At 38.9% G+C, this 72,089-nt stretch overlaps 1 pseudogene; it reads left to right on the top strand.

The window, feature by feature from the left end:
- Positions 1-29,649: 29,649 nt before the first annotated feature.
- LOC144224313 (small ribosomal subunit protein eS4, X isoform-like) lies at positions 29,650-30,439 on the top strand (annotated as a pseudogene).
- The last annotated feature ends 41,650 nt before the right edge of the window (positions 30,440-72,089 follow it).

Here is a 72,089-nt window from a genome sequence, read left to right as displayed (position 1 = left end):
TGTGTGCGTGTGTGTGTGTGTGTGTGTGTAGTTCTCACAGAAAATGTATTGTGTGTACTATTTCCTCTTGTTGAGTTGGTACAAGGGTGAACACAATATTACATTCCTACTAAATTTTTATTTTTTTAATGTTTTCTGAAATTTATTTCTGAGAGACAGAGGGGGACAGCATGAGCAGGGGAGGGTCAGAGAGAAAGAGGGAGACACAGAATCCGAAACAGGCTCCAGGCTCTGAGCCGGCTGTCAGCACAGAGCCCGACGCGGGGCTCGAATCCACGAACCATGAGATCATGACGTGAACTGAAGTCGGACACTTAACCAACTGAGCCACACAGGCACCCCTACATTTCTACTAAATTTTTAATCTCACACCTTACAGGCTATAAAAAGGACTGAAACAAACAGTAGCTTTTTAGAGCAGAAATTCAAAATTGGCAAAAACGTATTTTAGAAAGTCTGTGTGATAGAATTGATGTCATGTAATATTAAAAGTTATATTGCTTCAATTATTTAACTGTGTTGCCATAGCTTGAGAATATTTATGTTGAGAAGACCAGAAAATTGTTATTTTGTCTCCATCTGAGCAAATCCTGTGCTAAAAAGTAGCAATTCAATCTGAGATTTCCTTACTAAATACAAACAAGATCAAGTTGCTCTTTTTCCATGAAACTTCTTAGTAGTGAGAATGAATCTGGAATAGTGGATATCATTCTAGAAATTTTAATGTTGCTCTTCGTTATCCACTGTAGGACATTAGCAAATGTCTTAAATCTCTTTGAGCCTCAGGTCTCTGAGCTGAATTTGGGTGCTCAACCAACTGAGCCACCCAGGCACACCCCCAAAAACTAAAATTCTTTTAAAAAGAGTCTCTGTTTCCTTGACAGATCAGGTTGGTGAGCATAGGCATATTCATTGATGCATTTTTATTGCTAAGTGTTGGAGGATATAAATACTAATTCCCTCAGTATATACTTTAATGGGATTATTATATACCTATACCTTTTTGAGGTAAACTTCCATTTAAAATTCCTCCACCTATGATGGTCACCTTCATTGTTTTACTCAAAAGCTTTCTCTTGCTCCATACTTGCAAATTTCTGGTTTGTTCATTATATATACTAAAAGACATTATATCCAAACAATGGATCTCATCTAATCCATGGTTTGCATGAATACTGCTCTCATTCTTGAGTCCAACAATGTATATGTATATCTTTCTTATCTTCTCTATACTCTCTCCATTGTTTCTCCATTTTTTAAAAGTCAGTCATTACTTCAGCTGTCACAAAAATGGAAAATACTATAAAGTAGAAATTTCTTTGGTGTATGCATGCATTAGGTAATGGGAACATCCAGATGTTAACAGTTAAAATAGGATGTATGGCTTTTGCATTACTGAAAAAAGCTGTCTACAAATAGCGTCAGTCTTGGTCTTCCCAATGAATTTCACCTCTGAAACTTCATCTTTTTCAAAAAGGAAACCAAGTACATTTGTGGAGTACATTACACAAATTTTCACTAACAAATATGGGTTGATAATTATGAATTCCTCTTCGGAAACAAGTCTAATGAGTAAGGATCTTAGCATAACCCCAGAGGCTCTGCTATCAATTACCAAGCATGCAGTTTTACCAGAAGGGAACACACAGAATTTTCTCCAAACAAGGGGGAGTTGAAAACTGACAAACAAATTCAGGGCTTTACCTGAACTTTGCCAATTCAATGGCGAATACCTTTTTGAGTAAGCAGTCCAAAGTTCACTTAATGATGACTATCATATCATCAGTAATACCAATATAGATGCCTTAAATGTCTACTGTCACGGAAGCCTGATTATTCTCACAAATGGATCTGTAGTATTTCGTCTTCTGCTGTGTCCCTCTTTTAATATGTCTGTGTGTAATTTAAAACTTGTATGGAGACTCATGTAGCAAGGGATGCTCCCTTGTCCCTTTCTAAGACATAGTAAAGGGCTCCTATCCATTACTTAGAGGAATTAAACATTTGTATCTAACCTCTGTCAATTTTTTTTGGCTGGTTAGAGCATTACGTTTTCCAAATTCATACAGAAGCTTGTCCAAATCTCAAATTCTTTTATGTTTGTTTCCTAGTTTTATATTTCAAATATACCCTCATGTGTTTTTTATAACTTTTTGAATTCTTGAAGTTGAAGAGAGATTTTAGTGTCGATATGAGTTCATAGTTAAGTGGTCCTTAAAAACACTGGAGTCTTATATCTCAAACTAACTTATGCCTTCTTTACCATGGTTCCTGATTATAGTAGAGGTTGAAAGTTGTGGCTCATGTGTCAAATTTGGTCAACAGAGAGATGTCATGTGTCCTTTTTAAAATGGTTAATAGAGGTTAATAAGGATGTAATTACTCGGTTAAGGGCCTGATTCCTGATTTTGACTCAAGTCATGATCTCACAGTTGTGAGTTCAAGCCCCATGTCATGCTCCATGACAGGCATGGAGTCTTCTTGGGATTCCCTCTCCCTCTCTCTCTCTACCTTTTCCCCATTAGTGTTCTAAGTTAATTAATTAATTAATTAAATGGTTAATAAAGTTATTAGATTAGTTGCCAATATTTTAAATGTTTTTTTTACACAAAAGTCTGAATATTCGGCCTTTCTGGAAAATGTCAGACTATATGGTGTCAGTGAGTTTGCAATTTTGCTTGGCAGCTAACACCTGGAGCTGTGTGAGGTACCTGCTCTTCAGTAAAATTTCTAACACTCCTACTTTCTGATATCTGGATAGTCTCTCATTTGTCTATTCTTGGACTTTCTTTTACTGGAACCTCTGAGTTCAACACAAGTATGACCTCTTTAGCAAGCCTACCTGACCCCCTTCATTTGGTTTAGATGTCCTCTTAATGACTCTGATTATATTATAATATTATTATATTATATTATATCATAATCCATCAATATTCTTATATTAATGTTCAATCAATATGGCAGACTTTCTGAAGTCTTAGGCTGAGCTCTTCTTTACATTCCAAATACCTGATGGGGAACAGGAATTCAATTACTATTTGTTGTTTGATTGAATGAACAAATCTTCTAATAAGATACAACATTTAACAAGACAGATGTAATCAATTGTATATGGATTCCTTAATTGAGTAATAAAAGGTTTTGACAACTTTTATCCCTTATGAATATCATGCAATGTTGCTGTCAGGATTATGAATTAGTAACACTACTGGCAAAATTGATATATTATATATTTACTTAATTTCCTTTGGAGTTGCATTCCATTTTTCTACAGTATTTTATTTTCAAAATAGAAGCCCACTTTATCAAATCACAATGTAATGTTTATTTTAGATACATAAAATTATTTATAGTGATGAGCTATATTATATTGTAGCTTCAATCTTTCTGAAAGATTTCTGCCTGTCATTTTGCAAATGTTTCCTGGAAGATACTCTGTTGAACAGAAAGAGGTCATTTATTTCAAATGAATCATTGTGTGACTTTGCAGTTACTTTGAAAATAATCACCAAAACTCAAAAAAACCCCTCTAAATTCCAAAGTAAATGCAATTATAATGATGATAACAATAGTAAAAATAATAATACTATTTCTGATATTTGTAAAACATTGAGTGGCTTATGCTGTTCTTTGCACAAGTACTCTCCCTCTTAAGCTTCACCAAGACCCTCTAAAGGATTTCCACTCTCCCACTGTACTGGTCAAGCAAAGGAAGGCAAAGACAGGTTAAATGATTTTCCTAGGGTCATGACAATTTTCACAACCAGGAAGTAAATCATGTCTTTGGATCCTAAAGTTGCTATTCCTTTGCCATACTAGTCTAATTTGACGTTGGTGTATACTGTTCTCAACCATGATTAGTCTGAAAGAATGCTATTCTCTTTTGCTCAGTTGAGGAGGAGGGAGTAACTCAGCACATATGTTCCCTGCAGTGTGGTGTTAAACCGCATGGGCTAACACTGAGAAGTGCAGATTTCTGGATCTTACCCCAAACCTATGAAATCAGATTCACAGGATATTCTTATTTGTGGGGGAAGTTTTCAGCCTCACAGTAGTGGTCAATAAATGGATTATAATTTTCCTGAGCTGCAGATCCTCTTAACTCCCCAGAGCAGATGGTCAACTAGAGTCTAAGCAGTCTTGCACATTTTCTTCAATAAACTTTACAAATAGTATCATTTCTATGTATATCACATGTTTATAAGAGGGTGGGGATCACTGCTTTCCTTCTTAAATCTTGAGAAGCACTGATATTGAGACAGAGAAATGAAGACACAATAGTTAAGTTAAGCCCCACTTTTTGTGAGTGTACAACCTTTTGCACTTTTTACAGGTGTCATAATAACCCCAAAGCAGGTCCTGTGCTTTGTACTTTCAGAATTCATTTAATGCATCTTGTGCCATTTGCTTTCCCTACTTCAAAGAGGCTCAGGATTTTATCCAGAATTCTTCAGTAAAGAGCAAAACAAGAGTTTCAATCTAAGTCTTGGGAGAGGGAATACAGTGCCATCTTAAAGCCCACTCTGCATTCACCCTCATCTTAAACTATACATAATTGATTACCCATCAATAGGTCAGTAATTGCAAGTAGTTACGAATTAAAGCTTTAGGTGGATTTGGTGATAGTGACAATTTTTATATAGATGAAGTGTTTTATGTTGGTTCCTGGTCCTTACCTCTCTCCCCTTCTCTTCCCCCACCAACTGTGAAGAGCAGCAGGTATGAAATAGAAAACTTGATTATTCTTGAGAGGTAGATTAGAAAGATTCAAGTTCAAATTTCACATCCTGCTACACACACAGGGACAGAAGAGTAAAGGAGAAGTGAGGGTGTCACGCTGCTCTAGGCTTGAAACATTTTCTGATACAGGAATTTCAGCAGCATCAAGCCAATTGTCAGCTGGAGACTGAACAAACTTACTGGCTTCCCTTAATTACTACCATCTTCCAGCTAAGGAAATCTTGATAAAATGTCTTACAAAGCTGGCCTCTTTTAAACTCATGTACCCCAGGTGAGCAATATTAATTGGATATTTTAATTATGGAGTCTGTGTGCCAGCTTCACCAATGAACAACCATTATTATAGTATAGCACTCTTACTTTTAAATTGAGTCTGTAATAACTCTGAAAGCTATGTAAAGTAAAATTAAATCCTTATCCATAGACAATTGCTTTAGCACTTGTTCCTGTGTTCAGAAGGTAGCAAGGTTAGTTTGAGATTATTCATTTTGAATATAAATTAAAAGTTCTATTTGCACTTTTATTCCAATGTATCCTGAATGCAAAGAATTAAGACATAGAAAGACAATCAAAATATAATTGTAGCGGCAAATAACAGTAAGTGACTTCTTAAAATAACTTTTCTACATAAACTGCAAATCAGATTTTGAGATACTCAATTTGCTATTAGAAAATAAACCTGTAGGGGTAGCTGGGTGGCTCAGTCAGTTAAGCATCCGACTTTGGCTCAGGTCATGATCTCAGGGTTTGTGGGTTCGAACCCTGCATCTGGCTCTGTGTTGACAGCTCAAAGCCTGGAGCATGTTTCAGATTCATTCTCTCTCTCTCTCTCTCTCTCTCTCTCTCTCTCTCTTCCCCTCCCCTGCTCATGGTCTGTCTCTCTCTCTCTGTCTCAAAAATAAAATAAATAAATAAATAAAAATTTAAAAATAAAAAAAAAAAAAAAGAAAATGAACCTGTGATTTGGTATCTGTAGTCCCTCACAATTTGTGAGGTATTTTCTGTTCTGTTGCCTGATTCTTCAGTTTCCTTGTATGTTACCAAGAACACATTTTAACTTCACGTAAACTTAAATTTATCCCCAAACTTAAAATAATCTAAACACGTGGCATTAGAAAGCATCATAAAATAGTACTGCATATAGATGAAGAAATGATATTGAGTGATATATCATCAATGGGGTGGCTATATAGTCTATAAATGTGGAAAAGTGCATTTTTTGAACCCTCATCTTTTCTGCTGGAGTATGCTAAATGTGCAGGGCCATTAGAAAAAAATGAGAGACAGAACTCATCTTAGGTAACATCACAGATGTTTACGCACAGATAAATGAAAATACCACTTTAATGCACTATGTTCAATGCAACTTTTGAGAATACATTAAAACTAGGCATTGGTGCCAAGGGACAATACATCAACAGAATCTTTTACTGTGAACCATTTATTAGATATATGTGCCCATGTTTCCAGACATTAAGTCCACATTGTATAATGGAGTTTCTAAGAGTTTGGGTTGCTTAAAATACACCGTTCAAACGCATTAGCATTATTAAAACTGAGCTGGATCTTAAAACTAATTAAATATTGAGTGGATCACTATTGTCGCCACCTCTGCTACATTTTTCTCTCCTCAGGAATCTTTGCTCCAAATTATGCACAAAATAAAACATAAACTCTTTCACCTTGGCTGTTTTACCATCCACATTTTGCTCACATACTAACTTCCTCATGTTACTGCTCATAATTGTCGTCCGTGTCGCCTCCATGCCCCCGTCTGGATGACACACTATTTGCCACATAATTCTGCTCATTTCTGTCCCTGCAGTTTTGCTAACAGTGCTTACATTATCCAGAATGAAAATTACAGATCTTAAAAATATCTTCATTTAGCTTAGTAAGTGTGAACATGCCCCCAAAGATATGAAGCCACCCTTTTAAGTCCTTAAAGCATTCTTAAAAGATGTATTGCTAGGTAGCTCACATACAGTACAATTCACCAATAGACAGTGCACAGTTCAGCATGTTGTAGGTTTACAGAGCTTTGCAGCCACCACCAAAGGCCTTTTATAGCATTTTCTTCAAATCCAAAAAGAAAGTCCATACCCATTAGTAGTTACTCCTTATTTTCCCCTCCTTCAACCCTTCAGGTCTAGGCAACCACAAATCTACCTTCTGTCTTAGAGATACACCTATTCAACACAGGGCATCCAAGTGTGTCATACAATACATGCTCTCTGATGCCTGGCTTAATTCCCTCAGCATAATGTTTTCAAGATTTACTCATGTCACAGCATACATATTCATTTATTTTGTTGCTATATTATATTCCCTTGTATGGATATACCACATTATATTTGTCAGTTGATGGACAATTGGCTTGCTTCTATGTTTGGTTATTACGAATAATAATGATGTGTACAACTTTTTGTATAACCCTATGGTTTACTTTCTCTTGGGTATATACTTGAGTGGAATTTCTAGATCATATGGTCACTTTTAGTTTAAAAACTCTGAGTAACTACCAGAATGTGTTCTGGAGTATTTAAACTGTTTTATATTCTCACCAGGAACATAAAGGGATACTAATTTCTTTGTATTCAACATTTAATCTGCCTTTTATAGTTTCTCGAGTGTGTATGAAGCTATATCTTGTTAGGGTTTTGATCTGTCTTTCCCTAATGGTTAATTAGGGCATATTTTCATGTGTTTATCAGCCATTTTTATTTTTTCTTAACCATTTTATTTATTCTTCTTTGGAGAAATGTCTATTTCTCATTTATACCTTCTTAGGAGTTTTTCTTCATATAATTGAGTTTTGAGAGCTCTTTACTATATACTTAGGATACAAGTCTTCATCACATACATAAATGGTAAAGTTTTTTTTCCCCAATCTCTTGCTCGTCTTTCCACTTTCTTGGGGATATCCTCTGAGGCACAAAAGCTTAAATTCTGATAAACTAAATTTGTGTATTTTTCTTTTCTTATTTGTGTTTTTATTGGATTACTGGGTTATATGGTACATATATTTTTAATTTTTTAAGGAACCTGCATACTATTTTCCAAAATCACTGCACAAATTTGTATCTCTAACAACAGTGTAGTGCAAGGGTTCCCTTTTCTCTGCACTCATGCTATCACTTATCTTTTTGATATGTCATTTGAACACATTTATAACAGATGATTTCAAGATTCTGTCTGCTAAACCTAACATCTGGGCCTCCTCAAAGCAGTTTCTCTGCTTGTTTTTATTTTTCTTTTAACCTATATTTGGTCATACTTTATTATTTACTTGCATAACTTATAAGTTTCATTAATTTTTTTTGCTAAAAACTAGAGATTTTACAGAATATATTGCAAGAAACCTAGATATTGATTCCCCACTCCTGACCAGGAGTTTCTTTCTTTACTGACTTGGATGGCATATTTTAGTGAAGGCCGTTTCCCACCCAGCACAGTGTCTGATGTGGGTCCGCAAAGAGCACAGCCCTGGGAACGCACAGTCTCTCTTGGTTGCAGTTTTAGTGCAGTCTTTAATTATTTCCTCCCCTGATTTCTCTCCCTCTGCAGGTGCCACAGTCAGCTGCTCCCCTCCGCTAATTCCCAGCTAATTACTTTGTTCTGGACAGTGCCCAGGAGGTTGACATCCCTTCGCAGTTTCATCCACTGCATTTGGGACAGTTTCACGGGCAGTCTTAACAGCCGGTCCCAGAGGTCTGTTCTGACCCTAGGTGCCTATTCTATCTCTTCTCTTCTGTTCTAGCTGCTTCATGGTTTAACCGTTTTCTCTCATGAAGCTACGACTCCCTGCCCCTTTTCATTGTTTACCACCAAAACCCCACTTTTGGTGGCCCTGCTCTTAGGCTTCAACTTCCATACACTTTTTGCCCCCAAATAAATTTAATAATTTATGGTATGATAAGCAAATCTCTCCGTCATTACCATTCTCAGGCCAAACGTCTAGATCACCATTCAGGAACTGTAGACATGGGCGTAGTTCCTGTCCGGATTTCCATACCCTCTGCTGAGCAGTGGTAGTAGTCTCTGCTGTCTACAGCTTCCATCTCAACACAGAGCCTCTACCATCCTCAGGGCTGCAGTGAGGACTATCAGACCCTCACATTCTCAGCCTGCCGCACCTGGGAGACAGCTTGCACCTTGGAATGCTGGCTGGCTAAGATCCTCCTATTGCGCTTGCCTGGAGAGCATCTGTGACATGGAGCTGAAGCAGACAGAGGAACTGACGATATGTCCCTCCTGGAAGATATTGTCGCCCTAGACTGGGAAGGGTGGGGAGCGGGATCTCTGTGCTCTGCACCAACCAAAGCAGAATTCTGTCATGCAAGGGTGAGGGCAACAAGCGCGTGCGTTGTGGCTCCAAACGCCACAGACTTTTACTGTTCTTAACAACAGTTAGTGCATTTTCTCCGATGTTGTGGTTTTTTTTTTCCTGTTTGTGGAACATCCTTCAGACAATTTTTAGAGGCTTTAAGTGGCTCGTTTTGTTTTGTTTTCATGAGTTACAGTTGTTTTGCTGGGGATCAGGTCCACAGAACTGCTCACATCACCATCCCAGAAGTGAATTTGCAAAGAATATTCATAACATTTTATTTTTTAATGTTTATTTCTTTATTGGGGGGGAGGGGCCAAGAGAGGGAGGGAAAGAATCCCAGGCAGGCTCTGTGCTGTCAGCACAGAGCACCATGTGGGCTCTATGCCATCAACCTTGAGATCATGACCTGAGCCAAGATCAAGAGCTGGAGGCTTAACTGACTGAGCCACCAGGTGCCCCTATACACCTTGTAAATCTCTGTTTCCATACAAATCTTAAATGCTGTGAGCATTCTGAGGTGGCCTTTATGCGTTGATTGCGGGTTTTTGTTTTTGTAGCTGAAATGACATACCACAGTGCATAGCGTTTTGTATACAATATGGCCTCAATGCATGTTTTTTGATTTAAATGTGTGGCACAGGATCAAAGGTTTACTTTAAAATTCCCCAACTGCTTGCAGGGGGGCTGAGATGTCAAAGAAAATTTCTAATCCCTATTGGAACTTCCCATGAATATGGTTGAATAGTAGGGCAGAGGACTACTGACGAATTTGTGATGATGTCCCCACCACTACACCATCAGCAAATAAACACCCAACTGGAAGCTTGCTTTGTGAGGCACATTAGAGTGCCGTGGGTGCTCTGTACCAGTGCCTGCTGGGGTGCCTTATTTGTCAGATGAGGCAAGTTGATTACTGAAGTCACTACTGAGGGTAAAACAAAGCTCCTGAGTGAGAATATCTGTCATCATGCTCCACGATTGCCAGAAACTATTGATTTCCTATTATTGCTTCAAAAAACATCACAAACGTAGTGGTTTAAAACATCGCATATGTGTTATCTTACTATTATGTTGGCTATGTGTCCAACACCAGTCTCACTGGGCTCCAGCTGTTAGCAAGGAAGGCTATGTTCCTTCCTGGAGGCCCAGGGGGGGAAATTGTTGCATCATCGTTCCTAACATTTGCAGGCTTTCTGTGTTCCTCGCTCATTGCATCCATCCTAGCGCTCAGCAGCAGCAGGAGCAATCCCTCGGGTATCACAACACTCCAACATCTCCCTTGGTCTGTCTCCTCCACTTCTACGGCTCCTTGTGATCATTCAGGCCCAAATGGAAAAACCAAGATAATCCTTTTTCTTTTTTTCTTTTTATTATTATTTTTTTTAGGTTGCTTTATTTATTATTATTTTTAAGGTTGCTTAGCAACCTTAATTCTATCTTCAAGATAATTCCTATTTCCTGGATAAGGTAACATGTTCATCAGCTCCAGGGATTAGGAGACGGACATCTTTTGGAGGCCACTATTCTGCTTAGTGCAGATACTGTAGATGTTTTTATATTGTGTTTCTGCACTGAACACGTTCTATCACTGTTAAAAATGGGGGGATGGTCATTTCTGGTGGATCTTGGATTTCACCTACAGATTCAACAGAGTTGTAATTAAATTGCTCTTAGTACACTAGTTCTTCAGGTGGTTATTATGAATATAAACTTTTCACAAGAGGCTACCCATATTTCTTCAATAGTCAACAGTTCCTAATGTATTTCAACTTTTGAATTTTAGCCTTGTTTTAGTGAACATTTTCAAAATGAATCATTATTTAGAATATGTTTCTCTCCCGAGTTAAGTCACAATTAGTTGGCTATGACTCTACATGTTTCCATCTTCCAGACTCTACAATTGTACAAATGGATTCACTCATAGACGTTTCTCCAGGATGTGATTAAGTCACTTTGTTGAGTGTGACTTTTGTGGAACTTTTTTTCCCCTTAATTAAATTCTATCATCTTGACAAATACAACACCTAATGATTTAGGATTTGTGTTCTATCACTATCATTATTATCACCATTAATCAGTATAACAGGTGACTTTTTTTATTAAATAATATGTCACAAAATACTGTAATTTCTTTCAATAAGTTATAAAATGTAGTCCTCACAAAACTCACAGAAGGTAGGTATTATGTATATTTTTTAAGCCATTTAACCCATGACAAAATTGTAGCTCAGAAATGTTTACTGATTTGCCCCAGTATGGTACAACTTGAAAATACATGTTTTCATCCAATGACAAATCAGGTAGCAAGTAAATCTGGGAACACTCTCAGCATATGACCAGAGAGTAGGTGAAAAAGCATCACAATGGATAGCCTGCATTTAAAATATAAAGTCAATATATTTTTCATATCCTATAAATCTTGTTTTTCTGTGAGTCAACATCCTTTGTATCACTGGCATTCAAGCTTTATGGGGAGTGGAAGCTCAATTTAGAATAAAGCTGTCATTGCTCATCTGAGGTTTTGCATCTTAAGCCAGAGCACCGTCTTGTGAGCCAGATATTTCTAAAACAATCTAGAAGAGTTTCCTTGGCTAGAACAGAGGAAAGTTGGAGTAAAGCTCTTACTGTAAGCCCTGGCCTAGAGAAAGGGTGAAGGATATGGTGTAAAGGAAGTGTCTCTTCCAGAGCAAAATGTAAAGGCTTTCAGGACAGTGGGGGTTTGACCAAGGAGACAGATCCCAAGTGGGTAAGAGCAAGGTTAAAGTCCTATGTTCCTAAAATGAACCTATCTTCTCTTCAAATAGGCCAAGGTCTAATGAATGAGCCCCTGGACTTTGAGGATCAAGATCTCACATAAATGAAAGAGGTGGCAGACAACAAAACATGGAAAACCCTCCCCTTCCATGGTGATCTGTGAGGTGATTACAGCGGAGGAGAAATGTGACATCGTGGATTTTGGCTAGGCAAGGGCTTGGTAGAATGTCCACCCTCTTCCTGTGCAGCCTGCATGTGACACTGACAAAAATCTATCTGTTCCCGAGTACTCTGTGGGGTTCAGAGGATTTCTGTGAATCACAAGTCCACAGACCTGCTAGAGACTTCCTGGAGTAAGGGCCAGCTGAGAGCGAGTGCAACAAGCCTGAACTAAAAGGAGGGTCAAGGCGAGGCTGAGAAGAACCTGGGATCAGCAGCGCCAGCCAATGCAAAAATCCAGCTTCATGGGATGGACAGTCACACTTTACACAGGCAGGAAACACACCGGAGCTACTCCGTGACCGTGTTGGTTGTCGGGTAAAAACCAGTCCACATTTCAGTCAGAGGTCAGCACAAGACAGCAAACTTATCAACAGAAATCTCTGTTTTCCCAGCTCAGGCTGAAATATGACCTTCTTTTTCATCCACATACCATCAGGGGAGGACAAGATTTTATCCATGTGGCGTATGTGGGGCTAAACCATGTGCAGGTTGGCGTGGGTAGGGGAAGGTTGTGGTGGAGAAGCCAGGAAAGCCTGACCACTTATCTAGGTGAGGGTGAATTTACATTAAAAAGACCACATTAAAATGAAAAAGGCTGAGATAACCGGGGATAGATACACTCAGTCATGAAAACCAGAAAATGTTACTCAGAAGAGGTCTGTAGCACTGTAAAATCTGACTGGCTTCTGCATCAGATTATGACCCTTCTAACAACAAATTTTCATCAGTGGACTCTTCCGTGGAGTAAGGTGAAATAAGACAGGATAAGGTAAGACAGGTAACGGCATGACTAACACAACTGGAAAAGATCTTCCCGACTCTTAAAACCCTGGGTTACTTCATCAGATAACTTGTTCGTGTTCTGCTTCAGTGTTTCCTCTGCCTAAGAAATTGCTATGAAAAATCTAGTGATGCCTGTTTGACAAAGATAGAAATACACAATTTTGCTGGTAAACAGTTACAAATGGAGTAGTATGTTCATTATTTTCTTAAGTTTATTTTACTTATTTATTTTGAGAGAGAGACACAGACAGACAGACAGACAGAGAATCCCAAGGAGGCTCCACACCTTCAGCGTAGAGCCCAAGGTGAAGGTGGGGCTCAACCCCAAGAATTGCAAGACCATGACAAGAGACAAAATCAAGAGTAGAATGCTTAACTGACTGAGCCACCCAGGCACCCCATTGAGTATTATGTTCTTCTTCTTCTTTTTCTTTAATGTTTTTATTTCTTTCTAGGAGAGAGAGAGAGACAGTGTGAGCAGGGGAGGGTCAGAGAGAGAGGGAGTCACAGACTCCGAAACAAGCTCCAGGTTCTGAGCTGGCAGTCAGAACAGAGCCCAACGCGGGGCTCGAACCCACAAACCGCGCGATCATGACCTAAGTGAAAGTCGGACGCTTAACCGACTGAGCCACCCAGGCGCCCCTGAGTATTATGTTCTTAAACAGAACCTTATTACTATTCTAAGGTTTTTATTTTTTTCTTTTTTTCTAATCTAAGCACTAGACTTTCTACAAATGGCCACACATGCAGCCACTAGAGTCCATAAGTGCCAGAACTATCTTTTTCAATGATTTTTATGGCCTAACTTTACTCTGTATGGCTGCATTAGGTTCATATGGGTGAGACTAAAACTGTCAGCCAGCATCAGCCCCTGAAGACTCATTTTAGAGCAAAGGTTGAGTTTACACTCTCAAAAGTAGCTCCTTTGGTTGATGCTTGACTTCTATCTTTTAAATAAGTATAGTATGTGCTCCAATGTCCTCAGTTCATGAATTAAAGAGACATACTGAATTAATAACAGAATGCCAATTCATTAATTTACCTTGTGAAATATACTAGCTGATTTCCTTCTAGTTACCCACTTCTCTCTGGGTACAAACTGTATAGGAACCCAAAGTTGTTACTGAGAATGTTGGTGAGTTTAGAATCACAGTAAGGGAAGTTCATGATAGAAATTAAATGACTACAGACCTACTGGACTATGAAAGATGAATTCCTCTCCAACTATTGTGATATCAGGGGCATATAAATAAGAGATACCAAGGGAAGGGGTGCCTGGGTGGCTCAGTCAGTTGAGCATCCGACTTCGGCTCGGGTCATGATCTCACAGTCCATGGGTTCAAGCCTCGCGTTGGGCTCTCTGCTGACAGCTAGCTCAGAGCCTAGAGCTTGTTTCAGATTCTGTCTGTCTGTCTCTCTCTCTCTCTCTGACCCTCCCCTGCTTGCTCGCTCTCTCTCTCTCTCTCTCTCTCTCTCTCAAAAACTAATTAAACATTAGGGGCGCCTGGGCGGTTCAGTCAGTTGGGCATCCAACTTCGGCTCAGGTCATGATTTCCCAGTTCGTGGGTTCGAGACCCACGTCGGACTCTGTGTCGGGCTCAGAGCCTGGAGCCTGTTTCAGATTCTGTGTCTCCCTCTCTCTCTCTCTGACCCTCCATTGCTCACGCTGTNAAAAAAAAAAAAAAAGAAAAACCAAGGGCAGGTCTTGGTATGACACTGGATATTGGCTTTCACATTTTATTTTTCTTTCTCTTATATTATCTTATTAATCTGCATTTTTCCCTAGTTAAAATGATGATCCCAAAGTAGGGGTCTTCTCACTCTTCTGTGGGGCTCCGGGGTATAATGAATACAAGGAGAGAAGATCAGTCTAGCATTGCATTTCAACCTTGGTGACACAGAATATGCCTGATAGCTAAATAACTATGATCACTGGGTCATTTTAGACATCCAGCTGTGACAAACCATCAAGAAAACCAATTTGTATACCTCCCCCCCAAAAAAATTTAAACTGGTATTTTACAGGATGATTGCCAAAATACAAAAGTGACTCTTAAATTTGAAGGATGATTCAACATATGGTGCCTTTAAATAGTGACTTTTCTCTAGTTAATGAAAGCATTTTATAGGTGATTTTACTACTTAATGGAACAATTTCATTAGACAGATTCTTAAACCTGGTATAAGGAACCACTGTTCATTGATAAGTGTATATAATTTCAGATTCCTTGTGCTCTTCTTACCGAGAGAAAAATATATGATTTAATTCAACAAAAAATTGAATAAAACACAACATTTTAGAACTTCTTCTGCTGTGTCTAACGAGGTACATCTGTATGAGCAAAGCTCTATTCACAATTACCAGCAAACCACTAAAACACAAAGAAGCAAATGTTAATGCAATGACTGTATTTATTTTTCCTTGTAGACTGGGTAATTTAAAATGCGTTAATATAGGATTCCTGTTTGCTTTTTAACCGGCTACTAAACTGAACAGCTATTATGTATAAGGCGCTATATTGGGCAAAGGAGGCACAAATAATACCAAGTGGTAAGACACAGTGCCAGGTAACATTTCTGCAGTAGCCACCACCATATCTCAGCACTGTGCTCAACATTGCATGAATTAGCTCATTCGATCCTTGCAGATATCCAGAAGGTCCGAGGCATACCCTTTCTCCTGGGCTCTCTGTACCTCCAGCATGACCAACTGTGAAAGACTAACACCTTTACAGGTCACTGCAGCCCTCCTTCTTAATCTCTACTCAATGCCTGCCAGCACACGGCACTTCCTCACAGTCCTCCTCACACTGTTTTAAGGCATTCTCTCTCATTGGGAGTCCTACTTGTATCAGCTATCTTCTTGACTTCTGTAGTACAGACGCAAGTCTTTATCTGTCCCTCTGTATCCTCACAACCCACTAGGGCACCCAGCCTTGGGCGGTTAGTCGGGAAAGCAGCATTTCTGAAAGTCTAGGTTACAGCTCACTGCTGTGTGTGTGCAGTCCTCTGGCTTATTTCTAAATAGATATTCTGCTCTATTATTTCCATTTACACACACACACACACACACACACACACACACACACTTTTAGCCCTTTTAGGATCTTATAATGTTGTAACTTGTCAGTCTTATAGTCTGAAGATACATGTTACTAGTTTCAAAGGTATTATGACATTTCGTTGATATCTGGATTACAAAGGAAAAAGTTGGTTAGGGTAGACAAGTCTTAAAATAGTTCTATTTCTTGATACAATCTTTGGAACAAGATACAANTGTGGTTCATACATATATAAACACTTGGACCTTTTATTTTAATTCTGTACATGAAAGATGCTCCAGAAAAATCATGTGGATTCTGGTTTGGGATCATTTTTTAAATTTTCACAAACTATTAATGTCATTCATCCCTTTCTTAATTGTTCAATAAAGACTTCTCTGCACTAATTAGTTTCAGAAACTTTTCTCCGTGGGAGCAACCAAATCCAATGCTAGCACTATAGCTGTTTCAATGGATTAAAATAATACTTAACAAATTACTGTGTAGCTTGAAGGCTGAAACACAGAGGTATAATTAACATAACAAAGAATCCTTTTCCTCCATAATTTATACAAATAAAAAGAGAAGAGTTTTTTTTTTCTTTTGTGTTATCCTTTTCTCTCATCACAAAACTGTACCAATATTTTCAAACAATTATTATCAAAGACATCAAAAAAAAGAGAAAAAGCTATTTTGGTTTTTGTAATCATTTCTCTAAAATGATTGCTTTGTTTATATACAATTTAAAAACTTCAATACACAAGTTGTTAGTCCCCTATTCACTTGCATAGGCCTCCTTTACAATATAGACATGTTAAACAGAAAAGTGAAAAAAGTCTCAAACCATTAGAGAATGCATGCTTATATCCATAAAATGGATGTGATTTTCTCCATTTTAGGGAGCATAGAATCTTGCAAGTAAATAATAAAAATATATTTTTTATAGATTAGTTTCCAGATGATTTTTCACACCCGTATTTTCACAGGTCAGTTATGAATGAATGATTTACAAAACCGTTCTTATGCACGTGTCTTGACCCTGCACCTTCAGTTTTGCATGTTATGTATAGATGATGTTTCAAGCAGCACAATTAATTTATGACTTCATGTATGTTAGCAACACATTCTAAGTGAAATCCCAAGCAAATTTCTGAAACAGGCAAATTAACTCTGACTCCTGAAAACATCTGTCTACACACAGGCATCCTTGCCTTCACCAATTTATCACTAAGGTGTGCTGGTGCTTCCCGGAACCTCAGTGTCCCCTTACAAATACTTCTCCTCTCCTGTTCCTCTGCCTGAAGCGTGACCATCATCTACTGACTCCCACACTTTCACACCTCCCTAGTCTCACCCCACACATGCTCTATGCCGATATCCTTATCAGCTCTCCTCCGAAGAGCTGTAAATGTTCCTTTCTCTCAGGGTCTACAATCTATGGCCTGCGTACCAACTCTGCCAACTAACCCTAGCTGGCTGCCTGTTTCTGTAAACAAACAGCCACAATTATTCTTCTAAATATATCCAATGGCTGATTTTGCTCTGGAAATGCCATGGTAGAGCCCATATGCCTCCAAAACTGGAAACACTTCCTACTGATCGTTTTTCAGACAGGTTTGCTGACTTGGTCTCAGATATAGGCAGCTGTGCCCACATGCAATGCACATTGTATTTAAGATTGTAAAACCCTTTATCTGATATGTCATTTGCAATTATCTTTTCCCATTCTGTCAGTTGCCTATTAGTTCTACGGATTGTTTCCTTTGCTGTGCAGAAGCTTTTAATCTTGATGAGGTCCCAATAGTTCATTTTTGCTCTTGATTCCCTTGCCTTTGGGGACGTGTCAAGTAAGAAATTGCTGCTGTAAAGGAGTTATTTCCTGCTTTCTCCTCTAGAGTTTGGATGGTCTCCTGTCTCACATTCAGGTCCTTTATCCATTTTGAGTTTATTTCTGTGTATGGTGTGAGAAAATGATCTAGTATCCAAAATCTATAAGGAGCTCACCAAACTTCACACCCGAAAAACAAACAATCCAGTGAAGAAATGGACAGAAGATATGAACAAAGACTTCTCCAAATAGGACATGCAGATGGCCAACAGACACATGAAACGATGCTTAGTATCCCTCCTCATCAGGGAAATACAAATCAAAACCACACTGAGATACCACTTCACGCCGGTCAGAATGGCTAAAATGAGTGTCAGCGGACTCGAGTTGCTGGCAAGGATGTGGAGAAATGAGCACCCTCCTACACTGTTGGTAGGAATGTAAACGGGTGCAGCCCCTCTGGAAAACAGTGTGGAGATTCCTCAAAAAATTAACAATAGAACTCCCCTATGACCCAGAAGTAGCACTGCTAGGAATTTACCCAAGGGATACAGGAGTGCTGATGCATAGAGACATATGTACCCCAATGTTCATAGCAGCACTCTCAACAATAGCCAAAACATGGAAAGAGCCTAAGTGTCCATCAACCGATGAATGGATCAAGAAGATGTGGTTTATCTATACAATGGAATACTGCATGGCAATGAGAAACAATGAAATCTGGCCATGTGTAGCAATATGGATGGACCTTGAGGGTGTTATGCTGAGTGAAATAAGTCAGGCAGAGAACAGATACCATATGCTTTCACGTATAGGTGGATTAGGAGAAACTTAAGGGAGGACCGTGGGGGAGGAGAAGGGGAAAAATAGTGGGGGAGAGGGAGGGATGCAAAACTTGAGAGACTCTTGAATACTGAGAACAAACTGAGGGCTGATAGGGGTGGGGACGGGGAAGGGAAGGGGGGTGATGAGCATGGAGGAGGGCACTTGTTGGGATGAGCACTGGGTGTTATATGGAAACCAACTTGAAAATAGACTTAAAAAAAAAAAAAGATTGTAAAACCCATACGAAATTGTTTCTTGGACAAGGACTTGCCTACTTCAAATGTGTTTGCTGAACTCACATAATCATGGGGCACTATCACATGGTAAGCAGTGAGTTACACAAGTGAGGATTTTGCTCTCTGAGTCAGGGATATGACTGCATTAATAATGCACGGAGTAGCACTTACTTTCAAACTTAAAATCCCACAAGTCAAAATGCACTTAAAACCATCTAAAAAGAAACTTTATTAAAAGCACTAGGGTTACACATAATTATCACATGGTCATCTTCCATCTCAAAGGGTAAAAACTAGAGAATTCTAAGTTTCCAAAGAAGACTGTGTCTTAAGAGCAAAGAACGAGGTCTAATTAATAATGGTATGGTAAAACTGACGCTATGTGACAGCACTTTCCTCTGTTTATCTAGAAGAAAGAAATCACCTTTTAAGTGGTTCACATTAGCATACTCATATGGGGCAATGCGTCCAGGCCACCTGACAATGACAGTACTCTTAATACATATCAGTATTTAATGCTGTCACCTCCACCAGCACGTGGGGGATGGTCTACTTCCCAGATACGTGACGACCCAGGGAGCGTTCAGTGTCAAGCACGTGCCTTGCACACACCTGCCCAGGAGGGATTTGGGCAGAAGGACACCTGGTACCAGAGAAGAGAAAGATCTTGAGTTCCTGGAAGCCCCCCCGAAGGGGCCCAGAAGGCCGGTACAGGAACAACAGTCTGGGGGGCACAGCCCCCGCTCTTCCTCGACGTCACTAGGAGGGATCATGTCAAACACACACAGAGAGCAGGTACAGCTCGCACCCCAGCAGCTGCGTTGTGGCACAGGCTGCAGATGGTCCAGCGGGACACGATGGGGGGGGGGGTNCGCAGTGTCAATATCCCCAGGGCGGGGACAGGGTGGGGGAGGCACCCCAACGACAGGGACAGGGCGAGGGTCCCTCCACTGCAGGCAGGGAAGGCTAGGGAGCACAGGCCCATGAGGAGAGAAGCAAGTGAATTAGTCGGGTCTCCCACAGAGGGTACTACCGGAAGTGAGAAAGGAGAACTCTGTCCTATGCACTCTAGGAAAGTCAGACTAACACTATCTGGCCAAACAGGGGCTTGCAGAAACGGGCGGGCCCCTAAAGTGGCAGTGTGGCCACCTTGGAGGTCCTGGGCTGTAAAGAGAGGTGGGGGGTGCACTGCAGCCCCCAGCCTCCAAAGGAGTACCTGGGGCGGGGGGTGCGGGCAGGGCCAACTCTGGGTGGGGACATTCCCAGCGAGATGCTTCCAGGATGAGGCTTCTGGGGCCGGGGTGCCTGCTGCTGGGGCGGGTCGCTTCTGGGACCCCACTTCGGGTAAGGACGCGCTCTCAGGGGCTCACTTCCCGGGATCTCGCCTCCAGAAACCCACTTGATGCAGGAAGGGACCGCTTCTGTGGTGCAAGCACTTCCAAGAGCCCATTTTGGGCAGGAAATAAGGCTGCTTCTGAGGCGGGAGCACTTCCAGAGAAGGACGCTTCCAGGGAACATTCTTCCAGGGGCCTCTTGGGGGCAGTGGGGGACACTCCTGGAGGTGGCTTGGAGGAACTAATGTGCACAAGGGGCAAGTGCAGGCTCTGGTGGATGAGCTAGAGGGGCACTGCCCACGGTGGATCCCAGCCAGAACACTGGGCCTGGCTCTGAGGGCCTCTGGCGGCCTGCCTCAGAGCACGGCAGAGGAGGCAGGTGCCCGGATGGAGGGGCCAGCGGGGCAGGCACACGGACCCCTGCCCCCACTGCCAGACTTCCTGCACAGGACCTGATGGAGAACCCAGCAAACGGGCTGCTGGACATCTGGGCTATTAGGACATGGCGGCGGTAGAGAGTGCCATGGCATGGGGAGCGGCGCGCCGATGGAGGGTGCAGGTAGCCTTTCACAGAACCTTTGTAGGAAAAGGAACTGACTCTTGTGGAAAAAAAAGAAAAAAGTTAAAAAAAAATAAACGTTTAGGCAAAAACACCCAAAAAAACCAGAAANATCATGACCTGAGCCAAAGCTGGATGCTTACCCAACTCTGCCAACCAGGCGCTCCAGGAATCAAACATTTAAATATTTAAAATAGATATAATCAGAAGATCAGAAATAAGAGCCAAACACACTTTGAGAAAACTAAAGGAAAGATAATTTTGACTCAGAATTTATGACTATACGACAAAGTTGTCAAGAGCAATACAATTGGACTTGCATAAAAAGATGCATAAGAATAAATAGAGCAGGGACCATGAAAAGGAAGAGTGACCTAGAATGAATCAGAGAAAATGACAAGGACCATTCCTCACCCCAAAAAGGAACAGAACTTAAAACTCAAGAGAACTGTCATCACTTGAAAGATGCTGTGAATATTTGTATGGAAATGGCACACCACGGTTCTAGAAAAATTGATCAGAAAAGTTCATCTGAGACATATTCCCTCCAGGATACAGGAAAAAAGCTACAAATCAGCAGAGATGTGGAAAAATACTGCACACCTATGTACTCTTAAACTAAAGGACAAACTATTCAATAAAAGGTTGATTGGAAAAAATAACCATAAATGAGTGTAAAACACTGGAAAACTACTATTCCATGAGTTCAGAGTGGTCATATAAAATTATGGCAGAATACAGGAGAAGAAGAGAAGGATGTGGAGGAGGAAAACTAAAACAGGATTTGTCACCACGGGGCATGGCTATTGTTCTGACCATTTAAGAGGAAAATAGGTAAATTGTGGGAAGTGCGGGTTCGGCTTTCAACTTTGTCCAGCAAAGCATACGGCCTCAGAAAGAGTTACTCAAGACTCCATGCAAGTCAGGAAAGCTAAGAGGGAGACTAAGGGAAATCTCCCCAAGCTGTTCTCAAGCTCAAGTATATACTGAGCATACATTCAGGGAAACATTGTACAATAGGTCAGTGGCCTATGTGCCAGTAAGAAAGTATAGGGGCACCTGCGTGGCTCAGTCAGTTGAATGTCCAACTGCAGGTCAGGTCATGACCTAGCAGTTCATGGGTCCGAGCCCCGTGTTGGGTTCTGTACTGACATCTCAGAGCCTGGAGCCTGCTTCTGATTCTTGGTCTCCCTGTCTCTGCCCCTCCTCTGCTCATGTGCTCTCTTTCTCTCACTCACTCAAAAATAAACCTTAAAAACGTTATTTTAAAGGATGTATAGAATGCATGCAGAAAAATCAGTTACAACAGGGCTATAAAATATCTCATGAAATAACATGGTCTAAGGAATCTATGAACATAGGCAGAGCCTAACCCCTAGATATACATTAACCAGATAAACCAAGTGAACGCCCCCCCACCCCATATGCATTTAACTGAATAAGCAAAGCGTAGCCTTCTGTTTTCAGCAAGTCCAGAAAGCAGTGTTATGCTTTGAAATGCGTTCCCTATAATTCTCTAACCCAGGCCCTAGCTATTTGATTTCCCACAGAAAATAAATAAGTTTTTACTATTCCTTTTTAGGAAGAACTGCATCTTATCCCTAGTTAGAGAGAATATACTTCTTAGAAGAACACCGATTAATATATATATTACCTANATTTTGTGACCACTCATCAAGTAATCAGGTTTTGGAACAGTTCAAGTAAATGTAAAAAAACAGTGCAGGCTTCTTGCTAATATCTATGGAAAACCTTATTTTAGAATTAACACATCTCATAATACTTTTGTTGTTGTTTATTTATTTGTTCTGGGAGAGAGCAAGGGCAGGCCAGAGAGAGGGAGGGAGAGAGAGAACCCCAAGCAGGCTCTGCCCCTATGTGCGGCTCAATCTGCTGAACCTTGAGATCATGATCTGAACCTAAATCGAAAGTCCTATGTTTAACTGACGGAGCCACCCAAGTGCCCTCCTAACACTTTAGAAAATTCTCTTATATTTAATTATTTACTTGACTATGAATGACCCTTCCTTCAGTATTTGTATATGTGACCACTCCCCTGAACATCATTAAGTTCTAACATTTCTGTCAGGGACCAGTAGGCAAACAGTGCCCAGCAAATTTAATTCATGCTGCAGTCCTTTTATCTATAATGTAAGAAAACTACCAGACTAATCTATCTCATTGGATATATTTTAATAAACTAATAAGGGGATATAGGAGAGATTCTGACATCTGAAATAATACACTTAAGATAATTTACTCAATGGACTTTTAGGCATATGGATATAGAAATTTCCCTCATTTGGGGAGACACTATTTCACAAGGGTGCCAGCAAGCAAACTACCTCCAGAGAAGGACAATAAGCAAAATTAATACTGTTGAACTTGTGACCTATGCTATTTTCTGGAGTTCCATTGTAATTTGTGGTTCTGGTTCTAGTCAATATGTATATAATCAGGGAAGGTAAGTAATACCCGGCCCATTTTTTCTTTCCATAAGTAAATTAAATAATAAGAAAGAAATGTCTTTTGGCAACCCACTATTAGGAAGATGTTACTGGCAACAGCAAAAGAAGTTTCAAAAAATAACTGTAGGCTTAGACTTTATACCTGCAGGAGAAATACATGACTGAATGCATTTTCAAAACCTTTGCTCCTTTACAGTAAATTCAGTTACCATGAAAATTAAAAAGGCAAATGGAGCCAATTTTCCAGGGTATGTATAGCAAAGAGGGTGATATATCTATGACACTATCTATCTGTGGCCTGGTACATTCCAGAATAACAGAATAGAGAACATTTTACAAAATAGAGCCATACACATTTCAGGCTAGTCATCTGGAATCTAAAACAGACCTGATTCTGATGTTATGCTGTGCTTAGACCAACAAAGAAAGAGTAACAATAACANAAGTTACGGGGGGGGGGGGACAACATGTGATCTTCATCCATGAAAAATGGCCACTTGAATATTTGAAGGGGATCTAGCTTGGATAGATTCCAGGTCAAGCGTGTCTGAATATGATTTTTAGCCCAAGATGACAACTCTAATTTTACTTCACAATTTAAGGCGGGAGGTGGTTAAATATCATCTCCCCTCCCCTGTACTAATTACCATATGATATGAAATTGGTTCTCTGAATCTCATGCTAAACTGTGGCTCATAATACCTAGCAAAACTAACTAATGCTTTTCAGTGAAGGTCCTGACTTGTTTGTAATCAAAATAATGTCTTGACACTCTAGGATTTTAGGGGTATTTTCAGGATTTTTTTCCTTCATGTTTGGTATTTTTGGCATCCCTGCTTTGCTTCGCTGGCACCACAACACCAGTCTGCCTTTACATTGGCGCTAGGTTTCAAAGAGAAATCTTCCTGGAAAGGTCCAGGGGCAAAAAATAAGGACAAAAGCATTGGCATAAGAATCACAACACTTAGTAGGAAATGGGTAAAGACTGATTTTGACCCAAGATGTGTGTGCTGGGTGGGTCAGTGGTAGGATCCTACTTCCTCCTTATGGAAAGGGATCAAGGAGTTTTGAAGATATTGAGTTTCACATTTGAGATTTGTTATTTCAGCAGGCCATATATGGCCAGTGATGTGCAAGTAATTAGTGAATGAGGCAATCTGCATGTAAATTAGGTTTTCCTGACCATCTCAATGAAATCAATTGGGCTGAGCCCCTTAACCCATTTTCTTACTAAAACCCCAGCATAATATTCCAGGATTACATGGTAATGGCCACTTTGGCTCTGACTTTCTAGATCTCACTAACGTGTTGTTTTCCACATTTTTTCTTCATTTTACTCTGTGACAACGGTTGGTAGAAATTAACCAATGTTCACGGTTTTTTTCTTAAAACAATTCACACAAGGCATTTGACTGAAGACTTTAAGTTGAAAGATTTGTTTACCATTCAGCATAGCAAGCAATATGAAAGTAAATATTAAGCAACACTGTGTTTAAAACTCCTTCAGCTACCAATCACAGGCTATCACCAGCCATTTCTCTACAGGATCCTAATCTAGTTGGGTTGTTAAAACTGTTCCCTTCAATTTATGCCCTTCCAATTTTTCTATTCAGATCAGTTTATCTTTGCACACTGCACTCTTGGACCTGATCCTTCATTACTGTTTGTAAAATCAAGTGCCAGTCATGCCAGCTCTAAATGTTGAGCAGCACAAACCTGGCAAAGATTTTAGAATGAATGTCAGTGTATCCTTCACTTCATGCTTCCAAAATACTTAAAAAGTATTAGTGACTTTAATCATTTGTTGTACACTTTTTTCCCACTATGCAATTATAAGAACATAGGGGAATAATATCGGTCTAAAAAATGACAGATTTTTCAGTGGTCCTTCTGATTCCATATGCCTATTGATAAACTACACACTGCAAAGATTTTAGCATGTATGTGGTCTCAGAAACAAGGAGGGCCAGGTCCCCTTCCAATCCATCTCACTGCAAAGACACAAAACCCTGTGAGGTGCTTTGAAACATTGAAAAGACAGAATCATGTTAATAATATCATCAACGGGTTTCGCAAGGGAACTCTGGGAAGTAAGAGGTCCTTTCCTCTGGGGCTTAAAATTATGTTATTTTTCTATTGAGGTCAAGTTCTGAGAGGCAATAAAACCTTTAATTCCAACTGCCCTTAACCAGGAGGTGAGAAAAGTTTTAACAACCCCGGGGACCACTAGGAAGGCACTAATGAATGATAATTTATTCTCAACAGTCAGAAAGAGCAACCAACTCTGAGACAATGTGTTATAACTTCTGTAACTTTTGCAAACACGTAGGAAAGGCAGTGTTAATTTGCGGATGAGGGATATTTAAAGTAACATTTCATCTATGTTTGAAAAACTTAAGTTGTTCTAGGGCCTGAGTACAAGAGAGTATTAGCTGTGGTTTACACAGGAAATATGTACAGAAAGACCTCAGTGTATTCACCTTGGGTCATGACCTATCTATGGACAAGTAATGAATGTACTATACTTGTGAACAATAACTATTTATGTACATAGTTATAGAATTATCAGCGTGCACCTCATCAAGTACAGGTTAATGACATTGTTCTATTTACATATGCATCTATGTTGGTCTGCTGGGTCTCCTGAGAGCTGTATGAATGTTTCTCCATAACACAACCACATTTCAATCCAAACATTTCCTCCAGTAGGGTAGTTCTCTTTAAAAACAGCCTTTGCTGGGGCACCTGGGTGGCTCAGTTGGTCAAGCATCCAGGTCTTTATTTCAACTCAGATCATGATCTCACAGTTCGTGAGATAGAGCACTGTATCAGGTTCTGTGCTGACAGCACAGAGCCTGCTTGGGATTCTGTCTCTCCTCTCTCTGCTCCTCCGCTGCTCATGTTTCTCTCTCTCTCTCTCTCTCTCTCTCTCTCACACACACACACACACACACACACTAAATAAACATTTAAAAATCAGCTTTTAAAGGCACCTGTGTGGCTCAGTCGGTTGAGTGTCCAACTTTAGCTCATGTCATAATCTCATAGTTCGTGGGTTTGAGCCCCATATCAGGCTCCGTGCTGACAGCTCAGAGCCTGAAGCCTGCTTCAGATTATGTCTCCTTCTCTCTCTGCCCCTCTCCCACTCCCTCTCTCAAAAATAAAAATAAAACCATAGTAAAAGTAAACTCAGTTTTTCTTGTGAATCTAAAGTAAAATAAACTTAATAACATTATTTCACATAACCCTTTAAGTAGGTTACTCATGAAGAAACATGTCAAAATTGTTACCATCAGAACACAGTATGGTTGTGTCTTTGTGTGTATTTATATTTATATATAATACATCTACATATATACATATACCATGCAAAAATATATATTCTATAATAGATATGTCATATGTAATGAACATATGCATGTTGTTAGACACATATGTATATATACTATGCATATTAGAATGAAATTTAATGCGTAAAACAGAGATTGAAATCACTAATGATTAAAGCATATTTTAAAGGAACATGGCCAGCAAAATTCAAGTAACTATACAGTAGTTATGCAACCCAGTAACTACACAGTATTTATGCAACTCAGTAACTATACAGGAGTTACACAACTCATTAGCCGCTGAGTTCTGACTGCTGAGTACCAGAGCCAGATTACTAAGTAAATTAAGGAAAATTTGTTCTAGGCTGTATTTGGTGGAAAGATAACATGGCAAGCTAGAAGAATTATGGAAGGAAGAACTGAGCTTTTGTTGTCTGGCTGGTTGCTTTTTACTTTTTGCTTTACACATAATTTTTGAGACACTGATATACTTGAGATTGCATGTGCTTTAAAGCTATCAGGTGACAGATCTTGACATACACATGACCCTGGAAACCATCAACACAATCAAGATAATGAGTACAGGGGCACCTGGGTAGCTCACTCTTTTGAGCATCCAACTCCCTCTGGATTTTGGCTCAGGTCATGATCCCAGAGTCATGGGATCGAGCTCCAGATTGGGTTCTGTGCTGACAGCATGGCACCTGCTGGGGGATTCTCTCTTCCTCTACGTCCCCTCCCCTCTCAAAAACATTAATAAAACTTAAAAAATAAGATGATGATTACATTCATTACCCCTGCCAAGTTCCTTGGGCTCCTTAGTGACTGCTCTTTCTCTTTTTCTTCCAATCACTTACACCCTCACTCCCACCTATATTCCCAGAGAACTACTGACCTGCTTTCTGTCACTATGGTTTGGACTTTTTAAAAACTGCATATGAATGAAATTACATGGTAGTTTTACTTTGTGTTGTTTTTTTCAATAAATAAAGTTACTTTAATATTCATTCAAGCTTCTTATGTATGTAAATAGTTCATTTAAAAAAATTCTGAGTAGTATTCCACTGTATGGCTATAGCACTATTACTTGTACCTATTTGCCTGGTAATAGGGTTTATACAACACCGTTTTAGCTTACCACAGTCTACTTTTGAGTGATACTGTATCACTTCACATGCACTATTACAGTACAAATACATTATCATGGTTTATCTGACAATTCCTAATTCCAGGCTCTGTTACCTATTTTTTCACACACTTTATGTCTACGTATTTTTTCTCTACTAGTACCACAGTACATTTTTACTATTTTTAATTCAAAGATTCAATTATCAATTAAAGGGTCTTTTATTTTTTTAATTTTTTTAAAAATATTTTTATTTATTTCTAGGAGAGAGAGAGAGAGAGACAGCGCGAGCAGGGGAGGGTCAGAGAGAGAGGGAGTCACAGACTGAAACAGGCTCCAGGCTCCGAGCTGGCAGTCAGCACAGAGCCCGACGCGGGGCTCGAACCCACGAACCACGAGATCATGACCTAAGCGAAAGTCGGACCCTTAACCGACTAAGCCACCCAGGTGCCTCTAAATGGTCTCTTAAAAAAGAGAAAATATAAAATACTTCCCACACATTTATAATCTGTGCAGCTGTTTATTCCTTTGTATGATTCCAGACTTCTATCTTGTATTTTTTCCTTCTCCTTGAAAGGTTTTTTTAAAATTTATTACTTTTTATGTATAGATCTGCTAGTGATGAGACAGTCTTTAGTAGCCTTCATTTTTTAAAGATAGAGTAGTGTCTACAGATTGACAGTTGTTTTCTTTCAGGGTTTTAAAGTTTATTTATTTGAGAGAGAGAGAGATGAGAGAGAGATGGGGGGGGGGGGGGGGGGAGAGACAGAGACAGAGACAGAATCCCAAGCAGGCTCTCCACCATTAATACAGAGCCTGACATGGGGCTGGAAGCCATGAACCATGAGATCACGACCTGAGCTGAAATCAAGTGTCAGACTCTCAACCGACTGAGCTACCTAGGTGCCTCTCTTCCAGGATTTTAAACATACCTTTTCCATTCTTTTCTTATTTATATCGTCTCAGATGAGAGATATATTGTCATTTTGTCTTCAACTGCTTTGCTAAGATTGCTTTTAGGCTTTTATTTTTATCCATAATTTTGAGGGATTTCAGTATGATATGCTTTGTTTTCTGTGTTTCTTATGGTTGGCATTTGTTGAGCTTCATGAATCTACTGTTGTGCAGTTTGCATCAAATTTGGGAAATTTGCAGCCATTATTTCATGAGATATGTTTCCTGTCACTCCTTTTTCAGGTACAATTATAAATGGCTACTTGATTTTATCCTATGGCATTTCACTGATGTTTTCTTTATTGTGTCTTTTGTCTTTTACCTCTCTATCACATTTCAGATAGTTTCTATTATTCTATCTTCAATTCTTCTGGCCTCTTCTTTCACAGTGTTTAATCTTCTTTCAGTCTCATCCAAAGTATTTTCCGTGTCATATTTTTCACACTAAAGCTTTTCTCTACCAGCTTGCACATTTCAGATGTAATTATACTTTTCAGTGTCTTGCCCATAACTTCCATCATATTTATAATGTGTATGTCAATTTCTATTATTGTCTACTATATTATTGTGAGTCACAGTGTCTTACGTCTTTGAATACCAATATGGTAGTTCATTGAATGCTGAACATTATGTGTTTTACCTTGCTGGATATGAATGGCTTCATATTCCTCTAAATGCTCTTCAGCATTATTCTATAAAGTAGGCACATTACTTTGAACTAGTGTGACTCCTTCTAGAATGGCCTTTTGATTTGTTAGCTGTGTCCAGAGCAGTGCTCAGTCTATGATTAATTATCCTCACTACTAAGATAATATCCTGCTAAGTACTAATTATTCCCACTACTACGATATCCTTCTGAGTATTCTAACCTACGTTGAATTTTTTTCTCACTCTGGAAATCAGAGTTTTCCACTCAGGCTAGTTAGAACATAAACTATCTTTGGTCCTATCTGAACCCTGAAGAGTATCCCACTTTTCCTCACAGGTCCTTTACATAGCCTCAGAGAGTTTCCTCACATGCTTGTGCCAGTCAACATTCACCTTAAGACTCAGGGAGGACTCTACTCTCTTTTCTCAGGTACCGGGAGGAGGCAGTCCCCTTTCCGTGCCTAGCACAGCCATGGCTTATGGCCCCAAGGAGCATCTAAAGTATGTCAGCTCCAAAGCACTGGATGCTGGATAAACCGACCGGTGTGTTTGCTCCTCCATCTACAGCTCCCCATTAGTGAAGAGAAAGTCTTCTTCTTATCATGGTCCTAAGGAACAGACTGAAGTATGCTCTACCGGGAGATGAAGTAAAGACCTGATGCAGCATTTTATTAAGACTGATGGCAAGGTCTGAGCTGATATAACCCACCCTGCTGGTGTTATGGATGTCAGCAGCATGGACAAGACTAGGGAGAATTTCCATCTGCTCTGTATGACACCAAGGGCTGCTCTTCTGGTGTCTGGATGACGCCTGAGGAGGCCACATATCAGTTGTGCAAAGTGAGAGAGATCTTTGTGTGGACAAAAGGAATCCCTCACCTGGTGGCCCACGGTGCTGGCACCATCCACCATCCTGATGCCCTCATCAAGGTGAAGGACATCTTTCAGACTGACTTGGAGACTGGAAGATTACTGATTTCCTCAGGTCTGACACTGGTAATCTGTATATGGTGCCTGGAGGTGCTCGCCTGGGAAGAACTGGTGTGATCATCGTCAAAGAGAGACACTCTGGATCTTTTAATACCGTTCATGGCCAATGGCAACGGCTTTGCCACCCAGCTCTCCAACATTTTTGTTATTGGCAAAGGCAACAAGCCATGGATTTCTCTCTTACCCAGGCAAAGGGTATCTGCCTCACAATTGTTCAAGAAAGATACAAGAGCCTGGTGGGCAAACAGAGAAGTGGGCAAATGGTATCTTGATGACTTAAAGGGAATTCTTTGTACTTAAACTAAAGGTAATATAACACGATAAAAGAAACAGAAGACTGAGAGAGGATTCCAAGTCTTAGGAGCCTTTTCCTTGGGACACTTTTTTCTCTCCAGTCCTCTGTCCTGTGAACTCCAGCTGCCTTAGCCTTCTTAGCCGCCTACTGTGTCTCCTAAATGCAGAAATTGCCAGGCTGCACCTGGTTCACTCCTCAACAGATGAGCATGGAAATGTCCCCAGACCACAACTCAGGGCAGTCATAGTTCTCATTTAATGTTTCCCTTCTTACAGGAATCTCTGTTCTAATCTCCAATACAAGAAAAGTGTTGTTTTACATATTCTTTTTTTTTTTTTTTTTAGTTTTTTCTTTTCATGTAGGAGGGAAATGTTAGCACCTGTTACACGATCCTGGCTTGAAGCAGAAATGCCCTATGAATACTTTATTTTTTCAAAGGCATTTTTATTGTTTTCCTGTAGGGAGTGCAAAGTAAAACCTTCCATTTTCCCATAAAATCCTCAGTAAAATAATCAGTAACTAACTGTTGAAAGTAAATGCATTTTGACAAGGTACAGAGACACTTAAGTCTTTCTTCAAAGAGTAGGAAGTAAATATAAACTTCAAGTGGGCAATAATGTTGCCTTTCCCGCATTTCCCCAGAATCTACAACTGTGTTTTCACAATGTAAGCACTTAACAGATGATTGCTAAATAATGTTAAGACAGTAGCTAAGAACTAAATATCCCCATGCAGATATACAAACTTTTCATCCCAGATTTATAACCAGTGCTAGGCATGAAGTTCTCTAACTTAGACTAAAAATGTTAAAGGTCTCCATGCCCACACTTGGTACAACTGTCAAGTTAACAAACATCCCCTGCTTCTGCCCCCAACACTGCTAATTTCTTGATGTCACTAACGCCCAATGTCACTAAACAGTGAAAATCATGGGAGAACTCCATAGGTCTTCTTGAGAAGCCTCTTTCATTTCAGACTTTTAGAACCATTCTGACAACTTCTGCTCCTAGGACTTCAGGAGTAGAACAATCTATGTTTATTTTAAGCTGTTTAGGGAGAGTACTTCAAGATACATCAGTTACAAAGTTTCCTGACCCTGCTCATCCTAAACCAAAATATTGTCACTTTTAACAGGTGTTTAATGTGACTTATACACATACTTAAGCATTTCTACCTAGTAACTACAGTCCTTGGAATTCTTTTAACAGGGCAAGGTGAAGTAATAACACAGAATCCATAATAATGCAATAAATGAAAATAAGAGGATTTATGACAGAATACTATTATTACAATTATAATTGTGACCCCTTTGTAGCCACATGGAAGAAGGCTATGATTAATAAATTACATAAAGAGTATGGAACGTGAAAACAAACTAATGACGCTGGGTTAAAAAGTGTGTGTACACCAATAAAAATTAGAAAGGAGTATGAAATAATGAAAACAACTTACTTTTAAGGTACATCGATGGTGAACAATCCTTTATACAAAATACACATTTAGAGAAAGAGTTGCTATTTAAAAAAGGCTGTTTGCATCTTAAATATATATTTTTAAAGCTAGGTTTCACTTGGGTCACATTCGCAGATAAGGATAATCAGTTTTCACTCTTTCACATCTTTCTCATATGCTTGATGTATGAAATTAAATATTGAAGGTTTTCTGGGCAATATGAAACTATTCACATTTGTAACCCTAGGGGTGCTTAATTCACATCTGCACTCGCGGCCAAAGGATACTGATAATTTGTTACTATTTTGCATGGTTGTTTCTTGGGCTTTAAAATCTTTCTCATAAGCTTTTTCCACATCCTCACCCATCACGTATACTGACAGCAGTGTTCGTATTACTCAGAGAAAGTGTAGAAAACAAGGGTGACTGGCCCGGCTTCACCATTGCTCACATAAGCAAATGGCTGAAGTGACAGAATTAGGACTTATTTAAGTGAAATGTGTGCCTTGTGTTGTGTGAAGGAAGGTAAGTCTTACTGACATTGTGACCCTTACATCTGTCTAAAGAAGTATCTTTAGGTTGCCAAGCTTGAACTTTAAATAGAAGCACATGCTATGGATAGGCAAAAGAGCCAAAAGAGATGTACACACACACACACACACACACACACACACACACACACACGTACATTCTGGCTTGTGGCATACACATATACACACATCACATATATTTATAAGAGTGAAATAAATACCCCAAATAATTGAATTAGCATCTCTACTAATCTCTAAGACTCTAAAATGGAAAACAGTTCCCAAATGATCATGTTATGAGATAAATATGCCACTTCTGCACTTATCTTCTAAATCAGAAAATAAAGCAAACAGACCAAATGATCATGTATTGGGAAAACTCCTAAGTTGCACACACACACACACACACACACACACATGTGCATGTGTGCACACACATAACAAAGGGGCAATGACATGGCCTAGAGGTGAAAACAAATCTCTTTCCAATAAAAATCACACGTATTAATTTCATAGTCTTTGGTAAAACTCAGTGAACACAGTCCAGCTGCTGAATTACTACACAATGCAGCACAGGATCCTGAACGAGGAAAACTCCATTTACATTAATATTTTATGCCTATAAAATGTGTAAATATCTTCACATGAAATGTGTTACATAGACATACAGCATATGAGTACATGTATGTGTGTACATATATTTATATAAGGCATATGCATATATCCTAAAAGAAGGTGTGATACTCAAATAATGCATATCCCCATGCACCCTGTTTCTTTCATATCACTGAAATACCCTGGACTTCCATCCCTAATCAAATGCTTCTTTTGAAGTCAGTAATATAAATATACATTTCTATCAGAATCCTTCCGAGTTATAAAAGGTCGCATAAGTTCAGAACTCTGAGCAGTCACCAAGGACAGACCCTTTAACGTAGCCCTCTCTTCACCAAGGAATGCAGTATCCTGGGAATATTGAACTTAATGCTATACTCTGAATGCATGTGCAAAATAAATATGAATTTGAGAAACCTTTTCATGCATATTTATTTGGTGTTCAGGTGAATGCTAATTCTTGTTTTTATAGTGGGTTAGGGTAGATAAAATTATATCACACAGATAGAGGTGCACAGTGTCATAAAATGGCTAAGTGGGATCTCATGTCAGATTTCACAAAGCAAGCAGAGTGCACATCTCTGCTGCTAGCGTTTCTTTGGGAACTCTCTAAAAACATCCAATTCCAATAACAGATATATTTTTAAAAATCCTTTAAATGTTCATTCATTTTTGAGAAAGAGACAGAGCACGAGTGGGGGACGGGCAGAGACAGAAGGAGACACAGAATCCAAAGCAGACTCCAGGCTCCCAGCTGTTAGCACAGAGCTGGGTTCGAGCCCACCAACTGCAAAATCATGACTGGAGCCAAAGTTGGATGCTTAACCAACTGAGCCAGTAGGTACCCTCCATAAACAAATATTTTGAGCACCCATTACAAGTTGAGCATTTTGGGGGGGGGGCATAAAACAATGAGGTTTTTGTGTGTCAAAATCAAGAATGTCTTCAGTATATTATCCTTGAGTCTATTTGCTTCTTTCTCATCAAGTAAATGCAAAGGGGTACCGTTATTTCATACGATGATCATTTGGGAACTACTTTTCCTCTTGGATTTTTCAAGAATTGATGTAGTTACTAGGTGCCTAGATGCAGGAAATTCTAAGCCCCTTCCCTGATAGCTGTGTGATATTGTCCAGGTGAATTCAATCTATGTCAACTATTTTATTTTATAGAAGTCTCTCACAGAGATGCTGAGGAAAGTAAATATATACCTGTATCTATATATAAATATGCATTTTTATATTGATAAATAGATGTTTATGTATACACAGGTACATAACAAGTGTTTAAAAGAGCATAGTTATTATATTAGGATCCAGTGGGGTCTTAGATGGCTGAAGTTGCTGTGAAAAGGATGGTTGGTGTTTCGCAGATGCCATGCAGAGAGGGGTTGGGGTACACAGCTCTAAGTGACAGAGACTCGGTGGCTGGAGGCATGGCAAATGACCATGTGCAAGAAGGCATCCTAGAGAAAGTGACTTAGGAGATAAACATTAAAGATAACTAGAAATGGGGCATCTAGGCAACTCAGTCTGTTAAGTGTCCAACTTCAGCTCAGGTCATGATCTCACGGTTTGCAAGTTTGAGCCCCACATTGGACTCGATGCTGTCAGTGCAGAGACCCCTTTGGATCCTCTGTCCCCCTCCCTTTGCTCTTCCCTTGCTCACTCTTTCTCTCTCAAAAATAAATGAACATTAAAAAAACACTTAAAAGGGGCGCCTGGGTGGCTTCGTCGGTTAAGCGTCCGACTTTCGCTTAGGTCATGATCTCGCGGTTCGTGGATTCGAGCCCCGCGTCGGGCTCTGTGCTGACAGCCAGCTCAGAGCCTGGAGCCTGTTTCAGTCTGTGACTCCCTCTCTCTCTGACCCTCCCCTGCTCACGCTGTCTCTCTCTCTCTCCTAGAAATAAATAAAACATTAAAAAAAAAAAACACTTAAAGGTAACTAGAAGTTAATAAGGAAAATGGAGAGGAGAGAGAGAAAGGGGAAGACAACCTTACAAAAGAGAGGCAAGAATGCTGTGGCCAAGTCTCTGCTCACGTGAGATGATTGATGGGTATGCCGGGGAACTGAACTCAAAGTCTGGAGTGGCTGGGAAAACCCTGTACCAAGGGACTTCCTCCAGTGTACAAAACCACTGCGTTGCTCTGAATTCAGCAGTCTCCTAGGCCAGCCATTCATTTATTCCTTTTTTGAAATTCTGAGAACTCTGTGTCAAGGCTGTCCTAAATCACTAATACTGATATTTGAGAAATTAGAATAAAAGTATGAAAAGGCTAGAAAATGGAAAATATTCATTACTTTCAAAGAAGGAAACCCAAATATCAGATCTCATCTAAAAATCAATCCCAATATTGGTTCCACAACTATTTAAGGGACAGTAAAAGACTGTCTGGAAGTTACACACTTAAAACTTGCCCAGCTGCATTAAAAATAAGTTACTACACATTGAACTAATTTATTTCTTAAACAGGGTAAAGAGATTAGGAATGATAAGGGTCCAGGGGCCCCTATGTATGTGATATTGATCATGGTGCATTTATGATAAAGGAATTTGATACATTCTTACAGAAACATGATAACTATGCAGGTGCATGTTGACTAATATAATGACGTTTGGACCGATAATTTTCAGAAAGACGGTGTGTCAAAGGACCTAAAATATGTACAATTTCAATCTGCAGGAAGTCTTTCTTGGACATTCAGTATATGGAGCTCCTTAGCCTAATTCTTCCTAACTTTTATTACTTACGACCAGAATTAAACTTTAGAAAGCATATTTATCATGTATGTCAATGCATTTTGCTAAATTATTTTTTAGAAAACCTAAATGCATTAAATGATAAGATCAGGATCCAACCAAATGTGTGAGGATGAAATCAAAGGTTGATAGTAAGAAGAGGAGGTACAGTAACATCCCACACTCAGCTCAAATGAATTGTCTCAGCATGAGGGGATCCGAGATTAGCAATTATGCCAGGGCAGTGTGCCTACCGATACATGGTGAGACTTTAGTAATAGTCAGTGAGTTGACTATGCATAAAATAGATGCAAATCATGCATGGTAAAGAGTATTTAGAACAAGGATAGAGATATTTTATAATAATAATTTTTATAGCAGTAATAGTAATGCCTAACATTTACATAAGTGCTGTAGCAAAATTAACCAATTTAATCTTCAGAGAAACAACTTTATGAGGTAGAAGTATTAGCATTATCCCCATTTTAAAGGTAAGAAAACAGGTACAGCGAGATTAAATTAGGCCCAAGTCATATGGCTAATAAACAACAGAGCAATTTGACCCCAAAATTACTTTTTAAAAAAATGTTTATTTATTTTTGAGAAAGAGACAAAGAGCATGAGTGGTAGAGGGGCAGACAGAGAGGGAGACACAGAATCTGCAGCAGGCTCCAAGCTCTGAGCTGTCAGCACAGAGCTCGAGGCGGGACTTGAATCCAGGAACCACGAGATCACAACCTCAGCTGAAGTCAGCTTAAAAACCCAGGTTGTGATCCCCAAAGTTATTATTCTTAAGCAGAACTTCATATTTTTATAAGGTAAAAGGAACTTTTGGGAATGACTGTTTATGGTAATAATAGCAATACATGAGGAATTGATACTTGAGATGGAGACACAGTTTGTGGAAGAAATTACCGAAGTACATATAACTGACTTCAAACTCTGAATAGCTCTCTTGGGAAAGAGGGTGGACTTGTCTCTATAGTTCAAGGAAGACTAGGAAACAAAGAAAGGCATATTTTAACACAAGTTAAAAAAAAAGACCTAATAATATAATAACTGTCTAAGATGGGTTTGGGTTAATGGTATATAAAATTGCAGAATTACAGAGCTCATGGGATAAAGTGTAGATAAATCCATCTTCAATAATAGTGACAATATTTTGTACTATATTTAATGTTTTGAACGTCTGGAATTGGCCTTCATACCCTCTGATTGGGCAATGACTAGTGTCCATCCATCACAGATCTGAAACCTTAACACCAACAAGCAATCCATCTCCAAAGGGGGATTTATGTGCTCAAAAAAGCCAGTTGCTGTGCTCTGAGTCTAATGTTTGTTTGTATCTACATCTTCAGCTGCTGAAAATAAGGAATCTATGTTCTTTTTTTCTTTTGAACAGATCACCAGGCAGAACATTCCTTATTTATATTTCCTATCTTACACTATCAAGTTAGCATGATTTCCTCCAAACAAAGATTCTCATGTATTCTCTGTATTTTCCTCTCTCCTTCAGTATTCTGTGGTTAGTAACATATTTAGGCTGCCCATTTTGTTCTAAATATCTGGATAATTAACTATCCACCTTTCGTTTTTAATCATGATTTTGACATAGGCATTAACAAATTCACAAGTTAGTTTCATTAGGTCTGCTACATTCTGAGTAATTGCTTATGCACAATTAACTCTCTTTTTGTTTCTGTTAGCTTTTCTTTTCATTTAAATTCTAGTTAGTTAACATATAGTACAATACTTGTTTCAGGAGTAGAACCCAGTGATTCATCACTTACATGTAACACCCAGTTCTCATCCCAGTAAGTGTCCTCCTTAATGCCCATCCAGTCCATCCCCTGGCCCACTCCCCCTCCAGAAACCCTCAGCTTGTTCTCTGTATTTAACAGGCTCTTATCATTTGTTTCTCCTCTCTGTTTTTATCTTATTTTTCCATCTCCCCCCCATAATTGTCTGTTGTTGTTTTTTTTTTAATTTCACCTATGAGTGAGATCATATAGTATTCGTCCTTCTATGACTGACTTCTCTCACTTAGCACAATATGTTGAAACAGGTGGTACAGACATTCTGGAGAACAGTATGAAGGCTCCTCAAAACACTAAAAATACAACTACCCTATGATCTGTTAGCCTTTTCCATTGATTTTATTTAAATACATCTCAAATTATTGTTCTATTCTAGTGGCAATATTCTATAAGTAATTTATATAATTTGTGCATATCAATATTCTACTACAGTATGCCATCAAATCCTTAAGTTTGCTTTTTCAAGTAAGGAGACAGTAAATTCAAATAAATGAAAATCTACCTGATTGCTCACAGAAACAAAGTAAGCTCTCTTCAAATATGAAATGAAACGAATATCTTTTATTATAGCTCAAATCCAATCCAGTTGTACTGTCTTGAAACCATGCTTCTGTCCATTCAGAAGCCTTGAAGAAAACTGTATCTCCTCACTGGGGAACGTAAAGGAGATTTATATAATGTATTAAACAAAAACTTCAGACAAGTCCTCTTTAGATAAGTTTCTTCCTCCCAAAGTTCCCCGCTCTTAACAAGAATAAAAGTCCCTAATTCCCCCCTATTGCCATTGATGCAGTCCTTCATGAGCATGGTCTTCACCAATTAAAATTGTTTTCTCTGCCTAGACCACTCACCTACACTGTAATGAATACATATCTCTACGCTCAATCGCCTTGTACACTGCCCCACTGCTTGGAAAATTCTGATGGACAAAGCTCTTTATCCTGTAAGCCTCTAGAAAGAGGTATTTGCAAGGTACCACTAGGAACTCAGCTATTTTTATATCCTGAACACAGTCTGACATCCTTACTGTTTGTGACACTCAAATCAGTATCTGCCAAACTATACTGGCTAAAGCTTCTAAGAGGTAGGGCTTATTCTCTAACAAGCCAAAATATCAAGAGTGTTCATAACTAAAAAATATAAAACCATTTTTATAAAAAGTTCTCTTTTGGAATTTTTGTCTAACTATAAGATATATTTCTTTTGTCAATAAATCTCCCTTCTTTTTTTTTTTTTAATGTTTTATTTATTTCTAGGAGAGAGAGAGAGACAGCATGAGCAGGGGGAGGGTCAGAGAGAGAGGGAGTCACAGACTCTGAAACAGGCTCCAGGCTCTGAGCTGGCAGTCAGCACAGAGCCCGATGCGGGGCTCGAACCCACGAACCGCGAGATCATGACCCAAGCGAAAGTCGGACGCTTAACCGACTAAGCCACCCAGGCGCCCCTAAATCTCCCTTCTTTGCAGAGAATCATGAGAAATAATATTATGATTAGCTACCAAATATTAGAGTTTGCTTGTTTTTTTTTTATTTTTGTCCTTTTAAATAGTTTTTCATTTTGCTCAACACTTTTGATTTATGGATGATCTACTCCTTACCCCTAACCTGGTCACATACTCACCACACACAACATAGGCATGAAGAAGGCATATTTCAATAAAGAGACACAAAATCATAATACTCTTGAATAATACTGTCATGTTCATATGCTAAAGAATATTGCTCAAACATTAGAGGCATTAAAGACATAATCCTAAGGTTAAGACACTACGGAGAGACTGAACAATATATATATTTTATTCCTAATTAAGCCAGATACTAATTAGCAGTATAATTCCAAAGCAATACAACTTCAAAAAGAGATGAAGACTATTTGTATCAAGTCTGCAGATCAAACAAACCATTGAAACATTTTTCATGTGTGATAAATCTTGAAGAATGAATACTACCTATGCAGGTAGGAATCAGAGGAAATAGGTTTCAGAAGAGAGAACACAGTTTACCAATGATATTTTGATACTGATTGGTATTCAGTGTGTCACTTGAAAATATATATGCAATTTCCCAGTGCTTTGGTAAGAGCCTAAAAATACAATGATGAACACATGTGAGAAGAGTCCAAAAGTAAAAAGGCAGGCATGAAAAGGAATTTAAGCTCTGAGAAAGTTTATAAATAATCTATTTTCTTAAAGTTGTATTCAGCAATAACCTACAGTGACCTTCATGAATTCTACATACAGCAATTATTTAATAATCACGAATAATTTGTTTCTTTGGTCATCTAACACATTTAGCTGATCAAATCCATTTTGCTGCTTATGGGTCCCCTTAAAATCTAAGCATAACACTGATAATATCTAACAGGTATTAATAATTCAGTGCTAAATATTGGCATCCATTATTTACCTCAATCTTTCCAAAGTCCCTACAGCAGATTTCATTATCCCCATTTTATAGACACAGAAATATAAACTCCCAACAGCTTGAGTAATTTGGCCCCAAGTACAGTCAAGTTACAGTAGCCAGTCTGATTTCACAATTCATCTTCTGAATAATAAAGCTATAAATTACACTCTCCTGACAAGGCATTCCTTTAAAAAATTGTGACCAATAAAGAGCCCATTTAAATATATGCTAAAATCCATTTAAATATTTTAAATATTAACACTTTATTTATATATTGAATCTTGTTAACATTCCGGGCTGCTACTATCAGAAGTGTTACTTAAGGTAGATCTCACCTTGGAATAATCAGACAAGAAGAAAAGTATAATCAGTCTGTTCTTAGGTTGATCTCGTTATTTCTGAACATGATAAATTCAGTTTCTATCCCTGAACTCCTGTAAATCATGGTTCAGTTCTATATCAAGGTTGAAATTATATGGAGATTGAATACTAATACGGAAAACCTGTCACAAAGAAGAAATTTTGAAAAGATGCTGATATTCAATAATTAATAAGGAATGGTCACTGGGCATGGTGTGTGTCTTGTGGTTTTATAATAAACAAGGGCAGGAGGGACTGGAACTCACTAAAGCATTTGTTCTGAAAACAAATCCAGTGTTCTTGAAATTACTGAATGAGTAATTTATGAGTATTTATGAAGCTCACTTCATAAATTCATTTTCTTTCTTTTTTATTTTTTCAACATTTATTTATTATTGAGAGACAGAGCATGAGCAGAGGAAGGACAGACACAGAATCTGAAGCAGGCTCCAGGTTCTGAGCTGTCAGCACAGAGTCTGACATGGGACTCGAACTCACAGACTGCAAGATCATGACCTGAGCTGACATTGGACACTTAACCCACTGAGTCACCCAGGTGCCCCTATAAATTCAGTTTTTATCCATGAACTCATCTCAGTTAAAAAGCCTGAATTTTCTGTGTTTTTGTTTGTTGCAAATCTACTGCAATTTGTCGTGAATGTATTGTTTGTTTGTTTTTAAGTTGATTTATTTTGAGAGAGAAAGATAAAGAACGAGCAGGGAAGGGACAGAGAACCCCAAGCAGGCTCCACACTGTCAGCACAGAGCCCAATGCAGGGCTCGAACTCATAAACTGTTTGCTCAAGCAAGACTTGAGCCGAAATCAAGAGTCAGATGCTGAACCAACTGGGCCACCTAGGTGCCCTGAGCCTGAATTTCTTGTTAATCTCACTAAATTCTAGTATAACATCTACAGTTCATATTAATATAATTCTTACTTATAATGTAACTGGAGGGAAAGACTTAATGCTGTTAATGCTGGCTGGTGTTAAGCATCTGGTATGATTCAAGATAGGAAAATACTATTTATTTTAGTTTGATCAAATCCCTTTGGGGGGCCATTTTGAGTACAGATTATGAAAAAGGTGTGTCTCTTCTCTACAAGCCAGCCCCTTCTCCCTATGTCCTGTAGAAAGGGAGAGAATAAAATTTATAAAAGGGTTCCAAGGCACTCCACATAAGAAAGTAGCAGAAATGCCATATTCTAAAGGGTTCCTGGAAGCCCAGAGTGAGGAAGTAGGAAAAAGCTGCCTAGAAAGTGAGAGAAGAGGGGTGTCTGGGTGGCTTAGTCAGTTGGGTGTCCAGCCTCGGCTCAGGTCATGATCTCACGGTTCGTGGGTTTGAGCCCCATGTCGGGCTCTGTGCTGACAGCTCAGGCAGGGCCTGGAGCCTGTTTGGGATTCTTTGTCTCTCTCTCTTTGCCCCTCCCCTGCTCATGCTGTCTGTCTGTCTGTCTCTCTCAAAAAGAAACAAAACATTAAAGAGAGAGAGAGAGAAAGAGAGAGAAGAAAAGCAATACGAAGGGGCTAAAGGTGGAGCCCTGGGAATGAGTCCACAGCCACTCGCTATAGCAAAGGTTTTACCAACAACAGAGTACGTAGAAATTAGATTGAACTGCATAAAGTTACAGACAGTACATTATATTTTGACCTACAAAACTAGCAATTTCAGGTGCTCAGTTGGTTCAGCATCCAACTTCAGTTTGAGTCATGAGCTCACAGTTCATGGTTTCAAGCCCCCCATGAAGCTCCGTGCTGACAGCTCAGAGCCTGGAGCTGCTTCAGATTCTGTGTCTCCCTCTCTCTCTGCCCCTCGCCTGCTCACACACTCTCTCTCCCTCTCTGTCAAAAGTAAATAAACATTAATTTTTTAAAGAAAACTAGCAATTTCATGACTTAACCTAACAAAATGATATTTAAGATTAGTTACAATTAATTGCATACCTTTAATAAATTTTAGTGTCTATATATAATTTGCAAAGCTTAATGACCTTTTCAGAAATTGAAAGGAGGAAGAGCCTTCTGATAAATGGGGCTAGAAACTTGATTTACAGATAAATATATGTGTGTACATATATGTGTATGTATATACTTAATGTATATACTTAATGTATAATGACTCACAATATAGTGTGTGTGTATATATATTTACAAATAATAAAGTGGACATGTATTTACCATCTCTGCTTAAAAACCACAAAGGGCCTTATTTGAATATGAATTAAAGATTGGCTCTAGATAGTGGCAGGCCTTAGGAGTGTCTGATTTAAAATAACACAAGGCAAATTTCAATCTGGGGTTTGCAGGAAAGATCTATTTTTAAAATCCTCTACAGATTTTCTTTTCCTCCTCAGCTTGACAGGGAGAAAAGGATTTGGAAGAATAGCTTTTTGTCTTAACGCTCACACCTGATGCTCTATATGTTCCCTTTAAAGGAGTGCAACCTTGGAAAAACATTTTCGCAGAGCTCTGGCGGAAGGCAGGCACCCAGTGTCAGCGCAGGGGAGAGGCTCTGCTCTCAAGGACTCCCGGGGGCTGCACTGTTGCTTTCTGCCAAGTCAGATAAATAAAAAGGCAAAATGAGATATGTAGGTACCACACAAGGGCAAACTATGGTCAAGGATTCATGAGGCACCTATTATGGAGAAAATAAATTTGAAATATGCTTTGAAAAGAATAGTTTCAGAGAGAAAATATGAGAGGTGATCTATTATTTACATCTGGTTTTGTACTCCTTTTCTCTCCACTGAATTTCTCACTAGAAAAAACTCTGAAAATTCAAAATAAATCTGGATTGGAATCGATGAGTAGGAGAGATTCAGTGTTCCCATATTGTTGTTTGGATAATGAAGTAATCATGTTAGCAGATACAAAGTGTCTAACTTCATTAATTCACACTAGGTAATTTTTAGGTGCGAACATGAGTTATCTTAAGTGATCTTCCAACAATCATGTGAGCAAAATAGTATGGTTATGTTTATTATATAGGTAAGGACACAAGTTCAAAAAAACTTAGATCAGTCACATGGATAAGAAGTAGAGTTGAGGGGTGCCTGCATGGCTCAGTCTGTTGAGCGTCCGATTTCCACTCAGGTCCTGATCTCACGGTTCATGGGTTCAAGCCCCATGTCAGGCTCTGTGCTGATAGCTCTGAGCCTGGAGCCTGCTTCTGATTCTGTGGTCTCTCTCTCCCTCTGCCCCTCCCTTGCTTGTGCTCTGTCTCTCTCTGCTTCTCAAAAATAAATAAACATTAAAAGAAAAAAAGAGGTAGAGTTGGGATTCTGTCCCGAGCAGCTGAGCTTGAGAGTTTTGCATATAACCACTATTTTATAACATCTTACTGTGACACTGTGGTGTGACTTTCTAATGTATAATGTATTAGATTTTTCTGATACATATAAATGTTAAATTCAAACAGCAAAACTCACAATCCCAAGAATTACAAAGCAACAAGCCATAATCTCCCTAGAAATATTTATATCTCAAAGGGAATGTTCTATATATACATATATACATGTATGTGTACATATGCATATGTGTTCATAGTGTGTATATGTGTGCATGTGTGTATACAGTTATAGTGTGTATATAGGTGTATACTTACATATAAAGGAAAATGATTTGCATAAACCCTTTACATAAAGGGTAAAGAAAGTAAGCAACTAATTTCAATATTCTCAAAAATTTTACAGCCCTTCCAGGAAGGTAGAACCTGTCTGAAAATTAGTCATGATAGTATTCGTTTGGTTGTAAAGTGTCTTGTTACTTTTCAGTTTTCAGAATCTGTCTACTAACCACGTGGGCTTGATTATACAGGCCACTTCCTAAGACCTATATACTAATTCATAGTTTTCCACATCTTTGAAAGATTATTTTTCACTATTGTGCTTCTCCCATATTTGTGTGTGATTTGGAAGTTTTTAGGGAACTTTTATAGAAAGATTCAATGGACGGCGCCATTAAAGATTTGAAATAATTTAAAGTATGTGTTTATTCAAAGCATAGGAGGAAACGTGTCGTGAGCAGGTCGTCTGCCTTCTTTGTCCTCAGCTCACTTCCCACGTGACTCCTCCCAGAACCTGATCGCTGCGCCGTGTCCCAGATCGCTGGGAGAGGCAGGTACCACACCTGGATCTAGGGTACAGGGGCTCATCAGCATCGGCAGAGGAGAGACTCTCCTCCCTGGGCACGTAATCTCAGTCCCATCAGAGCGCATCTGGGGCCTCACTGCAAAACTGGGTCCTATGCAGTCTCTCCGGATTCTGTATTTGAAACTGTGGTGTGCAGATATCACTCCTGAAGCTACTGCTACATGGAAGGGGTCAGCCTGAAGTCCAAGTGGGTTCAGAGAAAGGGCTAAGCAAGAACAGCATGGAGAATTAGAGTCAGAGCTCAAATCAAGCAGTCTCTGAAATCTACCCCAGTTCTCCATCTTTAGGTTTTCAATGTACTTCTCCTATTGTTTAAACCTGTTTGGTGGGCCTTATATTATTGGCAACCCTAACCATCATAAATGGTTAAGAATATTGAATATCTATATTTGGGAGGATTCTGGAATGAAGTTGCCTTCATTTAAGTATCAAGTAATATCAGTATTCATGTTCAATGCAAAAAAAAAACCCAACATGCATTAATATTTTTATTTTTATTATATTAATAATATAATAAATAATATATTAATTTATATTATTNCCTAAGGTATATGTTATGATCATTTGATGTACATAATCAAAAATAATTTCCATTGTATGATTATCAACAGTGCATTTTATTTTATATTATTTATTTTTTTAAATGTTTATTTATTTCTGGAAGGGAGAGAGACAGCATGAGCAGAGGAGGGTCAGAGACAGAGGGAAACACAGAATCCAAAACAGGCTCCAGGCTCTGAGCTAGCTGTCAGCACAGAGCTTGAGGCAGGACTCGAACCCACAATCCGTGAGATCATGACCTGAGCCGAAGTCAGACGCTTAACCGACTGAGCCACTCAGGCGCCCCTATTTTATATTATTTTAAAGTTTATTTTTTGGAGAGAGAGAGTGTGAGAGAGAGAAAGAAGGATCAGAGGAGGGGCAGAGAGAGAAAGAGAGAGAGAGAGAGAGAGAGAGAGAGAATCCTAAGCAGGCTCCACACTGTCAGTGCAGAGTTCAACATGGGGCTCAAAGTCAGGAATTGTGAGATCATGAACTGAGACAAAATCAAGAGCCTCGATTAACTGACAGAGCCATCTCCCCCAATGGTTTCTCAACAGTGCATTTTAAAGGGCCAATTTAAGGTTCTTAATATCCAAGAGTTTCAGTTTTGAAATAATACTTAAAGTGAAGCAGATGTTAGGAGGTTAAAAAAGCAAAGCAAAACAAAACAAAACAAAAAACTAACAAACTGTCCATGATGCACAAAACACTGTGCTAGAGTGGCAAAATGGACATGAAGATAAATAAAACAGAAAACTTCCGGGGCACCTGGGTGGCTCAGTTGGTTAAGCATCCGACTTTGGCTCAGGTCATGATTTCATGGTTCGTGAGTTCGAGCCCTGCGTGGGGCTCTGTGCTGACGGCCAGCTCAGAGCCTGGAGCCAGTTTTTAGATTCTGTGTTTCCCTTTGTGACCCTCCCCTGCTTAAGTTGTCTCTCTCTCTCTCAGAAAAAAGTAAAACATTAAACATTAAAAAAACAAACAGAAAACCTCTAATTCAGCAAATCATATAATCTCCTTAGTTACAAATAAGTATTTTGCCGCTTCTCTGGCATCTCTCATAAACGTATCAAACCTTAAGTTTGGCTCCCCTTCCTCCCCATCTTCCTTTGTTTTCATGTTCAAAAACATCTACTGAGAAATTATTGTTTGTGAAAGAATACACTATTTACTGAGAAAGCTGAAATGAATAAGCTCATTAATTGGTGTGAAAGAAAGACAATAATCAAGAATTAGATCAAGTGTCTGGTCTTGAAAAAATTACACAAGTAAACATAGAATGAGATCATATTTGTAAGGCTTTGGTTTTGTTTTCTTTCTGATTAAGAGAATATAAAATAGAATGTCACCCATATGAAAAATTACCTTTTTTAAATTAATGGTAATTCAAGCAGCAATTACCAAAACTTTGAAAAAAGATTCCTTCAAATAATTAAGATTATATCATACATACAAATTTTATTGTTATGAGATTGTGCTATATAGTCATTAATAAAATAATGCAGGTAGGAAGCTATTAATACAGTTGAAGGAAGAGATTAAATAATACACCCCAAATATCTAAAAGTTAAATTCTTCAAAATATATAAATTAGAATTTATTGCATTTGGAAAGCAAAAATCCATGAAAGAAAAATGCATTTCAATACAATGAAATTTTAAAATTCAATTTGAATACGGTCATGAAGTTTCAAAGTTATATAATAAATGCCCTTATTTTAATAGAGCAACCTAACCTGTCTGAAAATAAAATTTCCATCCACATTTTAACTTCTGCAATATCAGAATAAGGAAATAACTCATTTCTGATTAGATTTTCATGAAGAAACAGACTCCAAAACTTCACACACGCTAGGATACTTGCCTATCTTAAGATAATGAATATCAAGAAACCTACCTACTGATATGCAATTGTCTGCGTGACGGCACAGCGAATGGAATCAGGAATATCACAGTGACACACTGGACTGACGCATGGGTCCATGACCCATGGGTAGACTGAGCATGGGTAAGGCTGGACAAGCATCTGCAATGTTTTATAAATAGTCTAAGCACTAAATATTCTGAAAAACCTAGAAATTCACTTGATGATTGATAATGAAATTATTTAATGACTGATAATGCAAGTTTACTGCTTACAGGGATTTTATAAGACTGACTACGGGAGGTCTCTTTTCACAGTTCTCTCTCTTTCTTTTTTAAAGAGCTTATTTTGTTCTTGTTGTTGTTATTTTGTTTTTATTTTTAAAGAAAATATCCACAGTACAGTTCACAATTGCTTATGTTATTTTTTGATTTGGGAAAAAAAAGTTTCCATAAAATAGGATAAAACTTCCCTGAAAGCCAACTCTAAACAGTGGCAACAGTGTTCAACTAGACAACAGTGAACACCTAGACAACAGTGTACAACTAGGCATATTTTTCATAGCATATGGCACTTAGTAAATGTGTCAAATAGTAATTTGCATGTATTTTATTTTTATTATGTTTCCTTGGAGAAATTATACCCATGCAACTTCAATAGTAAGCAAATAAGTAAATAAGCACACAATAAGTAATATACTTTATGAAATATTTTGTTAGCACTTCAGAAACATAGGTCATAGGTTTTGAAATCTTCTTGAAAAAAAAAACTTGCCAAAACCCTTACAAAGAAGGAATAAATACAAGAACAATCAAGTCTCCTGCTAGAAAGGTGACAGGGTGTGAATGAAAGAAGATACCTGGATTCTATATGCCTGACCCCTTCGAGGCCCTTCTAGCAAATTTTAGTGGTATGAGCAATGGAAAACTACTAATGTGGTTCAGTAAACAATGTGCATGTTTTACATGCTATTATTTTGATCCCCACAAAAACAAATGAAGCACCTTTGTTAGTCTCAATGTAGATCAGAAATTATGGATACGAGAGGTTAGGTCCTGGCATATGTACACAGCAAGGCACAGAAGGAACTAGTCACACAGCTGTGGAAAGAACATAGAGAAAGTAGCATGTTTTTACCTCTAACCCGTATCATTTCAATGTGGTGTGTGATGTATTTTGGAGTCTTAATACTTTTTAATGTTTTATTACTGTTTTCAGGTAACCACAATACCCCTCAAATATTTAATACCAAATACTCGAAATCCTGGACCTGCCACCTAAATTCTAGTGAAATTACATATTGCAAACCTTTGACAATTTTGTGCTTGGATCTACTGCAATTATCTTTGCTCTCCTCTCTTGAAAAACTGAAACTACTGTTAGAGAATAGGAACCAAATTTCCCTCCCTGATTTTATGAATTCTGGGTAACTACGAAGCTCAAGTTAAATATCTGGACATCAACACCTGCCTGGGTCAAAGCAATCTTGAGGGGAAAAAAAGAATGAAACTAGAGGGATCACAACCCTGGTTTCAAGATATACTACAAAGCTACAGACACCAAAACAATATGGTACCTACACAAAAAGAGGCACCTAGATCATTGGAACAGGATAGAGAACCCAGAAATAAACTCACATCTATATGGTCCTTTACTACAACAAAGGAGGTGAGAATATACCTTGGGGAAAAGACAATCGCTTCAATACACAGTGCTGGGAAAACTGGGCAGGCACATGCAAAGGAATGAAACTGGACCTCTCTGTCTTACACCACACACAAAAATAACCTCAAAATGGACACAAGGCCTACATGTGAGACCTGAAACCATAAACTCATAAAAGGAAGCATAGGCAGGAAGCTCTTGGACATCAGCCTTAACAACCTATTTACAGATACATCTCCCTGGGCAAGGGAAACAAAAGCAAAAACAAATTACTGGGACGGCCCCAAAATAAAAAGCTTACGCACAGCAGAGGAAGTCATCAATAGAACTAAAAGGCAACCTACTGAATGGGAGAAGGTATTTGCAAATGATTACTTTGATAAGGAGTTAATACTCAAAATATATAAAGAACTTACATGACTCAACACCAAAAATACAAATAATGTAATTTTAAAAAAATAGGCAGAGGGGCGCCTGGGTGGCTCAGTCGGTTGGGCGTCCGACTTTCGCTTAGGTCATGATCTCACGGTTCGTGGGTTCGAGCCCCGCATCGGGCTCTGTGCTGACTGCCAGCTCAGAGCCTGGAGCCTGTTTCAGTCTGTGACTCCCTCTCTCTCTGACCCTCCCCTGCTCACGCTCTCTCTCTCTCTCTCCTAGAAATAAAAAAAAAAAAAAAAATTCATTTAAAAAAAAAAAAAATAGGCAGAGGACCTAAATAGAAACTTTCCAAAGATGACATAGAGATGATTCAAGTTCCTAAGCACCTATTATATTATGTAGCTTATCATAGGTTTTTATCATTTTCTTCTCATGTGTTTGTTTTCATATTAGGATTGCATGGACCTAAGTACAATGTTTAAAGAAGGCAATATGTGTAACTTATGTTTGTTTGAAAAGTGAGTTTTCTAATATTAGATAGCTAGAGCAGATTGCTTTTAGTATTTGCATAAAATATCATTGCCCAATTTTTTGCTTACGATTTGTGCCATCAGGTCTATGGAAGTTTCTTAAAGACATCATAAGGATCACATTTATTACAATAAGTCATAAACTTGTGAATTTGGTTTATCAGTTCCTTTTGTGACCTTTTCATTTAGTCTGTTTTTTAAGCTTCTTCCTTCTTTCTTCCTTTGAATCTTTTTTAAGTCTTAAATAGCACAGAATTTGCCTCATCAATACTGGGTTAATTCTTTGTGTTTACATTTCTAAATTAAGATTCATTTTAAATGTTGATTTGCATTTCTTAACTCCTGTTTCTGTTTTAACTTCTACCAAGACAACTCGAAGAATCTACGGTTCACCTACCATCCAATAATAGAAAAAAATAGAGAAAGAGATAGATAGATAGATAGGTAGATAGATAGACAGATAGATCTGTTCTGTTTCTCCATGCTCTTCACCTAGTTTTTCTAGTTTGCTATGTGTCTAGGGAAGTATTCATTCACACTTATTCTGCCTAGGGTTTTTTGTGCCTCTTGAATCTGAATATTTCTCTCATGAGATCTAGAAATCCTCATCCATTTCTCTTCATATTCTGGTTCCTCCACTTGTAGAACCCGACTAAGCACTGAAACCACCTTCAACCCATTTCTCATCATTGAGTGTCCAGAATCAGGCAGAGATGATCATCTGAAACCTCAAACTATGTGACAACAGTTCGGACTGGGAATTGGGTTTGATGACTTTAGGAAGGAAACCTTGATTAAACCTTAAACATCATGGTTGGGGTTTTTTTGTTTTTGTTTTTTGGGGTTTTTTGTTTGTTTGTTTGNTGTGCCTCTTGAATCTGAATATTTCTCTCATGAGATCTAGAAATCCTCATCCATTTCTCTTCATATTCTGGTTCCTCCACTTGTAGAACCCGACTAAGCACTGAAACCACCTTCAACCCATTTCTCATCATTGAGTGTCCAGAATCAGGCAGAGATGATCATCTGAAACCTCAAACTATGTGACAACAGTTCGGACTGGGAATTGGGTTTGATGACTTTAGGAAGGAAACCTTGATTAAACCTTAAACATCATGGTTGGGGTTTTTTTGTTTTTGTTTTTTTGGGGTTTTTTGTTTGTTTTTCCTCACTGTCCGTGTGTGTGCATGCAGGGACCAGGGACAGAGTTCAGATTGATGATTCCAAATACAGACTTTAAATCACTTCCTTATTTTGGATCCTATACTTTATCCTTCCATTCTGCAGGGTCCAGATGCTCAGCCTTTCAGCATCTGTAGGTTAAGGCAGTCTATGCATCCTGTTGCACTTTACATTGTGACTTCCTCCAGCCAATTTCATCACTTGGGACTACCGTACCCGATGTCTTTGAAAATGAATTTGTTTTAGTAATTTTACTTTTATGTATGTATGTACGTACGTATGTATGTATTTTCAAATCAAAGACTAGTGTAAGGGGGTGCTGGTACGCTGTGGAAATTTACGTATTTGAAAATACACACACATGCATACAAACCACACACACACACACACACACACACACACACACACACACACACACACACACACAATGTGCCAGGTCATATTCAAGTATGGAGAATGTAGTTATTCAAAGAACCAAGTTGTAGTGGAGATCAAAATCAGGATAGAGCCAGTTGAAGGGCAGATTTTGAGAGAACTAGTGTCAAATGGAAGAGACAGGAGAAGAACCTATTTTTCAAGATGAAGCCCAGAAACAAAAACTGGCACGTGTCAAAAAATCCTTTGGGAAACGCAGACATTGTAAGAGATGGGATGAAGAGAAATCCATGTTTCGACAACCTAAAAACATATAGCAATGAATCACTGTGAGAAAAGACTCATCAATGCAATGGAAAGTCACGATTCATGATCACACTAACGTAATATGAGCCAAGTTTTGTTCTACTGATGTTACATAGATTATTTATTATTTAATTGAATACGCACTAAAATCCCAAGACCATGATCTACAGTCTCCATTTTCCTTACAAAGAAGCTGAGTTAAAGAAGTTAACTATGCTTTTCATGAGATATAATTAAAAAGAGCTGATGCATGGACACTTCTTTGCAGGTGTATACATGACCATATAGGGGTCCTGACAGTCTTAATACATTTTGAATAAAAGGTTTATAAAATGTTTCACCCTTTTACATACATGGGGATGCAGAAATCCAAAACAACAAAGACTGAATATAACGTTTTTACGATAACTTAATATTTGTTTACTTTGAAATAAAAGAAAGATAAATTCATAACCTGTACCCTTTTATTGGAGATTCATCATGAAAAATAGCTTATTAAAGGCTCTAAGAAGTTACATGGCAGATCTGTGTAACTTCACCTATCTTTGCATTTCCTAAACCTATGTGAGTGGGGAACACTTTTTGTGAAGGGCATATTACTTCTCAAAGAACAGTGTTTAAGGGGCGTTCATATATATCTAGATTTAGAAAGTGCCCACTAAATTATCTTCCAGTTCACCTAATGACTGGTGTGATGTTTTGACACAGGGACCACAATGTAAGAATGCACAAGCTCCTCTATGTATTTAAAATTCTCAACTTTGGAAGCATAAATGGAAAATAAGTAATCCAATCAAAATAAGTTACTTTCACCTTCCATTCAATTTCCTCCCAGTGTTGCTTGTGCAAAGATTTTTTTAAATTAGGTAACATATAGTACATATTTACATAAACCATCATCGCTAATTAGAAATTTGAGATGATCAACAAGATATTTATGTTCCAATCTGTTACCATTTTAGTCAGTTGTTCAAGGTTCCTGGCAAAATTCAAATATCTCTTTATCCTTTTAGTGTTACAGTGGATTGGTCTCCAGTCAGGTGAATGACAAATAATTAGATGTGAATGTTAAATACAAAGGAAGGAAAAACAGTCCCCCAGGGAGAGCAGTATTGTTTCAGTTCTTTGTAGGAACCTAAGAAAGAACATTAGTTAGGTTCCAGATGCCTGCTTTACACTATTATGGCAATTCAAAGCTTCCTGAATAAAATTTAAAAAGAAAAAAATGCATTTCCTAGCAATAATCATTTGTGAAATAACAAAGCCTGACAATATTCTTCGTAAGTTCCTATTTCTTGCTTTGAAGTCCCAATTTATTTTCATTTATCTTACATTTTAAATGTTATTGAACATGATTTGAAAAGACACTCGTGCTGACTACATGCTAGGCATGGATGATTATCTGTGAACGTGCTGCTTAATCAATAGTATTGGCCGTTCTCCTTCTAAAAGTGCTAATTCACTGCATAAAAAACACATTGTTATCAACAAATGGGTGTAATTTGTCTTCAACAACATTAATTTAATGTAACAATAATAATAGGATTCATATAAATATATTATTCTACTCACTGAGTAGATGGATATAATTATATGAAGAAAAGTTTTTTTTTCCACAGCCTTAGAATTGGAGGCCATTGCAAAAAGAAAAAATCCAGGCATACAGACTACTATATATAACCATATATTTTTAGTTTAATGGGCCAATAAAAAATAAAGTGATATAAAAATTAAAACTGAAGTCGACCTTGGCCTTACAACCAATTACCAATTTCACACACACAGGGTCACAGACCAAATTAAAAGATGGTACATTGGAAGATGGGTTTTCTTCTTTCCCGTGCTTTTTCACCAGGCTAATGGTAATGTCTTACACTGTCACAGGCATTTTTCATTTAAACAAGAATGATTGTGTTTATATGTGTTGACCTACTCCACATATCTATCAGGGACAAACAACAGGTACTAGATCTGACAGGTAAGGAGGTGTGCCTACAATTACATGACTTGTTTAGCCGGAGAGCTAAAATAAAACTGATGTCTTTCAGCAACTTTCCTTGAGACGTTGAACAGAATCAACTCTCGGAAGCCGGACATTATGAGTGGCTGGTGTGTGTCCTCTGGGAAGTAGTCCTTCACCCGCCCGCCCCCCGGCCATTTGCTCAGGAAGCAAGAGGGAATCCTGTAAAAATGGAGGGATCCCATGCCTGCGTGTTACACACCAGAGAATATAGTTTAAATGTAAGGACTCCAAACAGGGAAATATATCCACAAACTTGTCCTGGATAAATGAACTCTCACTGTGCCTTTTCTAAGGCAAATGCAAAAAAACGACTTTGAAAGGGCTCTGACCACCATCGAAGAACCAGAAGTCTATCATGGAAAGTGGTTCCCCCATACAGAAGATATAGAAGATAAAATCTGGTAGAGAGGTTAACAATGGGGAAGAATCGATCTTTTGAGAACTGGAAATGAAATAGTTGACAAGTCAATTGAGAGAGAGCTTGGATGTATTTGTGTGAAGGTCTAAGTCTCAAAGGAACAAGGTAACACTTGAATAATAAGATAACACAAAGGAAAAAGGAGTCTGGGAGCACACCTTGGTGAATTCCAATATTTAAGTTAGTGCAGAACGTTGATTTTTATCAGCAACAGAGAAAGAAAACCACCATAAGTGGTGTCAGGGAACCCATTACAGGAACCATGTTTAGAGAAGGCAAGTGTGACCAAAACTGTCCAATTTTGCCGAGAGTTCCAGTAAGGAGTCAGAGAAGTGTCTCTTGTGCTTGGCGGTCTTACATGCCACAGGAAGGGCTGAGATAATGGCACTGAGTGGCTGGAGGGCAAACTCGTGGTGAGAAAGTGGGGGGTGGGCAGGCATTGCACACAGCATAGCTGCAGAACTTTGCTCCAAAGGAAAACAGCGGAGAGAGGCTGGAGCCTCTTAAAAATGCCCGATACAAGAACATACTTGAATGGAGTTGGGAATGGTCTAGTAAAGAGACAGATTGTAATACAGAAATCAAATAATCTGTATTAAAAATGTATTGAGTTTTGTAATTGAATAAGATGAGTTTTATTTTAATGTTATAAAATTATCAACTGTCCCTCCTCAAACAAGATTTAAAAAATAAGAACTTATAGCAATACCTGAAAAATAGTTCTTATTTACAGCTGTTGTAAAAATAACGTTTTTCAAACACTTTTCCATCTGAAATACAACTGGCCTCTTGTACATAATTTTGCTGCTATTTAAATTCACACTCATTTCAAGGACCAAGATTATACATTTAAATGTCAAAAATAGGATATCAGACTTCAAAAAGAATCCTCATGGGGCACCCAGGTGGCTCAGTAGGTTAAGTGTCTGACTTGGGCTTAGGTCATGATCTCGCGGTTCATGGGTTCGAGCCCCGGGTCGGGCTCTGTGCTGGCAGCTCAGAGCCTGGAGCCTGTTTCGGACTCTGTGTCTCCCTCTGTCTCTGCCCCTACTCCGCTCACGCTCTGTCTCTCTCTGTCTCAAAAATAAATAAAAACTATAAAAAATTTAAAAAAAGAATCCTCAGATGTTGAATATTTCCAAAACTTTAAAAATATATAGTTTTAAAATATCTTGTTTTCTTATTATTCAAAGAATATTTTATTACCTGAGTCTGGCTTCACTAAGCCCTTTGTCATTCCCAATTAAGATGGAAATGGGCACAACAAATCATCAAATCATCTTTCCAAAGCAAATCCACGAAGGCAAGTACAGGACTTTAAATTGTGAATTTGGGCCAATAACTTCAGATGTCAAAAACAGCATTCTAGCATTTACAAACCACTTGCTAGACAGAAAGAATCCTTTAAAAGACTGGTTTTTCTACAATGTAAAAATATTAGGAAGCCATATAGAAAACAAAGTATAAATAGTCATCATAGTTTATAGATACAGTAAAATTAAAATAATAAAGCTAAAACACTATACACATACAGTAGCAATTTCTGAGAGTTCATTTGCATTTATTCATTTTCCTATATTCAGATTATTAAAAATAGAATCTATATGAACCCAAGTATTATTACAACTGACATTTAAAAGATTATTATCTTTATTGGACAATCCTTCAATAAACTAGAAATATTTATAAAAAGCATGTGTATGTATATAGTTATATTTGTACAAAACCTATAATCATACTTGTAATTTTCCTGGGGGAGTAACCATTATCACTACAAGCTAATATATAATTGTCATTTGTTTCTTATGTTTTTAAAGGGAAAAAAAACTAAGCTATCACCTTTATATAAATGTTTCTTATTTGTGTCTCTTCTATAGCCTTTTGTGCCTCTTTTCCTGAGTTAAATTTCCATGGATTATATATGACAACTGGTATTTCAGTACAAATAAATCATTTAGAAACAAAAGAGTAACGTGTATAAATTACAGTCAAGCTAATACCCTTTTTCTAAGAACTAAGGAAACCAAAGGGGTGGTTTTATAATGACGTGCACCTAAAGTGTCAGGACATAGTTGTTGTAGGCTTGTTAAGATATATTATGAGAAAGGGATTTGATGATTATCTTCACCTTGGGAAAAATAAAATCTTTATTAAGATATTTAGAGTCTGCTGTTGTTGTTTAAATCTCTATATTGCATAAATTTCATGGTTTAGGAGGGCCTTCTAATGCTCCACTAGCTAAATGGCATCTGTCATAATTTTCACGGTCCCTGTATGGGAGGGACAAGTTTGCAGTTAGAGTATGGACATAGGTCTGGTTTTTATAATAAAAGAAGACACTATTTTTATGGCAGGGTGGGTGGTGGTGTTTAAACCTCACAATGAATATATTGGTGGCTCCACATCATAAAACCTTTAGGAATTGTAGGAATATTCTATTTGATCATAGGGCAACAGGGAAGACAGTGTTGAAACCACTTTCATCTTAATACCACTGAATGGAGCCTCCTGGTAGGACTGTTTTCCATCCCAGAGTCCATGCTGTGCATCTCAAAAGTCCACCACTCTCTGATTCAAGTGGGATCATAATTCTAGAGAAACTCTTCCCTAGCTAATCATCACATGTTCCAAAGTTACTCAATTATTTTAGCCAAGAATAAGATAAATTGAATAAAGATAAAAAGTCTGGTAACTTTTGGGTGCTTGGGTGGCTCCATTGGTTAAGCATCTGACTTTGGCTCAGGTCATGATCTCACAGTTCATGGGTTTGAGCCCCACGTCAGGCTCTGTGCTTGGAGTCTGAAGCCTGAAGCCTGCTTCAGGCTCTGCGTCTCCATCTCTCTCTGCCCCTCCCCTGCTGGCTCTCTCTCTCTCTCTCTCTCAAAAAAAAAAAAAAAAAGAAAAAGAAAAAACAAAACCTGAAAGAATTCTAGTAACTTTTGAATCCTCAAGTTTTTTTATTCTTATTTTAGTTTCTTTTTTAATTTTTTTTATTAAGTTATTCATTCTGAGATCCATTTAGCATATACTTGGATTCACATTCCAAATTGATAGATCCCTAGAGTCAAACCATTTTCTACGAGGCTTATCTCTAATTGGCACATAGATTTTCTCTTCCCTAGTTACCCCTAGTTACTGCAACTGCATTTTAATTCATTAGTCTGACTCCCAATTTTTTTCCTCTCTCCTTTTCTCTTTATTCTCAATTTTTCTCTTAGTTCATTCATTATTGACATACTGGGCCACTAATGCTGATTGAATTTTCTTTCCTACTGAATAATCATAACGGCATTTCTCAAGCTGTATTATATGTGATAATTCAACAAGTAAACAGAATACAATTCAGTCAGAAATAAATGTTATGATTTTTCCATAAAAATATGGAAATTAGGGTGCCTGAGTGGCTCAGTCAGTTAAGTGTCTGACTTCGGCTCAGGTCATGATCTCACAGTTCATGGGTTCGAGCCCCACATCAGGCTCTGTGTTGACAGCTAGCTCAGAGCCTGGAGGCTGTTTCAGATTCTGTGTCTCCTTGTCTCTCTGACCCTCCCCTGTTCACACTGTCTCAGAAATAAATAAAACATTAATTTTTTTAATATAGAAATTATTATTAGTTCTGGAGTGAAAAAGAAACACCGGTATCCAAGGTCAGACTACTTTGTTATTTTCATATGTCATTATTCTCATTCAGAATTATTTATCAACATCTATTTTAAGTTAATGCTTTACCTATGGAATTTATAGACATTAAGTGGCCTGTTCAACGTCATAAAACTGTCTATGACAGAGTCTCACTGAGATCAAATTTCAGTGCTCTTTTTGGTAAAGATTCCATAAGGATCTTTTGAAAAGAAAAACCAGAGAAGGATTACAGATCTCCATTTTTACCACAGGAAAGTTATTGGGGAATATTCGTTAATTTAAATTTCCCTAGATGTGATTTTATGCCATCCAAATAAACCATCAAAAGGCTTCTTAACTCAAAGAAGATGAAACTTTAATTGTTTAATGCATATTATAGTAGCTGTTAGGCATATTTTAAGGATATTCAGAAAAACACTTTGGGAAAATACAGGAAAAATGGTAAAACCAGCAAGGACTGGGTTAAGAATCAGGTGGACTTTATTACTGGGGAAACATCCATTAAACATCACCAAAGAAATTGTAACATCACTCCTTCTTCTGAAAATTAACCATTAAGGGTAAAATTCAGTCATTTACCACTATTCCTCTTTAGGAGAAACTGAGGGACTTTTCTTACTACAGTAGAAGAACACCGTTTAGTAAAAGTAGAAAGAATGATGGAATCAGAAATCACATCCATCTCAAAGGCCTTCATGGAATACTTGATTCAGGCATGAATAATCAGTGAATACTAAAACCAGTCTGTGAAAGACAGAAAGGAGGTAAGATATCTACAAGTGCCTGAGCAAGGTGACCCCTGCTTTGTTAGCTCACGTAAAGGGTAAGCACACTTTTAAAAAGAAGTTACCCAGCTGTTACTGTCTTCACCAAGTTCTCAAAAATTATATATTTCATACTGGTGCAACTTTAAGTCCCAAGCTAATGTAACATGCATTGGCCATTCAACTGATAAACTGTTCTTACTAAAAGTTTTACATGAAAGTCACAGTATGAACAGGGGTCCACAAAGTTTTCATCTAACTGTTACATAGTTTTTATCTAGAGGTTTTTATCTAGGTTTTTTATTTTATTTTTTAATGTTTATTTTTGAGAGAGAGAGAGAGACAGTGTGAGCAGGGGAAGGAAAGAGAGTGAGGGAGACACAGAACCTGAAGGAAGCTCCAGGCTGAGCTGTCACTACAGAGCCTGATGTGGGGTTCAAACTCTTGAATGGTGAGATTGTGACCTGAGCCGAAGTTGGAGGCTTAATGGTGGACTGAGCCACTCAGGTGCCCCGAGGTTTTTATCTAGGTTTTTGGGCCATGGACAATCCCTACTGCATTTCCTCCCTCCCTCCCTTTTTTTTTTTTTTTCTTATTTGTTCATTATTTTTTTTAATAACCTTTAAAATGTGAAGCTTGTTCCTAGGAAGAATCCTCTATAAAAAGTCACAGGATAAGTTTAGCAAACATGTGATAGTTTAGTGACCCTAGGTCTAAAGGAACAAGTTGAAAAATCTTACGAGAAAGCAATCCTCCAAATCAAACACATGGGACATTCGAAAAGACAGGACTTCTCTTCAAGAAGTCAAGAGTGTACAAATCAAAATAAGGTGGGAGAGATAATCCAAAAAAACAGGGCTAAATTGATGAGCCTGCATGTCATATACAAGCCTGGTCTATATACATGAGATTCTATTGTGCTTCAGAAAAACAAACACAACAACTTTTTTTTTTAATTATAAAGGACATTTTAGAACACTTTTACTGAATATGAAAAAGGCATCCTTTGTTTTCTAAAATGTTGGTATTTAAAGTTATGACTGCTTTCCAATTTTTGTGATATTAGCAAAACACTAATTATCACCTGAAGGAATATTTGCACAGATTTGAAATTCTAGAAGTCTGGGGGTTTTAAATGAGTGTAAACTTCAAAAAGACTAAGGTTGCAAATCTGGGTTACTTAGGTCAATGTGCTACCTGGGCATGGATATCCCACTGATAAATCCTGATCCACTTTGGAGGTAAATCTGTATGGATGACACCCATAGTCTTCTCCGGATGTTTACCCTCAGGGACACAAATTGGGAGCAGGCTTCGTATCAGGATTTGACAGAGGCTGGATTTATGGGTGAGGTCTTTGGGTCAATGAGACCATTTCCTATGGAGAGCTGCAGGGAAATACCGGTTCTCTCTTCTGTGTGACTGACCTGAGGCAGTTTGGGGGCAATTTGGACATTTGCATCATTCCCTGCACTCCTCTGCTTTCCCACTATAACCAAAAAAAGATCCCTCTTGGTCTTTATGACATGATTTAATTATTGTGAGCCAGCCTGGCCAGCTCCAGTAACTACAGTATGACAGAGTCTATTCCAAACCCAAGCCACTGTAAAACACCATCTGATATGTGGCTTAGAGCCTAATACCCCTAATCACTGGTAAGCCAGTAGAGACAAAGGCACACAGCCCTCCAATTAACCCTCCTCAGCTACTGAACTCAGAGCCACTCCTCTCCTGTTGCATCGAGCTTCTGAACATTTGAATGCCTGCTGAAACAACTGGACATAATTAGTTGGGATTCATGAATACTGAAATCACTAATTATCATCAGTAATAATGTTTATTGATGCCCTTTCCCTTACCCTGGTTAAAACCCTCTCATGATGCATCCTAATAGCAGAAAGAATGGCTGTGGAGGAGGTCAGCCTGGGCTTCCCAAAATAAGCTTTTCCCTCTGGGAGAACAGCAGCAAAGGTGTCCTCACACAAGGCACAAGCCAGGGCTCTGTAAGTCCACCCAGGACACATGGCAAAGTTGTCCCTCCATCAAAGACAGGAGTTCAAGTCATTCCCTAGGCACGTTTTATTTTTTTTAATAATATTTTTGGGTTTTTTTTTTCTTTTTGAGACAAAGAGAGACAGAATGTGTGGGAGGAAGGGGCAGAGAGAGAGGGAGACCAGAGAAACCAGAGCAGGCTCCAGGCTCTGAGCTGTCAGCACAGATTCCGACACGGGGCTCCCACCCACAAACCATGAGATCATGACCTGAGCGAAACTAGAACACTCAAGCAACTGAGCCACCTAGGCGTGTCCCCCAGCACTTTTTTTTTTTACAAATAGTTTATTGTCAAATTAGTTTCCACATAACACTCAGTGCTCATCCCCACAAGTGTCCTCCTCCATGCCCATCCCCCCTCCCCCCCACATCCATCAGTCCTCAGTTTTTGTCAGCATTCAAGAGTCTCTCATGGTTTGCTTCTCTCCCTTTCCCCCACCATTTCCCCCCTTCTTCTCCCCCATGGTCCTCGGTTAAGTTCCTCCTAATCCTCCTATACATGCAAACATGTGATATTTGTCCTTCTCTGCCTGACTTATTTCGCTCAGCATAACACCCTCAAGGTCCATCCATGTTGCTACACATGTCCCCCAGCACTTTTTAATATGGGATAGACTTTTAACAAAACGCATCTCATGTCGGAAACACAAATAACTTTTCAGGTTTTGTTTTAGTTGCACACAGAAACCTGCATTTGTACATGTGCATGAGTAGGTAAATGTGCATGCACACGTGTGTGTGCTGGGTGGCACCAAGGATTTGATTATTAGGGTACAGTCAAAAAGGTTTGAAGATTCTAGTCACTAAAGGGATAGCAGAGTTCATAAGCCTCGATCCTCTTCTTGCATTTTCTACCCCGAGAAGAAGCGGGTAGATTTAGGGAAACCCACCTACCAATAAAGATGAGGTTGATTTATTTCCCTTTCCACAGTTGTGGAATTGGAGAAAATGCACAGAAGCCACATTCTTGTTCATTTATGGGACCCATAAACAATATTAATAATAATTACTGTCAAAATCGATTCCTGTGACATTCAACTTCTATTTTTTGTATTAATAGTTATTTTATGTTGCACATCTTCATATTTACAGGGATCCTTGTTATCTATGCTCTGCTCCTTCCAAGACTAAGAAGAGAAACATCTATAGCATTAGTAAACATGGAAAAATAATCTATCGTGACCATGCAATATAAAATGGAACAGTGAAACAAAATTCTTGATTAACAACCAAAGTTTATCATTTTGTTTACAGTGAAAATGATTAATTGTCTTCTAATGGGTAAATCAATACCCTGCTTAATTGTATGTGCTTCTCAGAATTGCATACCTCTAGTTCATTAACTCTTTTAAATAACTGTCTGCCTTGGAAAACAGCACAAAACTTGTTAACGTTTCTTTTAAAGCCTTGATAAATCTTACAGTCTCTTGTGTCTTACTCAGCCCCTCACTGAGTCTGCACTAACAACAATGGAAATATAGAGTGCAAGTATCCTGACATACTGTACACACGTAACATGAGAAAAGATGAAGAGGACTGTGTGCTTGTTCAAATGGTGGTAAGTTCAGGAATGGACCATTCGGGGAGTATGGAAACCTGTCGTGCACTGTGGAGTCTAAGAAACTGAATTACCTTAAGTAAAAAGCCAAAAAAAAGTACAATAATAAGTGAACACACTTATTATTTCACACCGTATGCGAAAGGATTAGGCCAGTGTTTGTTTATTTAAGAAATCTTCATGAAGGCCTGTGTGATGGGCTTACATGAGCAGGAGGCACACACAGAGACCCTGTGCTTATGGGGATTCTTTTCTTTATTTTTTCTTTCATAGTTTATTGTCAAGTTTGTTTCCATAAAACACCCACTGCTCATCCCAACAATTGCCTTCCTCCATGCCCATCATTCCCCTTCCCCTCCCCCCCTCCCCCATTAGCCCTCAGTTTGTTCTTGGCATTCAAGAGTCTCTCATGGTTTGCCTCCTGCCCTCTCCTCAACTATTTTCCCCTTCTTCCCCCCCATGGTCCTCTGTTAAGTTCCTTCTAATCCTCCTATACGTGCAAACATATGGTATTTGTCCTTCTCTGCCTGACTTATTTCACTCAGCATAACACCCTCAAGGTCCATCCATGTTGCTGCACATGGCCAGATTTCATTCTTTCTCATTGCCATGTAGTATTCCATTGTATAGATAAATCACATCTTCTTGATCCATTCGTCAGTTGATGGACACTTAGGCTCTTTCCACGTTTTGGTTATTGTGGAGAGTGCTGCTATGAACATTAGGGTACATGTGCTCCTCTGCATCAGCACTCCTGTATCCCTTGGGTAAATTCCCAGCAATGCTATTGCTGGGTCATAGGGGAATTCTATTGTTAACTTTTTGAGGAACCTCCACAGAGTTTTCCCGAGGGGCTGCACCAGCTTACATTCCCACCAGCAGTGTAGGAGGGTGCCCGTTTCCTCCACATCCTCACCAGCATCTAGAGTCTCCTCATGTGTTCATTTTAGCCACTCTGACCAGCGTGAGGTGGTATCTAAGTGTGGTTTTGATGTGTATTTCCCTGATGAGAAGGGATGCTGAGCATTGTTTCGTGTGTCTTTGGCCATCTGGATGTCCGCTTTGAAGAAGTGTCTGTTCATGTCTTCTGCCCATTTCTTCACTGGATTATGTGTTTGTCGGGTGTGGAATTTGGTGAGTTGCTTATAGATTTTGGATATTAGCCCTTTATCTGATATGTCATTTGCAACTATCTTTTCCCATTCTGTCAGTTGCCTATTAGTTTTGTTGACTATTTCTTTTGCCAGGCAGAAGGTTTTTATCTTGATGAGGTCCCAATAGTTTATGTTTGTTCTTGATTCCCTTGCCTTTGGGGATGTGTCAAGTAAGAAATTGCTGCAGTTGAGGTCAAGGAGATTGTTACTTGCTTTCTCCTCTAGGGTGTTGATAGTTTCCTGTCTCACGTTCAGGTCCTTTATCCATTTTGAGTTTATTTTTGTGTGTGGTATGAGAAAATGATCTAGTTTTATTCTTCTGCATGTTGCCGTCCAGTTCTCCCAGCACCATCTGTTAAAGAGGCTGTCTTTTTCCCATTGGATACTCTTTCCTGCTTTGTCAAAGATTAGTTGGCCGTACAGTTGTGGGTCCAGTTCTGAGTTCTCTATTCTATTCCATTGGTCTGTTTGTCTGTTGTGCCAATACCATACTGTCTTCATGATTACAGCTTTGTAGTCAAGGCTAAAGTCTGGGATGGTGATGCCTCCCATTTTGGTTTTCTTCTCCAATCTTACTTTAGCTGTTCAGGGTCTTTCGTGGTTCCATACAAATTTTAGGATAGTTTGTTCTAGCCTTGAGAAGAATGCTAGTGCATTGAATGTATAGATTGCTTTGGGTAGTTATGACATTTTAACAATATTTATTCTTCTGATCCATGAGCATGGAATGTTTTTCCATTTCTTTGTGTCTTCTTCAATTTCCTTCATAAGTTTTCTATAGTTTTCATCACACAGATATCTTATATCTTTGGTTAGGTTTATTTCTAGGTATTTTATGGTTTTTTGTGCAATTGTGAATGGGGTCAGTTTCTTGATTTCTCTTTCTGTTCCTTCATTGTTGGTGTGTAAAAATGCAACCGATTTCTGTACGTTGATTTTGTATGCTACAACTTTGCTGAATTCATGGATCAGCTCTAGTAGGCTTTGGTGGAGTCTGTCAGGTTTTCTATGTAAAGTATTGTGTTGTCTGTGAAAAGTGAAAGTTTGACTTCTTCTTTGCCAAATCTGATGCCTCTTATTTCCTTTTGTTGTCCGATTGCTGATGCTAGGACTTCCAGCACTATGTTAAACAATGGTGGTGAGAGTGGACATCCCTGTCGTGTTCCTGATATGGTGATCATTTTCTAATGGGGGATTTAAACAATACAGAGCACATCAATACATTACCAAGATGACTTTGTGTAGTCCAAGTGCTTTCAGGACAAAGTTGAGGGATGCTGAGGAGGAGATATAATAAAGATTTGGCTTTCAGCAAGCATCTTCCAGAGTTTGTTGTGTGTTATCTGAGTCAGACTCAAATAGCAGGGAGTCCAATGGGTCATTCAGGTTGAAGGGACATCCAGGACAAAGGCCCAACACAGAAACCAGAGATGATCTTAGTGTAACTAAGAAGACAAGGAGGTTAATTCTGTCACTGAAGAACAAATGAGGGGGAAAGGGCATTTAATTATCTGATCAATACAAAATTATCAAGCCATCTATTACTTCCCTCAAAATATTTTACGTGTAGTAGCTAAATTTTTGCCTGTTTTCTATTAAATGAAATTAAATGTGACTCCCATTTCTCGTGGCTGAGGGAAAAATTCAATCTGTCATGTTCGGGGTGTCCAGTGGGTTAGTGGGGTTCCTACATCTGAGTTCTCAGTGGCTCCTACTGGGATTTAAATGTCCAGGTTCTGCATGGCCCCTTGAGGTCTAGAGACCTGGATTTTCATCCGATACGGGGCCCAGGCATCCTTACCAGTCCTGGAGATGCAGGGCCTTGGGGACACGTTCCCCAGATATTTTGCATCTATTTGTTGGACCCAGTTGTAGGTGCCTGGACCTCCCTGGAGGTCAGCAAAAGAGCAAGGCCTGTGTCACCAACCAACTCAACACTCCACCTGCATCTCCTCTCCAGGCTTTGTGGTTCTGCCTGTTTCAGGCTGTTCCGCAAAGGGCCTGCCCTGTTCCCCTCCCCTTCCATAGCAAGGCCCACACAAAATCCTCAGCCTTGAGAGGAAATGAAAGCAATGGATGTAAAGTTAATGCTTTCAACCCTAAAGACTAGTCTTCTCTTGAAACAATAAAGTGCAAGAAACCTATACAGTATCTGAAAGATAGAGCATAAGGAAAAAGAAGGGAGAAATACAACAGAGAAGCAAACACAAATGTTTCTTATCTACCCCAGCCCTGCAAATATGCTCAGATATTTGACAGAACTAAAATATGATTAATTTAGGAGACACAAAAAGACGCAAGACCAGGAATACTGAAAAAATTATTCAATTTATGAAGAGTGTAAACAGTGAAGAAGAGATTGTCAGAAAATGTGGAATTAACATCTCAGATATGAAGAGAGATGGTACAAATGGTCAATGCTTCCCTTTTCGAACTTGAAATTGTGTATGATCGTAAAACAAAGCTTTTTCAGAAATGACAAATCTAAGTGTGCAGATTAATTTAGATCGATGAATTATTTTTTCTTGACACAGAGAAAACTAATATCACTTCTAATTGTGACGACGCTGGTAATCTCAGTCCCTGCTACACAGACCTATATAAGGAGACTTCAAGTTGATTCATCTTAAGATTCTGAATACTTGAAATAATGCATAGTTTAAAACTGAAAAATTCCCTAGAGTCTAAGAATTAATTGCAGAGTATTTTTCCTTTTCTTTCAACGTTTCAATTAAAACAAAACAAATCTAACCCTTGGAAATTAATGGTTAAGAGCTGGGGCTACTTCAGTGGAGACAGAACACGACCTCCAGGAGGGAGGCTGGGAATGGAGGAGAGGACATAATGTCAAATGAAATGAAAAATGATAAGAGATCAAGACAATGGTACTCACTGGGGAATGGAAAATCATTACAGATTAACTCGGAAGAGTGGCATGATTACAGTCTTCGCCATGGTGTATGAAACATGCACTAAAACAGATGTGCACTCCAAGCTCAGGTGAAAAATCGATGCTGGATACTTCCAGAACACCCGGACAACACTAAATCTTTGGGCCCACTAACGACAACAGGAAAAGCCAATTACACATTACCTCTTGAAAAACCATTTCTCCTTTGGTGTAAAGTCTATTTCTAAAACTGGCTGAGAATCACCTCCATCTTCCTGGGAGGTCTTGGTTTTTCCAAAAGCTACTTTGTGTGTGTCCCAGTTCCTCCTTTATCTATAAAATTATCAGCCTGGCACTTGTTAACTCTTCTATCTCCTGCATTATTGTCTATAGCTGTAAGTTATGCTTATGGCTGAAAAAAACTATTAACTCAAAAAATTATACAGTATCATTTTGTAACTCAGTCATATATTTTGAAGTGCAGCATTGCAGCATAATTTTTTTCTAAAAAAATGTTTAATATTAGGAAAGTTGGTTGTAACCGAATTTTTTCAATTACAGAAGTTTTTTTTTATTTTTCATGATAAAGACTTGTTTTGTGAGGTGTGATTATCAAAATGCCATTTAGCAATTCAAGTATCAGTTAACATATATCTCTCCTCCACAGATACAAATATTTAAAAATTTGTTTCTAATTACTGATTCTATTTTCTCAGCTCCAATGGAATTGATAATCTATTACACCCAAGAAAAACACTCTGCACCAAAGCCATCAATGACCTCTGTATTTCTAAAGTCAGTGATGTTTTAAAATATTTTCAGAGAGAACCAAGCACTACTCTTCTCTGAAACACTTCTCTTTGCTTTCATTAAATCATGTCTCTTTTTCTTATTCTTCCCAAATGTCTGGCTCCTTGGAAGACTCCTCCACCTCTATCAGCTGTTAGCTGTTGACATATCTCAAACACTAGAAGACCCCTTATCCTTCCCTTCAGAGTCCCTCGATAGAAAAAGCGACCCACAATGGTAATATTTACATGAATATCTTTTCACTATGTGGACCTGGTCCGGACTTTCAATGTAAGGACCAATACAGCCAACTGCCCACTAAACCTCTCTTTGCATGTATCAAAACTTCTCCAAACTGAATATATTGTAAGATAAACATATGATTTATCCTTTCCCAGGAATTATCTATCTCTAAAATGTTCTTTCACTTAACATATAGAGGTGGTATGGGCTTATTTTCACAAAGATGAAAATAGAGGGATCATATTCGATGATTTCATCTTAATATAACTAATCACTAGGTCTCTTTCATCTCACTTCCCACCTGTATCTTGCATATTCATCCATGTGTTCTCGGTCTCAATTTTCCTTCTGGACGTGGCCTTTCCCTTGGGCATTGAAACTGGACCCTGATGGACAAATGTCACCCTTTACTGACCCCTCCAAGAAAATCTGCACACGGTGCCTTAACAATTTTTAATGCAAATTTGGATATGTCATGTCAAATTTTTTGTGAGATAAAGAACATGATTCTTATCAGAATCTTAAGTTTCTGTGAGAATCAACACCTAGCTACCACTCCTGCATTTTAAATCTCTTGTTTTCACCACTGAGTGAGATGGTTCATGCATTTGCATAAATTTTTTCCCTACTTCAGATTATTTCAACAACTTTGCCCCCAGTGCCTTTGCTTAGTCAACAGCGTTAGCCCGGCTGCCCTCAGCTCAGCGACCCTTCATGTAATTTCAACTCTCCTTCTAGCATGCTTTCTTATATATTCATATTTTATAACTAAAATATATTCATATTTTATAACGATTACTAATGTGCAATGAAATAGTTTTGTGCTTATTTGATGAACACCAGGTCCATGAGGCCACATTCATGATGTATGCTCAATTTTTGTATCCAAAGCAATCGGCAGAGTGCTTGATGTAAAGTAGGTGCTCAGAGATCAATGAATCTGTGAAGGAATGGGAGACTGAACCAAAAGGCAGCACATTTCAACCTTAGAACAGTGTTAGACCTATGTATTATATTCCTAAAATCATGGCTCCTTAAGCTCGCAGAGTCTTCTATCCTCTATGAATTCTTTTTTTTAATGTAAAATACTATTTTATTTTATTTTATTTTATTTTTTTCAAATAGTTTATTGTCAAGTTGGTTTCCATATAACACCCAGTGCTCATCCCCACAAGTGCCCCTCTCCATGTCCATCCCCCCTTCCCCCCCACATCCATCAGTCCTCAGTTTGTTTCTCAGCATTCAAGAGTCTCTCATGGTTTGCCTCTCTCCCTTCCCCCCACCATTTCCCCCCTTCTTCTCCCCCTTGTTCCTCAGTTAAGTTCCTCCTAATCCTCCTATACGTGCAAACATATGGTATCTGTCCTTCTCTGCCTGACTTATTTCACTCAGCATAATACCCTCAAGGTCCATCCACGTTGCTACACATGGCCAGATTTCATTCTTTCTCATTGCCATGTAGTATTCCATCATATAGATAAACCACACCTTCTTGATCCATTCATCTGTTGATGGACACTTAGGCTCTTTCCTATCCTCTATGAATTCAATCTCACCACTTAATATTCTTTCAGATTGAGTAGTCATTTGGATATTACAATCTGGACATAAATGAAACTGCTTATACTGTCAAGCTACTTAAAGTGAAATTCAAAGTAAAAAGAAACTAGATATCACTCATTAAAACATATTTGCCATTTCAGCATAAATAAGAAAGTAATTTAGTGTGTGAGAAGTTGATTCGGTACCACCAGCTCTAAAGAGGAAAAAAAGGGGTGAAACGCTTCGCTTTACTTCCATTAAATCATGTCTTGTTTCCTTATTCTTCTCAAACATCCCTTGTCTTATGAAACAACTTCACTACCAACAGGTTGTGCTACAACCTGTTTAAAAGAAAAATAAACACCTGTGCATAATGCAGAAAAGAAAATAAGCAAAGTGCAACAGCAGATTCAGCTTATTCTCTCCCTTACAATGTTGACATTACTGCCTACGGGCCTCTCCATCTATGGGAGAAAACCAACAAACAAAAATGAAACAAAACAGATCACATGGTGAATGACAAGCTCTGCTCTTGTTTGGAAAATATTTAAGAAATGAAGCTTTTACACCCAGACTGAGCACTTGCTCTCTAATAAATTTCTCTATTAGTGAATAATTTTTTTCCCACAGTGACAAAAATATAAAGGTCAGGGAAAAGAACGCAGTTGGTTTAGATAGAATATATTATATTTTCTTTGCCACAAAATACGGTACCAAATTTGCAACCCTGTCCTTTGTACTTCATCCAGTAACAAAGGAATCCTCGTACTGATTATAATGCAAAAAAAAAAAAATGTGTTTCTTCAAGACATTCTGATCAGATACCTTATGAACAGTACTTTACTGTGTCCGATAACTAATGCACCTACTTTAGAAAAAATGTTTTTATAGTTAAAAATAGGTCTCCAATGACTATAGTACATATATATTTTCTATTATAAGAAATATGTAAAACAATTAACCTACTCTGTCCTCAGTTATACAGTGTCACAGCTAAACTGTCTTAAGGTAATATCGTGTGTCTGGTCTTTCTAAACCAGTGGGTGCCAAACAGAACATTTTTTTGCCCTTTCTCCCGCCCCAGGGGTGACTCTACCTCAACGCTCTACTAAACCCATTTACATTATTTATTTGTGACAGAGACCCAGCAAGTGCAGACACGCAGTAACGAAATGTGATCACCCCACGTGGAGGCGGGGCTGGGTGCTGAGTGTGGCTGATATACTTGGAAGTCCAGGGGAAGGGGAGGAGAGATGGAGACAATGGCTGGGTATTGGGCATCCCTGCCTTGTGGGAAATGCTCCTGCCAGAGGGCACATCCATTGGGGTCCTGACAGGGGACAGATGGTAGCACATACCGGGTAATTGGAGAAATGTCTAATAAGGACACCATTCAGAAGACATGGACAGAGAACAAAGATGCCACAGGAGAAGGCGCAGTGCCCAAGTGCTGGTGACAGTGGCCCTGTTCTCATTCTCCTGTGGCACCTGCGCTTAGTGCCTCTTCACTTCTTGTTAGCCAACCTTTGCTGTCAGCCAGGTATGGTGGACAGCGTTGTGCACTTCACCAGCCATTTGCTGCGATCTGAGAAATTCTCTGCAGCCGCAGGCTGCCTCTGGAGGACACAGTGCAGGGTAGTGCAGGTGCTGGCAGTCCAGCCTCTATGGGGTTGGGGTGCAATTCTGTGTCACCATCCCCCACCCCCCCCCCCCCCCCCAGCCAGCAGAGAGGAAATCCTGAAGAGCCCGTGGCATATCCCTCAGGGGCCTCCAGCCGCCTCCAGCCCCAGCTGCTCAAAGTTTTAACAAGTTCAGTAACATACTTTTTATTGACTTTTCCTCTTGTCTCGTCCTGATGATTTGGGAATAGCTCCTGATTAAGCTTCCTACACCCAAGTCCTTAACTCGGGTCTTTGCGAGAGAAAGCAGACACTCTTCTGGGCCGCAAGGGGTGCGAATAAAGAGCAGCTCTACGAACTCAAAAAGCAAGAACCTGGAGCAAACGAGCTTGTAGATCGAGGACCTAACATTGAATCAGGGAGGCCAGTGCCTGCGTCTACAGTCGAGAGGGACAAAGGAGACAGATGCCTCAGCCTCACCTTCTTTCTTCTGTCAGGACTGCTGGTGTTTGTTGACTGGGTCTAGGGACAGGAATGGGTCCCCATCCACCCAGTTCCTGCAGTCAGCCCCGGCGCAGAGCACTCAGAGACCACCATGGCCCGACCCTAACCAAGCTCGCCTCATTCCAGTGCGTCCCCCACACCTGCTCTAGCACAGGGCAACCTGGGCTGTGTGCTGACAGGAACGTAGAAGGCGATGGAAGTCTGCTTGGAAAAGTAATGCAAGGACCCTCTCACCTATGCAGGGTGAACATCTCTGTCTTCTATCTTATGAGGAACTAAAATCCCATGTTCTCCAGGGAGCGCAGAACAGAATAGTGCTAAATAACAGAATAACTGGAAATGTTTCAGCTACACACACACACACACACACACACATACACACACACACACTTTGCTGTCTGACAGCATCCTATGTGGGTGTTTCAAAGCATATATGAAAACCAGATGTATTCTTGAAAAAGCAAGTTTGACAGCTGGCTATTCTCTCTTATGACAAGGGGAAGTTGTCTAATGATATGTTTCTGGAGGATTCGACGGTCAGGAAATAATTATTCAGTAGCTACAACATAGAGCTTGGCATTGGGAGAGGACAGACATACACAGAAGTCTTAAAGAGCAAAGATACAGCAGCATAGTGTACCCCCAGGGCTTGGAGGTAAGAACTCAATGGATGAGAGGCTTGGTAGGTAGAGGAGGAAGAAAATGTTACAGCAATGATCAAGCTTTAATTGTACATAGTGGTCAGCGGACACTCTACCCTTTGAATTGGCTGGCTTTCACTGTCATCTCTACTCTGGCTCTTAGTCACCAGGGTAATGCACCCAAAATAAATCAAACATCAAAGGAAAGATCCACGGGAAATTTCTGTCTGTACTGCAGAGCAGGACAGGATAGGGCATGCAAACCTGGGAACTTATACCAAAGTAAACCTAAGGTAAAAACATATTCATTTTGAATAATAAGGGATAAAATCTTAAGCGATCAGGTTCCCAGAGCACCCCAGAAAACAGAGCGGTGAGGGGAAGCCGGTAGCATAGAGCACTTCATAGAAAAAGTGACTGTAGTCTTGGGCTATTTTAAGATTCCTCTGGCAGTGATGTAAGCTGAAAAACCCATGTGAAAAAAGTGTATCTATGATGAACAGTTAGAAAATGGTGGTAATAGTTTATGGGTCAGGAAATAAAAGCCCCTGAATGAAGGTGAGAGTTTGGGGAAAAGGAAAGAAACATTACTTTAAGGCACTTTAGAGAAATGAAACAATTCTTCTGTCTACAAGTTTAGATTTGGGGGTTGAATCCTTTTACAAAAGAGTTATTAGAAGAAAAGAACACATATAATTTTTCTTCAGAAACAGAACATTCTGTGGACAGTGATGCCAGGCTATGTGATATCCCCAAATTATTTCATGTCAGTGATAAAATATGGATTTGTTTCAAATGGCACATTATGGACTTTTCTACATATATTTGAGAACAAAAGAGATGGCATAATCTCATATACCTTTCCTTGTTCCATAGA

Source organism: Crocuta crocuta, unplaced genomic scaffold (genome assembly GCF_008692635.1).
Source record: "Crocuta crocuta isolate KB4526 unplaced genomic scaffold, BGI_CrCroc_1.0 scaffold2, whole genome shotgun sequence".
NCBI lineage: Eukaryota > Metazoa > Chordata > Mammalia > Carnivora > Hyaenidae > Crocuta > Crocuta crocuta.
This window is presented reverse-complemented; position numbering and strand designations above follow the sequence as displayed.